The sequence below is a fragment of the Salvia splendens genome, chromosome 5, assembly GCF_004379255.2.
Source record: "Salvia splendens isolate huo1 chromosome 5, SspV2, whole genome shotgun sequence".
NCBI lineage: Eukaryota > Viridiplantae > Streptophyta > Magnoliopsida > Lamiales > Lamiaceae > Salvia > Salvia splendens.
The window spans coordinates 26,553,915-26,626,003 of record NC_056036.1 but is presented as its reverse complement, the minus strand read 5'-3'; the positions used below and the strand labels follow the sequence as shown (position 1 = coordinate 26,626,003).

Genomic DNA, 72,089 nt, shown 5'->3' with positions numbered 1-72,089 from the left:
CGATGACCAAGAAAGTTCACTCGAGTCAACCAAAACTCGCACTTACTAAACTTGGCATAAAGTTTCTCCTTTCGCAACGTTTCCAACACTGTTTGTAGATGCCCTTCATGTTCCTCCTCATTCTTCGAGTACACTAACACATCGTCGACGAAGACTAACATGAACTTGTCGAGATACTCGTGAAAAACTCGGTTCATCAAATCTATGAAGACAGTCGGGGCGTTCGTCAGCCCAAATGGCATCACGACGAATTCATAATGGCCATATCGAGTGCGAAAAGCAGTCTTAGGCACATCCTCTCGTCAGACCTTTAGTTGATGATACCCTGATCTCAAATCTATTTTCGAGAATACGCTTGTTCCTCGAAGTTGGTCAAACAAATCATCAATCCTCGGCAGTGGGTACTTATTCCTTAAGGTCATCTTGTTGAGCTCACGATAGTCGATGCACATCCTCATCGTGCCATCCTTTTTCTTAACGAACAACATTGGCGCTCCCCACGGTGACACACTAGGTCGAATGAAACTCAAGTCTAACAGTTCTTGCAACTGAATCTTAAATTCTGTCAACTCTTTAGGGGCCATTCGGTATGGCGCCTTCGATACTGGCGCAGATCCAGGTTCTAAGTCGATGGTAAACTCCACTTGCCTGTTAGGCGGTGGTCCAGGCATAGTTTCAGGGAACACGTCAGTAAAGTCTCGAACTACTGCCACGCCTTTCTCCTTCAAATTCTTCTTTTCCTCCCCGTTCAAGTACACAAGATACGCCAGACGCCCTTTTCATATCATCGTGGTTGCTTGCAATGTGGAGATTATGGTGGTTCGTCGGTTCATGGAGATCCCATATAAGATGGTCGGCTCTTTGCCCGGGGCTTGAAAAGAAATCTGCCTCCCTTTACAGTGTATCGTCGCGTGGTTCTCGGCAAGCCAATCCATTCCCAAAATTATGTCAACGCTCTCCAAGGCATGACGTGTAAAAGTCGAGCTACTACTCTTAACTCTCCTAACACAAACTTTAGTCAAACAGTCTTAACTTGGATATGAACCGATTTTGAAATATAACAATTGGTTATGATCATCCCCACGGAGCTTGAAAGAACATAAGATAGGTCATGAATATGGGATGAAATCAAATAAATGTTAATTCTCATAGTAGGCTACCAAAAGATAATTCAGTTGTTCGACCAAATTTGGAAGGTCCACACATCAATGGATAATTACTTAAAGAGTTGAGGATAAAAAAGGATTAGTTGCGTAAGGATTGAGAAATGTAGGCAGTTGTCACAAAGCAGTACAGATCCTGGTTCAACGAAAATCTTAATATGGAATGATAGATTCACGGGTTCATAAGTTTGTGAAAGACAACCAAAGTCAAAGGGGCTTTTGAAAAAAAATCAAGTGTATTAAGTTTGTTAAGGCAAGGTACAAAATGTAGGCCTTAACTTCGTTCTGTAGAAAGAAAGGTCCTATTATGGAAATGATACATATAGTGGAACTGAACCAAAAGAATTTCACTCAGTAAGAAAGAACTTGACACAGACATGGTGACCAAATGAAAAGTTGAACAAAAGTTCCAAGAGAAATATCCCACAGAAAACATGTCTGCGAAACGTGATCGTATTGAAGGACATAACTGCAAGCAGTCTTAGGAATGAAGTTCAATAGCAAAGGCTCACAAAGTCAAAATATTGTTGCATAAATAATTGATCAAAGAAGACTACAATCAATCCAGGTGTCCGAAGTTATGAGGGCAACCCCACTATCCAAGAACTGAAAGTGAGTTGTGACTCTATAGAGGAAAAGAAATAATATGCCTCACTTGCAAGGGATGAATGAAACATCTGTTAAATAGACAGTGGCTCACGGCTATTTGAAAGGCCTTGAAAAAAATAACTTCTTAGAATCCAAGTAAGAACTGTTGATTAGAATAGTTTGTTCTAGTTATTAAAGTCGCACCTCCTCGTTCATCTTTTGCAAGCCGAAACTGGTAACATCGCCCTAAGAACTGTGGATTCCACGCTGAGATTCTTCGTGTCATTGCCACTAATAATGATAGTCAGAATCCATATCTTCATAAAGCTCTCTGCATGTCATAATGATTATCCTCGTAGGATATTGTTGTCATCCTCGTGCTCCTTAGCAGGGTATGAAGATCATCTCCATCGTGTTGCCACTTACACAAGATTACACTATACTAATTTAAATCACGAGTATGACCGCTCGTCGTTGCATGGAAAATATCACTTAGCTTCAGCTCTTCTTGTCTCGCACCTTGATTTAAGGGTTTGCCTTAACTTTCATATTCTCGTACGTTTCATTGCTCAGAGAAGCAATAGTTAAGTTTTCAAGTTAGAACTACGATTCACACTGTCAACTAGGCTTATATTCTAGGTACTCTAAGTTCACAACACAATTCATCATCTCATAGATCATCATCTACCACAATTTACGTCATTCATACCCCAAGATAAACACACAACAATTTCACATCCCATAGCAAAACACTTTCGAACTTCACAATTCTATTCAAAACTTTTGTAACAATATTTCTTTACACTTTCACACATTCCAAATTTTTTTTTTCCACATCTCAATTTTAAGGTAAAAGTTTTGACTCAGACTAAAACGTACTTTCGCATCAACTTTCATCACTCGTATAAAACACTCCATAGAATAACGCATCATACTTCACACCTCATAACATATATAACATCACACTTCCATGGCTAAATTTTCCAATCGAAAAGGTAAATTTTTTTTTTTTGAACAATACATAAACACAACATTTTCCATTGATCAATTAATTTTCCCAAAAGAAAGAACTAACTTGTTTTCATTAAATGTTCAAAGATATATTTTTTTTTCTTTCACAAAAATTTCCAACAACTTTCCACAATATAAACATTTTTCCTCAATCAAACTCCACTAGAACAACTAGTCGTTAATATTGCAAAACATCAACCACAAAATCCTTTTTCCTTTTTTTTCTACATATCAAACCATGCAAATTTTTCAAAACTGATAACACATTTGTATTCCGAACAAAACACTCATGCACTTCACATATGTGTTTGAAACAAACATTTTTAAATGACTCATTTTTTTTTTAATTTTTACAACATTCTCAAAACAACTCATCAATCTTCATCTTTCGTGTAAAACACTCCATCATCCTATGCTCACATGCCTTCGTCATATCACTTACACACACATAACATATACTTTGGTCATCATGCCAATCTTGCTCATGTCTCACATACTCATACCATACCAATATCATGTTCATACATACAACACGTGCTTAAATCATATTGTCAATTCATGCTCATATTTCACATATTCATACTATCACGATATTGTTTTCACATAATACACGTGTTTAGATCATCATGCCAATCATGCTCATATTCCATACAATCACACTATCACAATATAATTTTCACACATATAACACGTGTTTAGATAATCATGCCAATCATGCTCACATTCGACTTATGTATGTCATCACATCATTTATACTCCAATTACAACATGACAATAACATCACATCATCACATAATTCCATGTTCATGCATACCTCTGCCCAAAACATCATCGTCATATCATCATCAGACTTTATACATCGTTCTCATATTCCTTTAACAACTTGAAACATACCTCCTTTAACAACTTGAAACATACCTCACTCGAAATTTGTGCCTCCTCCGTGAGCCGAGTTCTGTCTTCCATTATTCGAGTCCTAGTACGTTGGTGAGATTTGCCCACACAAATATCAGCGTATAGTCCGGGACACCAGTCAGAAGATCCGAGGTCTTGTATTGAAGATCTTCACGTGGAGACGGAGCAAGCCATCAACGATTCTTGATTGAATCAACGAGGTAAATTGGCTAATTCCGCAGTAAGCATGTTTTAGGGATTATATGTGCTAAAGCATGTTTTAATTCAAGTTATGAGCATGATACATGTGATAATTACGCGAATAGATTTTGTCTAAATAATCTGCTAAATAGATCAAATTCATGTGATCCGTTTTGAACGCACGCTTCCGCTGCCAGCCCCTTCATAAGCTACCTAGGCAGAATGAAATAGATTCACACGGAAAAAGATGCATAAAAACAACTTCATTGTATAAAACGTTTGGATCCCAACAAAACACTTCAAAAGCTAACGAATGCTGAATATGCAACAAATCCAACGTAAGAAAACAAGTAACGATTAACTAGGAAAGCGAAATAAGATTGTTTTGCCACTCCGGGCGATGAAACTGCTACGACTACAAAATGATCTGGCTGGAACGATGGAAGGCGATTCTCCGGTGGACTGAGGGAACTTCAGGTGACCATGGTTGTGGCGAGGAACAAGAAGATTTTGGATTATGCTGAAGGAATTGATCTACCGAGAGAGAGAACCCTAACTAAGCGTAAAAGTCGATCATCATTCTCTCTCCAAGTGGCTTCCTTTTATAGGGAGGCCTGCCCTTGCTTTTTAGGGTAGACTCTCTGGGTGAAATGACTCTTTTGCCCTCGTTTGTGGTTGATCCTTCCCAGCAATCCTTCTTCTCCATCTCGAGCCTTTTTGGCATACATCCTGGTCAGTATTGCACCCTTCTAGAGCTCTTTTCACCTAAGTTATCTGAACCCTCTCGTACTGACTGGGACATTTTTCCTGCACACTCTAGCAACTGTTTTGCTGATATAATCCAATTACGCACGTTATACTGACCAGTAACCAAGGCCTAGAATGCGACTTGTCAATTATGTTTGGACTTCTGCAACTTGTAATTTCTTAGGATTATTGTCCCCACAGCATGGGTGGCGATTATATTGGAAATTACTTTCTAGTCCATACTATTTACATTTGAGAAGTCCATCTATTTGAACTCACTATTTCTTAGGATTATTGTCTCCACAACATGAGTGGCGATAATATTCAGAAAATGGCTTCATAATTTGTGGACCAATCGATAAAATTTCTTAGGTTTGTAATTATCGCTTAGATATTTTAATTATGGTTTTTCATTAATTATCCCTAGCCTTAAGGCAGAAAAAAACATAATTAAATTCTATTGGTATTTAGATGACTGGATAATTAAAGCTTTATCATCTTTTAATATCTTATTTATGGAAGATATATTAATTGATAAAGTTCAATCTTTATTCATGTCTTCTATAAGATGTATCTAAAATAAATTGAATTATTTATATCTTGGACTAACATGAATAATTAAACTTAAATTAATTCATCATTCAAGATTAGGAATAGAATAATTTGATTATTTAATGTATTCCTACATATCTATCCTTATTAGTATTCTAGATATATATTTGATAATTAGGAAACTATTAAATTATTTTTGTCCATATCATCTAAGAATAAAATAAAATATATTTATTTCCATAGATATAGTCAATAATTAAAATATTCCTAAAATCTATGGAAATCTTCCCAAAATATTTTATTTCCATTAAATAATAATATTTTAATGATTTCTTTTAATTTCAAGAATTAAATAATCATAAATAATATTTCATCGTTATCTCGTCAAGCGAGGTTCGCAGGAATCGACGACAACGAAAGATCAGCGGCGAAGAGCTCGTTTGAACGACGTAATGCCGTCCAGCTCCCGCCGGTAGCCAGCAAAAAACGTTGCTGCTTCCGTCTCCCTCTGCGGCGTTAAACGCCTCCTCTCGCGACGACGCACATGGCGTCGTCGTCTTGCTCCGCCATTACCATCGAACTTGCGTCGCGCAGCAGCAACCACTCAGAGGAGGCGTCGCTCTTGGTTTCGCCTCACACGGCTTGGAGTTTGACAAGATTAGGGTTTCGTTAGGGTTAGGGTTTTTGCGATGGAAAAACTACCGCTGCTCTCGGTTTAGCAGCGGTTCTGTCGCCGTCTTTCCTCCGTCGACTGCCGTTGTGCTGGAGCCCTTGCTCGTACTCACGTCACCGCTCGATCGCAACCTCGTGCTCCTGCTGTGCGGACGTAGTTCTCGGAGTTCGCCGGGACCGGCAGTCTCTCCGGTGGTGCGCACGAGCCCTTGTTCGTTCGTGCATCGAAGTGTGATCGCCTCCCATACTCCCACTACGTTGACAACCCTACTTTGATTATACACAGTGTGATCTGTCTCAGCGCGAGCACCGACGGATCGCACATCTCGTATATTCGCACAATTCAAGTTGATTGTTTTGATAGTTCTTCAGTTCATCATCCATACATAAAACAACTAAAAACAAGAACATGCTTTAAAAACAAATAACACATGCCTACATGAAATTCGCAAAATGTAAATCCAAATAATCAGAGCCAAAGACTAGTTTCGATACCAATTGAAGGGGTTAGCAGCGGAAGCGCACTCATAAATCAATTACATAATAATTCTCATCTATTTAGCAGATTGTTTAGACAAATTCTATTTGCGCAATTATCACATGTATCATGCTCATAACTTGAATCAAATCATGCTTTAAGCGTAATTGAAATCTAAAAAATGCTTTTCTACGGATTAGCCATTTTACCTTGATGATTCTCCACAGAATCGAAGATAACTCGCACCTTCTCCACGCGAAGATCTTGACTACTAGACCACAGATCTTCTGACTAGTTCTCGGACTGTATGCTGATATCAGTGTGGGTTGATCTCACCATAATACTAGGACTTAAATAAAGAAGACAGAAATCTATCTCACAGAGGAAAACAAAAATTGTCCCCTATGAGGAATAGGAGGGGGACGAAAATTAGAAGAAAAATAAAGTGTATTTTCTGACTCCTTTATTCTCCTATTTATATTAACTCACATATTGGACCAGTTAGGGATCTATGGAAGGTTTTTGATATGGCCTCCCCCCAATTAGCTTTTTACTAATTAAATTGAACTCACAATTTAATACAAGCTTATATTGGAATATTATTCGCAGTCACTACAGAAATAATATTGCACTGCCCATCCAAATCCGAAATCATAAGTAATCTAGGTTTCCATTGTTTGTCGTTCATTTCCTGCGCTTAAGAGAGAAACGTCCATCAACTAATTAGTGTATGCTATAGACTTAATTAATTAATATCTTATTAATTCCAATAGTGGACTTAGCAAGAAACGCTTATTTATTATTCATAGAGTAATCAAACTCCAACTAGCTAGGTTCCGAATAATAAAGCCTTGTTTCGAGCTCCTCTTGAGGACGTTATCATACGAGACTCACCTCATGCACGATTCAATATAATAGCAATCCTATCACCGCTAGATATTAATCACCACAACCCAATATACCAGGATTATTGGGTTGCGAAAAACCCGCACCATTTGGTAAGTCAAAGTAGTACATAATCAATACCGTATGCTCAATGCTAACTTACATTGATTAAGAAATAAATAATTATCAAGACCTCGTCTTTCAGTAGATAGCATAAAGACTTGTCTCGCTGTTAGATCCAATTCAGTGCTCTACCACACCAATGTCATCTTATTTCAGTAAGGCTTAGAAATATGCAGACTGATATTGCAACCTTTTACGATAGGTAGTCTAGGCCTATCTGGGTTGTGAAATTCTTACTTTTCTTTGTTCAGAACTGACCGTGTTAGCTTAGAGTGGACAACGCCCACAACTGGTCTACTAAAACAAAGACTTAGACTTTGTTAAGTTACTTATACATTTAAACGTGCAATAAACATCCATTAAATGTAAAATATAACATTATGACAAAAATAATATGTTTCATTCCTTGAAAAATAAAATAAGAGTTTTTACATTATTCAATCACTCAAAAGGTTATTTCTAGTATACAAAATCTAACATTTTGAGGATCAATTGGCTCCGAATAATTGGCTTTCGACTGTTTTTTGCGGTTCCAGTTCGGTTTCACAGTTGTCAGCCGGTTTTGCCATTCCGAAATTTTGGAAGCTGAACCGGCCCACGATTCCAAAATTTGTGGTATCGGTTCCATTTAATTCTTACGTTTCTGGTTCAGAACCATAACCGCAGGTTACGGTTTATTGGTTAATCGCCCATTTTAGTGATATAATTTTATAAAATATTGATAATAAGACTACTTTTTGACCGTTTAAAGACATTGCGACTTGTAAAAATAATTACACCCTCCGTCCCAACTAAGTTGTGTTAAAATTATAGGCATGGAGATTAAGAAATTATATTAAAAAGTAGGAAAGAGAAATAAAATAGGAAAGATAAAAAGAGAGTAAAGTAGGTTATAGAATAAAGTAAGAATCATTGAATGTTTTGTTTTTTAAGGAAACAACTTAACTTAGTTGGGACATCCCAAAAAATAATACGACTCAACTTAGTTGGACAGAGGGAGTACTATCTAGTATCCAATAAAAACTATAAAAATATATATACAAAATTAAATATTTTAATAATAATATTATTATTATTTTTAAAATTTAACACCTAATTTTTACATTTCTGATTTTGCCACCGGATCCTTGTTCCTAACCATGTGTATATTTATGTAAGCACACATATTTTGACTAACTATTGTGTAGGTGTATTAGATTTTATCCATTTGTACTTTTCCAAATTTTAAAATCGCATCTGATCTCACGATTTATACTAGTTTTTAACAACTAACTCCATTATATTCTATAATTATTGGCTTTAATGAAAAGGGAGTTGATAAATATGAAAAAGTTTCATCACGTTATTGTTCAGAGTTTCTTGAAGAACTTTCTACAATAATATCAACCCTCAATACAACATTACAACTATGTCAATTAATTATTCACATTAATAAATTATAACTCTCTCTTCTATCACCATGCTTATATATATCGTCCCTACATATCATTGACAAATAAAACAACAGAAATGGCAACTCTAAATATCGTTTCAATTTTGATCATTCTTGTTTCAGCCATTAACGCCCAAAGCAATAAACTAAATGAAGGGGCTGGCAGCGGAAGCGTGCGTTCATAACGGATCACATGAATTTGATCTATTTAGCAGATTATTTAGACAAAATCTATTCGCGTAATTATCACATGTATCATGCTCATAACTTGAATTAAAACATGCTTTAGCACATAAAATCCCTAAAACATGCTTACTGCGGAATTAGCTAATTTACCTCGTTGATTCAATCAAGAATCGTTGATGGCTTGCTCCGTCTCCACGTGAAGATCTTCAATACAAGACCTCGGATCTTCTGACTGGTGTCCCAGACTATACGCTGATATTTGTGTGGGCAAATCTCACCAACGTACTAGGACTCGAATAATGGAAGACAGAAACTGCTCACGGAGGGAGCACAATTTTCGAAATCTCTCTTTAGAGGGGGGGACGAAAATTTTAACAAAATAATTGTTGTGTTTTCTGTCTCCTTTATTCTCCTATTTATATAAGTCACATATTGGGTCCAGTCAGGGATCTAAGGAAGAATTTGGAACAGGCCTCACCCAATTAGCTTTTTACTAATTAAATTGAACCCACAATTTAATATAAGCTTATAATGGAATATTACGGGCAGCCACTACAGAAGTAATATTGCACTGCCTTCCAAATCTGAAATTACAAGTATTCTGGGTTTCCTTTAATTGCATTTGATTTATTTCCCGCGCTTAAGATAGAAACATCCATTAATTAATTAATGTCTGCTATAGACTTAATTAATTAACATATTTCGAATTCCAAGAGTGGACTTAGCAAGAAACTCTTATTTATTATTCATAGAGTAATCAAACTCCAACTAGCTAGGTTCCGAATAATAAAACCTCGTTTCGAGCTCCTCTTGTGGATGTTATCAAACGAGACTCTCCTCGCGCACGTTTCAACATAATAGCAATCCTAGCACCTCTAGATAATGATCACCACTACCCAATATACCTGGATCGTTGGGTTACGATAAACCCGTACCTTTGGTAAGTCAGAGTAGTGGATACTCAATAATGTATGCTCAATGCTAACGTACATTGATTAAGAAATTAATTATCAAGACCTCGTCTTTCAGTAAATAGCATAAAGACTCGTCTTGCTGTTAGATCCATTCAGTGCTAAACCACACCAACGTCATCTTATTTCAATAAGGTTTAGAAATAATCGGACTGACATTGCAACCTTTCGCGATAGGTAGTCTAGGCCTATCTAGGTTGTGAAATTCTTATTTTTCTTTGTTTAGAACTGACCGTGTTACCTTAAATTGGACGACGCCCACAACCGGTCTACTAAAACAAAGACTTAGACTTTGTTACGTTTGCTCATACATTTAAATATGCAATAAACAACCATTAAATGTAAGACATAACAACATTATGACAAAAATAATCTGTTGCATTTATTGGAAAATAACCATTAGAGTTTTACAGTATCCAATCACTCGAAAGGTGATTTCTAGTATACAAAACCCTAACAATCTCCCACTTATACTCAAAACAGCTTTCGAGTATACTAAATAATAGTGCACACGTCTAAATTTCTCCCACTTATACTGAAAGCGAGTTGAGGTCTTGAATGAGTCGAACTTCCATCCCTTCAACGTGGCACTCGAACGGTTTTACCGCCAAAGCCTTTGTAAAAGGATCTGCCAGGTTGTTCTCTGACGCAATCTTGACCACTTTTATGTCTCCTCTCTGCACTATATCTCTAATGATATGATACTTCTACTCTATGTGTTTGCTCGCTTTGTGAGCTCTTGGTTCTTTCGAGTTTGCCACAGCACCAGAATTGTCACAATAAATGGTGATGCTCTTGGGCAGATTTGAAACCACACCTAAAATCATAAGGAAGTTCTTGAACCATACAGCCTCTTTTGCAACCTCCGAAGCGGCCACATACTCGGCTTCCATGGTCGAGTCCACGATGCATTTCTGCTTCACACTCTTCCAAATTACGGCTCCACCTCCTAAGGTGAACACATATCCTGAAGTAGATTTTCTCAAGTCCTGATCAGCTTGAAAGTCTGAGTCAGTATATCCCAAAGGACAGAGCTCGGGTGCATTGTAAACTAGAGCATAGTCCTTAGTCCGTTTAAGGTACTTGAGTATGTTCTTTACGGCAGTCCAATGTCCTTGGCCTGGATTTGACTGATATCTTGCCACCAAGCCAACAGCAAATCAAATATCTGGTCTAGTACAAAGCATAGCATACATGAGACTTCCAACTGACGAAGCATATGGAATCCTTCTCATTGCTTGTATCTCAGACGGCGTTTTAGGGCACATCTCTTGAGATAAATGGATGTCATGTCTAAAAGGTAAGAAACCTTTCTTGGCGTCCTGCATGCTAAAATGACTAAGTACTGTTTCGATGTAAGATTCTTGAGATAAGCACAACATCTTCTTCTCTCGATTCTGAAAAACCTTGATCCCGAGGATGTCTCCCGCGTCTCCCATATCCTTCATCTCGAACTGGTTTGATAACCATGTTCGAACTGATGACAAAATCTTTTTATTGTTTCCAATTAGAAGAATGTCATCTACATATAAAACTAAAAACACCACATTCCCCTTATCAACTTTCTTATACACGCAGCTTTCACTTGGGCACTTTTCGAATCCAAACTTGCAAACAGTTTGATCGAAACATTGGTTCCACGATCTGGATGCTTGTTTGAGGCCATAAATGGCCTTCTTAAGCTTCCAAACCATGTGTTCTTTGCCCTTTATGACATATCCTTCGGGTTGTTCCATGTAGATGGTCTCCTCAAGACTGCCATTTAGAAATGCAGTCTTAACGTCCATCTGCCATACATCCCAATCCATATAAGCTGCAATAGACAACAGTATCGAGATCGATTTGAGCATGGCCACTGGGGAGAAGGTCTCATCATAATCGATGCCTTCCTTTTGGGTATACCCCTTGGCCACTAGTCTTGCTTTGTAGACTTTAACTCGTCCATCGGGTCCACGTTTACGTTTATATATCCACTTGCTTCCAATGGCAGTACAACCTTCGGGTAGGACGGACAAATCGTAGACGTCTTTGTCTATCATAGATTGTAGTTCCGAATCCATTGCTTTTACCCATTCGCAATGATCGATATGTTCCTGCGCCTCCGCAAAGTTCCAGGGATCTAATACATTGCTGTCCGAGGAGTGATCCATAGATTCTCCCAAACCAATGTATCTGTCGGGCTCATGTGAGACCCTCCCGTTGCGGCGCGGCACTACAATATTTTGAGTAGAAGTTGAAGTTTCGGGAATTGTTTGTACACTTGGTACTTGTTCTTGGTTAATGGAACTTGTGACAGAAGTTAGCTCATCAAGAGCCACTTCACTGCTGGGTTTATGATTCATTACATAGTCTTCCTCTAAGAATGTCGCGTGAGTGCTCACAATGACTTTCTTATCTCGGAGACTAAAGAATTCATAACCTTTCGTTCCTTTGGGGTATCCTATAAACAAACATACCTCCGTCCTAGATCCTAGCTTAGTTGGATCCTTTTCCAATACATGAGCCGGGAAACCCCAAACCTTGAGATGTGCTAGATTGGGCTTACGCCCAGTCCACAACTCATATGGAGTTTTAGATACGGATTTTGATGGTAAATTGTCTAAAATGTGACTTGCGGAAAGCAAGGCATGTCCCCAAAACGAAATAGGCAGACGTGCATAACTCATCATCAATCGAACCATGTTTAATAAGGTCTTGTTCCTTCTTTCAGCCACGCCGTTCTGCTGGGGCGTGCCCGGCGCAGTCAGTTGGGATTGAATTCCCACTTCCGATAAGTAGTCCAAAAATTCGGCACTGATGTATTCGCCTCCACGATCAGATCGTAGGCATTTGATATTCTTCCCATGATACTTCTCCACAAGAGTCTTAAAGTCTTTAAACTTGTCAAAAGACTCTGACTTGTGACACATCAAGTAGACATATCCAATTTTTGAGAAGTCATCAATAAATGTGATGAAGTATCGAAAACCACCTCTTGCCTCAGTTGACATTGGTCCACATACATCGGAATGAACGAGCTCAAGTACTTCCTTGGACCTATTGCCCTTAGCCTTAAAAGGCCTCTTGGTCATCTTGCCTTCTAAGCATGACTCACACTTATGAAAAGGTTCCTCCTCTAGACCTTTGATAAGATCTTGTTGAACAAGAGAATGGATCCTCCTTTCATTGGCATGACCATGTCTAAGGTGCCGCAAGTACGTTTCATTCATTGAACTTGAAGATTCCTTTCGTTTCTTTGAAATTTTTGATGTTGTATTGAGTTCTGATTTGCGATTATTAAACTGTGTAGAAGTTATTGTGTACAGATTGTTTTCCATGATACCACGACAGATATAAGAACCATCTTTCTGAATAACGCAGTTGTCATTAAAAGAAATCGAATATCCATCATAAACCAATTTAGAAACTGAAATTAAATATCTTCTAAAAGAAGGTATCAACAAAACATTTTTCAAAATAAAAAATCTATCACTACTAAAACGCAAATAAATGTCTCCCACTGCAACGGCCGCCACTTTGGTAGCGTCGCCCAGCTGGACTTCGATCTCACTATCATGTAGCCGTCTTGTCACCTGCATTAAGTCAGGATCAAAACAAATATGATCAGTGGCTCCTGTGTCAATAACCCAAGTGCAAATTAATGTCGAAGTCAAATAAGACTCGACAACTAGAGCCTGGTGCGTACCTGTAGCCTTGCCCCGTTTAGGACAGTCTGGCTTCCAATGCCTCTTTTTTCCACACTTGAAACACTTCCCCGTGGGCTTCTTGTTAGCCCTCTTCTTCTTCTTTCCCTTAGCTATCTTGGCCGGTCCTGAGTTCGATGCCTGCCTTTTTTCCTTTGCCAGAGGAACGAGGCGCCGAAGTCATCATGGCCGCCTTAGCCTGGACCAGGTCCTCTGCCGACTGAAGTTCAGTCAACAACTCTGCCAAGGTGTAATTCCTTTTGTTCATCTCGAAGTTGAGCTTGAACTGTTGGAAGCTAGGGGGAAGACTTCGAAGGATGATAGTTACCTGGGACTCGGGATCGATTGTCCCTCCCAAGACCTCAATTTGGTTGAGGTGGCCCATCATCTCGAGGACGTGTTCCCTCACAGACGAGCCTTCCTTCATTGTCTTCGACATAATACTCCGAAAGGCTTGAGACTTCGCCGTTCGATTCTGAGTACCAAAAAGATTTTTGAGATTCTGCATAATCTCGGCGGCTGTTTCTATGGCTGAATGTTGATGCTTGAGTACTGAAGACATAGAAGCCAACATGTAGCACTTAGCCATCTCATTCGCCTTATGCCGCCGTCTGTGTGCATCTTTGACTCCTGCCGCAGCGGTAGCCGCCGGCACTGGAGGTCGCGGGGTGGTGAGCACAAAGATGTACTCATCTGCTGTGAGAACGATGTCCATATTTTGTTTCCATTCTATGTAATTTTGGCCCTCGAGTTTATTTTCTTTGAGAATTGCGGAAAGAGGATTAACCGACATAATGACGATTTGATTTGCACTGCAAAACAGAGTATTTTACTATTATCATAAACTTATGTAAGAAGTTTGATTAGATTAACCATGAAACTTTTCAAAATCTTACAACTGTAAAATTAAAATTTTGTACCCTCTAGAGGAAGTCAATACGCATTAAAATCTTACAATTTTACTGGTCACAACACCGACGAATAGTCCAGAGACCACAGAGTGGCATGGCCGCCTAATGTTGCCTAAGCAAGACCATCTCTTTAGCATTACAGAGTCTCATTTCTACAACACACTCCCATAACAATGCTCATGTGCTGCTAACAAGATCAAGCTATCTCATAAATCCTGTGTGAACTTCTGAATCTCGCAGTTTCTTAGGGTTATTATCCCCACAGAGCAGGTGGCGATAATATTGGAAACTACATTCTAGTTCATACTATTTATATTTGAGAAGTCCGCCCTCATGAACTTGCTATTTTCTTAGGATTATTGTCCCCACAGAGCAGGTGGCGATAATATTGGAAAAAGGCTTCATAAATTGCAGACCAATTGATGGAGACCATACACAAACGTTGAGTTCGTAATTACAGCTTAGATATTTTGGGTTATGGTTTTACTTTAATTATCCTTAGCCTTGAGGCAGTTTAAGGCTTAATTAAATTCTGTTGGTATTTAATCTACTGGATAATTAAATCTTTTATTAATTGGTATCTTCCTTTAGGGAATAATTATTCTAGAATATAATTCTTATTCATGTCTACTATAAGATTTGACTAAAATAAATGAATTATTTTTTTCTTAATAAGACATGAAAAATTAAATTCAAATTAATTCCATGTTCAAGATTAGGAAGAGATATTTCATTATTTAATGTATTCATACATATCTATCCTTTTTAGGATCTTAGATATATAAATATTAGGAAATTATTAAATTATTCTTATCCATATCATCTAGGAATCAAAATATTATTATTTATTTTCATAGATATAGAAAATAATAAAAATATTCCTTAAATCTAGATAATTATAGGAAACTATTAAATTATTCTCATCTATATCATCTAGGAATAAAATAACATTATTTATTTCCATAGATATAGATAATAATAAAAATATTCCTAAAATCTAGGTAAATCTTCCAAAAAGATTTTATTTCCATTAAATAATAATATTTTAATGATATCTTTTAATAAAATAATTAAATAATCATTAAAATAATCTTTCATCGTTATCTCATCGTACGAGGTTCGCACAAACGATGAACGACGAAAATCCGACGAGTTCTTCGTCGGACCACGATGCACGTAGCGTCTCGGCCACCAGCGCGCAGATGGCGCGCCAGCGTCTCGGCCACCTGGCTCGTCGGGTGTCGCAGCTTCTCGGCCAGGCGCTCACACGGCGGCACGCGCCTCTCGGCCAGCTGTTCGACGCCCGTCTCGGCCCGCCATCTCGACGGGTGGCGTGAGCTCTCAGCCAGCGGCGCGCGCGGTGACGCGGCTGCTCTCGGCCAGCTCAAGCGCCCGTCTCGGCACGTCGGGTGACGCAGTTCTCGGCCAGGAGCTTGCGCAGTGGCGCGGCTCCTCTCGGCCAGTGTCTCGTCGCCAGGCTCGACCCTCCCGAGCCTGGATTCTCCCCTTGTCTCGGCACGTCGCGCCATATGGCGCACACGTCTCGGCCACGACTGGAGCTTCGTCTCGGGAAGCCTTCCGACTAGGGTTGGCCTGGTGTCTCGTGGTGTCTCGGTGGTTCTCGGACGAACCACCACTCCGCGCCAGTCACCGTCGTGTCGGCCTCGACCCGGATGCCGTCTGGTGCGTGTGGTCTCGGCCGGCGGCGCGCACGAGTCCCCACTCGTCTGCGCGTCGCCCCATGATCACAGCTCCGGCTCCCACTGTCTCGACATCCCTACCTCGATCGCACGTGGTGCTTTCGAGCAATTCAAGTTCTTTGATTCGATAGTTCTTGAGTTCATCATGCATAAAATTTAACAAAAACACCAAGAACATGCTTCGCAATCAAATAACACATGCATACATGAATTTCACGAAATTTAAATCCAAATAATCAGAGCCAAAGACTGGCTCTGGTACCATCTGAAGGGTCTGGCAGCGGAAGCGTGCGTTCATAACGGATCACATGAATTTGATCTATTTAGCAGATTATTTAGACAAAATCTATTCGCGTAATTATCACATGTATCATGCTCATAACTTGAATTAAAACATGCTTTAGCACATAAAATCCCTAAAACATGCTTACTGCGGAATTAGCCAATTTACCTCGTTGATTCAATCAAGAATCGTTGATGGCTTGCTCCGTCTCCACGTGAAGATCTTCAATACAAGACCTCGGATCTTCTGACTGGTGTCCCGGACTATACGCTGATATTTTTGTGGGCAAATCTCACCAACGTACTAGGACTCGAATAATGGAAGACAGAAACTGCTCACGGAGGGAGCACAATTTTCGAAATCTCTCTTTAGAGGGGGGACGAAAATTTTAACAAAATAATGGTTGTGTTTTCTGTCTCCTTTATTCTCCTATTTATATAAGTCACATATTGGGCCCAGTCAGGGATCTAAGGAAGAATTTGGAACAGGCCTCACCCAATTAACTTTTTACTAATTAAATTGAACCCACAATTTAATATAAGCTTATATTGGAATATTACGAGCAGCCACTACAGAAGTAATATTGCACTGCCTTCCAAATCTGAAATTACAAGTATTCTGGGTTTCCTTTAATTGCATTTGATTTATTTTCCGCGCTTAAGATAGAAACATCCATTAATTAATTAATGTCTGCTATAGACTTAATTAATTAACATATTTCGAATTCCAAGAGTGGACTTAACAAGAAACTCTTATTTATTATTAATAGAGTAATCAAACTCCAACTAGCTAGGTTCCGAATAATAAAACCTCGTTTCGAGCTCCTCTTGTGGATGTTATCAAACGAGACTCTCCTCGCGCACGTTTCAACATAATAGCAATCCTAGCACATCTAGATAATGATCACCACTACCCAATATACCTGGATCGTTGGGTTATGAAAAAACCCGCACCTTTGGTAAGTCAAAGTAGTGGATACTCAATATCGAATGCTCAATGCTAACGTACATTGATTAAGAAATTAATTATCAAGACCTCGTCTTTCTGTAGATAGCCTAAAGACTCGTCTTGCTGTTAGATCCATTCAGTGCTATACCACACCAACGTCATCTTATTTCAATAAGGTTTAGAAATAATCGGACTGACATTGCAACCTTTCGCGATAGGTAGTCTAGGCCTATCTAGGTTGTGAAATTCTTATTTTTCTTTGTTTAGAACTGACCGTGTTACCTTAAATTGGACGACGCCCACAACCGGTCTACTAAAACAAAGACTTAGACTTTGTTACGTTTGCTCATACATTTAAATATGCAATAAACAACCATTAAATGTAAGACATAACAACATTATGACAAAAATAATCTGTTGCATTTATTGGAAAATAACCATTAGAGTTTTACAGTATCCAATCACTCGAAAGATGATTTCTAGTATACAAAACCCTAACACTAAATTCATGGGCAAAGAGAGTAGAGAGTGACCTTGAGGTCGCAACCACCCATCAACTCTATTACCACGATATATCGAGCGGCCTGAACCCAACATCAGTAAGGATTGCTCAAGCAACTCAAACCAACAACTCGTCCACCTTCTTTGAAGCATGCGTTGCTTGAGCAGCGGGGTGGTTGTTGGTTTGAGCAAAACAATTATTTGAAGGATTGCTCAAGCAACTCAAACCAACAACTCGTCCACCTTCTTTGAAGCATGCGTTGCTTGAGCAGCGGGGTGGTTGTTGGTTTGAGCAAAACAATTATTTGAAGGATTGCTCAAGCAAAACAATTATTTGAAGGGGTTGGCAGCGGAAGCATGCGTTCTAACGGATCACATATATGGATCTATTTTGCATATTATTTAGACAAATTCTATTCGCGTAATTATCACATGTATCATGCTCATAACTTGAATTTCAAACATGCTTTAGTACTAAAAATCCCTAAAACATGCTTGCTACGGAGTTAGCCAATTTACCTCGTTGATTCTCCAAAGAATCGTCAATTGCTCGCGCCTTCTCCACGATGATCTTCAATACTAGACCACAAATCTTCTGACTGGTGTCCCGAACTGTATTTCGACATCAGGGTGGGTTGATCTTATCGAAACACTAGGACTCGAATAAAGAAGACACAAATTCCTCACGGAGGAGGAGCTGAAAAACTCACGGAGGAGATTTTTCTAAGGAAAAATTGTCCTTCTCTTTAAAATAAGAGTGGGCGAAAATTTCCACTAAAAATTATTTTTTTTTCTATCTCCTTTATTTTCCTATTCATAATAGTTACATATTAGGCCCAGTCAGGGATCTATGGAAGGTTTTGGATATGGGCTCCCCCAATTAGTTTTTTACTAATTAAATTGAACCCACAATTTAATACAAGCTTATATTGGAATATTACAAGCAGCCACTACATACGTAATATTGACCTCCCCATCCAAATCAGAAATTACAAGTAATCCGGGTTTCCATTTTGTTTATTATTTATTTCACGCGCTTAAGATATAAATATCCATTAATTAATTAAAGTCTGCTATGGACTTAATTAATTAACATCTTATTAATTCCAATAGTGGACTTAACAAGAAACACTTGTTTATTATTCATAGAGTAATAAAACTCCAACTGGCCAGTTTCTGAATAATAAAACCTTGTTCAAGCTCCTCTTGAGGACATTGTCAAACGAGACTCACCTCGCGCACGATTCAACATAATAGCAATCCTAGTACCGCTAGATAATGATCACCACTACCCAATATACCTGGATCGTTGGGTGACGAAAAACGCACCTTTGGTAAGTCAAAGTAGTAGATACTCAATATCGTATGCTCAATGCTAACGTACATTGATTAAGAAATAGATATTTATCAAGACCTCGTCTTTTAGTAGATAGCATAAAGACACGTCTTGCTGTTAGATCCATTCAGTGCTATACCACACCAACATCATCTTATTTCAATAAGGCTTAGAAATAATCGGACTGACATTGCAACCTTTCACGATAGGTAGCCAAAGCCTATCTAGGTTGTGAAATTCGTCTTTTTCTTTTGCAAAGCATTGCATAGAATGGACTTTAGTTACCTTAAAGTGGACGACGTCCACAACCAGTCTACTAAGCAAAAGTCTTAGGCTTTGTTTACTTCTTAGGCATTTAAATGTTTATAAAACATCTTATAAACGCACAAGCAAACACAATGTAATAATATATTGATTCTATTCGTGCAAACTGCTCGAATGATACTGAATCGGGTCAAAAGTGGATTGTATAGTTTTTCCGTACACAAGCAATATTCTATTCGTGCGAAGTCGCTCAAAACATGCTTTCAGTATACTAACCCTAACAATCTCCCACTTATACTCAAAACATGCTTTCGAGTATACCCACTACCAAAAACTCTCCCACTTATACACAAAGCAGGTCTTGGAGCTAGATATATCGTACTACCATTCATTTCACATCATGTTTGAAACATGTTGCCACAAAGGAAATTTATGTGAAAAATCTGCTTGGTTGTTCTCTGATAATATCTTCTCCACCACTATGTCTTTGCTGCGTACTTGATCTTTAATTAATTTCATCTCTCTATGCGATTGCTTAGCTTATGATCTCGTTTTCCCTTGAGTTAGCCTTTGCTAGAGTAAAAATACTCATAGGCATACTCAAACTTACGATCAAAGCTTCTAGGAGTATACTCCTAATGTAAACACATATAATGAGGATGACTTACTAGATCACTGATTAGTCATGAGACTTAGTCAGTGTAACCCCAAGGACATTACATGAATGACTGGTAAACTAGAATATAGCCATTAGTCTTTCTCAAGTACTATAGTATATCCATTACCTCAATCAAAGTCCTTTGCCATGGTTAAAATGATATATACTTGCTATGCAAAAGCACAACTGGTATCAAACTTAGTACACATTATAGCATACATGAGACATCTATCTGCGAAACGAGTCTCATAATTCTTGTTCTCACTAAGTGTCAAACGACACTTGACTAGAGACAAGACAATTCCATCTTGAATGGTAACAACCTTTTCATGGAATTTCCAATGCTAAATGTTCCAAGCTATGTATAGATATAGGATTCCTAAGAGAATCTCAACATTCTTTCTAGCAATCGTAAAGAATTAGATGCTTAGAATGTAATTAGTTTCTCTTAAAACCTTTATCTTAAACTGGGTAGATAACCAGTTTCCTACGCTAGATGCCAATCTTAGTTGTGATATTTCTCTTTCGGCATAGCCCATTGTTACTGTCTAGCCATTTGAGATCCATATTTATACTTGCAATTAAACTAGCTCCTACTGACTGACGCAACCTGTAGGTAGTATTGCAAGTCTTGTAAAACTTGTTGTCTATCTAAGATTGTAGTTTGGAATCTATCACCTTTTCAAGGACGAATATCCAAATGAACCAATTCTACATTGTAGTTAAAGGGATTATGTTCAAGTTAATCTAAGACCGAGTCTTGCGATACTCTTAGACCCATGAACTTGTTATGTTCCTAGGAACGCTCCCACTACGACATGGTTCTAACAATCTTAGGTGTTGAAGTTCATTTTATTAGTGCATAAGCTTTAGTCCTTGGCAACGTGGAAAATTCGATATCTCTCTTTGTACTGAGAGTTATCACACTGTTAGGATTTTAGTTCTTTTCTTGATCTTCATACAAGAATTCAATCTTTGAAGATTACAGAACTTATAACCTTACATTATTTGGGAAACCTTAAAACATGCATGATCAGTACTCAACTCCAATTACTTGGATACCTTTCCAACATGCATTGGAACAACATTACACCTTGAGATGTGCTAGACTAGAGATGCTCTAGTCCACAACTCGTGTTTTATAGAAGGTACTGATGATGGTAGCTTCTTTAAGGGTATCTCGTTATATTTAACGCTTGTCCCATCAATGATAAGATTTTCATGATTACAACTCATCATTTGATCAAACTTGTCTTAGAAAGTCTTCGATTCCTTCTTACATAATTATCTCATTCTTTGAAAGAATACTTGGATTTGTTAATGGAGATTAGACTCCCACTACTGATCATAACGCTTTGCTCGTCTCCTCATTGGTGTAAACCATTGAGAACAGCCACATCAGATAGGCACGTTAAAACAAATCACGGCATTATAATCGCTTAAAACCACCCTTATAGCTCCACAGTCATACGTAAAAGAGTTTTTTAATAAAAGAGAACCCACACATAGTGTAGGGTAGAAAAGTAGCCCACCTCGACTGTTTTTTAATAAAAGTAGCCTTTCCTTTGTTATCACGCTTCGCGCACGAGTTATTACCTTTAGATAATATATATATAACTTATCAGTCACAACCATTGACTTAATATTATGCATGTCCCTATCGTTTTCCCTTTTCACATCTTTGAACATCACATCACGTCATCACATATATCAATCATGTAATTCACTTATAGTAACATAGTGTTTTTGTAAAGATAGAAATCTGGCAGCACTGCGCAACCATTTTATAAAATTTACTAAAAGTTCACCCGACTTCCGTTGGGGCTAAAATTTTACCACAACGCAGTATACTCATCAAATAATTTCCAGTTAAAAATTCATATCAAAATAACCATTTTAGGTCGGTCAAATTGAAAACGTAACCTACTGGTCGAGAAAACACTTTCTGCCAGAAATGCACAGTAAACTTTAAAAATTCACCAAAAATTCATCTTTCGTCTAAATGAGTTGAAATTCACACAAAACACATAAAACATAATGAAGTTTACTCAGGAAAAAGAATAGGTTAAATCGGAGTTAATTTGCTCGGTCAAAAACGAGTCGGAACTTACTGTTCGGGATCACAGTTCCTCATGCTTTTAGAAATTCGAATTAGGATTTACCCCCACTTATTCAAAATCAACCTTTTCATGGTTTTAACATACAACCATGCTCAAAAGAGTCCTTATACTCATGCTTTCATAACATCATATATCATTCGCCATAGATTCATTAAATCATCAAACGATTCATTCAAAACGCAATCATATACACAATCACAAATTCCCACCGATTAAAACCCTTAGATTTGAAATCCTACACCCACTAGATGCATGAGGGAACAAAAGAAGAGTTGGGATGGAGAGGAATGAAGAATAGAGTCCGATCTTTACCTCTCTTGGACGAAACAAACGGTAGGAACGAATAAAAGTCTTGATTCTTCAATAATCTCTTGGAAATTCGAAAGGATCTTGAGTAGAGTGGAAGAACAAGTGCGGGAGAGGTGGAGCAAGGGAGAGTGGCATGTGATTGAGGTGGGAGGCGTGTGATTGAGAGGCTAGGTTTAGGTTAGTATCTTATTTATAGGCTTGAAGAATATCCCATAATTAATTTGGAGAATAAATCAAATTAAAAATGAGAGATTGGATGGAGGGGAAATTGGCGTTAATTTGAGGGAAAATAAGGGAGAATATTTCGAAAATCATGGCTATTTAATTAGCCATGATTTAATTTAGTATTTTTACGGAGCAGAATAAAATAATACGGAGCAATAAAATTAATAAAAATCCTCCCAAATAAGATGGAAATAGGTGTGTTATTCAATTCATCCCACAAGGAATAATTTCCAAACTTTAATAAATAAGGTAGGGAAAGATTTGCTAGGATATTCCAATTAAAACATGGAAAGAAATAATTGAGGGATCAAAATAAATAATGAATAATTTCTTCTCCCACAAGCTAGGAGATTTCGAAATCTCCTTAGGAATAATAGTGGGGGGCGATTTTTCCTCAAGAAGGAAATAGGATAATTAGGCTTTGGATTTAATTGGATAATTATCCCCAAAACAAATAATTACATCCAAGATAATAGAATTCCTCTCCGGAAAATAGTAGTGGTCGAAATTTTCTCAATAAAAAGGCAAGGTAATTATTTATGATTCTATTTAAATCTCACACCCCAAAGATAATATAATTCACCGCAAAAAATATATTCCATTCCATATCAATTAGTTATAACCACGTCATAAAATCAACGGTTTTGACTTGGTCAAAATAAATTAGGTCACCAAAGTATACACATAATAAATTCGTCATTTAATTGCGGCAATCAAAGCAATAAATACAACGTCTTAGGGTTCGAAAATTAGGGTTCGAAAAGCGGGGCGTTACATCCTACCACTCTTAAAAGAAATTTCGTCCTGAAATTTGGTACTCTCATGGGAAGAGTTCTGGGTATAATTCCATCATCTTGTCCTCAAGCTCCCACGTGGCTTCTTCGTGCCCGTGGTTTCTCCACTGTACCTTCACGTAAGCAACTGGTTTATTTTTAACGTTCTCGATCTTTCGGTCTAGAATCGTTTGGGGTTTCTCCTCATAGCTCAAGTCCGGGTTCAACGCGACTTCTTGGTAGTGAATCACGTGCCTCGGGTCAAACACGTATTTCCGCAACTGCGACACATGAAAGACGTTGTGCACGTTCCCAAGGTTTGGAAGTAGCGCCAAGCGGTATGCAACAGGACCCACTCCTTCAAGGATTTCATAAGGTCCAACGAATCGCGATTTTAGTTTTCCCTTGACACCAAAACGCGCTATCCCTTTCGACGGGGATACCTTGAGAAAGACCTTGTCGCCCGCTTGAAATTGTAAGTTGGTTCGTCGCGCATCCGCGTATGACTTCTGTCTGTCTTGAGCTTCTTTTATCCTCGTACGAATTTGTCGGACAATTCCAACCATTTCTTCGACTGCGTCGGCCCCGAGTACCCTTCTCTCACCGACTTCGTCCCAGTAGAGCGGGGATCTACACTTTCTCCCGTACAAGGCTTCGTACGGCGCCATGTTTATCGTTGCTTGGAAGATGTTGTTGTAGGAGAATTCGATCAATGGGAGTGCGGACTCCCAACTCCCTCCTCGGTCCAACACCACGGCTCTTAACATATCCTCGAGGGTTTGGATCGTTCTTTCGGATTGCCCATCCGTCTGCGGGTGAAAAGCCGTGCTGAAGTTCAGTCGAGTGCCTAGCTCACGTTGTAGGCTAATCCAAAATCTTGACGTAAACTTCGGGTCATGGAGCAGAATAAAATAATACGGAGCAAGAAAATTAATAAAAATCCTCCCAAATAAGATGGAAATAGGCGTGTTATTCAATTCATCCCACAAGGAATAATTTCCAAACTTTAATAAATAAGGTAGGGAAAGATTTGCTAGGATATTCCAATTAAAACATGGAAAGAAATAATTGAGGGATCAAAATAAATAATGAATAATTTCTTCTCCCACAAGCTAGGAGATTTCGAAATCTCCTTAGGAATAATAGTGGGGGGCGATTTTTCCTCAAGAAGGAAATAGGATAATTAGGCTTTGGATTTAATTGGATAATTATCCCCAAAACAAATAATTACATCCAAGATAATAGAATTCCTCTCCGGAAAATAGTAGTGGTCGAAATTTTCTCAATAAAAAGGCAAGGTAATTATTTATGATTCTATTTAAATCTCACACCCCAAAGATAATATAATTCACCGCAAAAAATATATTCCATTCCGTATCAATTAGTTATAACCACCTCATAAAATCAACGGTTTTGACTTGGTCAAAACAAATTAGGTCACCAAAGTATACACATAATAAATTCGTCATTTAATTGCGGCAATCAAAGCAATAAATACAACGTCTTAGGGTTCGAAAATTAGGGTTCGAAAAGCGGGGCGTTACATCCTACCACTCTTAAAAGAAATTTCGTCCTGAAATTTGGTACTCTCATGGGAAGAGTTCTGGGTATAATTCCATCATCTTGTCCTCAAGCTCCCACGTGGCTTCTTCGTGCCCGTGGTTTCTCCACTGTACCTTCACGTAAGCAACTGGTTTATTTTTAACGTTCTCGATCTTTCGGTCTAGAATCGTTTGGGGTTTCTCCTCATAGCTCAAGTCCGGGTTCAACGCGACTTCTTGGTAGTGAATCACGTGCCTCGGGTCAAACACGTATTTCCGCAACTGCGACACATGAAAGACGTTGTGCACGTTCCCAAGGTTTGGAAGTAGCGCCAAGCGGTATGCAACAGGACCCACTCCTTCAAGGATTTCATAAGGTCCAACGAATCGCGATTTTAGTTTTCCCTTGACACCAAAACGCGCTATCCCTTTCGACGGGGATACCTTGAGAAAGACCTTGTCGCCCGCTTGAAATTGTAAGTCGGTTCGTCGCGCATCCGCGTATGACTTCTGTCTGTCTTGAGCTTCTTTTATCCTCGTACGAATTTGTCGGACAATTCCAACCATTTCTTCGACTGCGTCGGCCCCGAGTACCCTTCTCTCACCGACTTCGTCCCAGTAGAGCGGGGATCTACACTTTCTCCCGTACAAGGCTTCGTACGGCGCCATGTTTATCGTTGCTTGGAAGCTGTTGTTGTAGGAGAATTCGATCAATGGGAGTGCGGACTCCCAACTTCCTCCTCGGTCCAACACCACGGCTCTTAACATATCCTCGAGGGTTTGGATCGTTCTTTCGGATTGCCCGTCCGTCTGCGGGTGAAAAGCCGTGCTGAAGTTCAGTCGAGTGCCTAGCTCACGTTGTAGGCTAATCCAAAATCTTGACGTAAACTTCGGGTCACGGAGCAGAATAAAATAATACGGAGCAAGAAAATTAATAAAAATCCTCCCAAATAAGATGGAAATAGGCGTGTTATTCAATTCATCCCACAAGGAATAATTTCCAAACTTTAATAAATAAGGTAGGGAAAGATTTGCTAGGATATTCCAATTAAAACATGGAAAGAAATAATTGAGGGATCAAAATAAATAATGAATAATTTCTTCTCCCACAAGCTAGGAGATTTCGAAATCTCCTTAGGAATAATAGTGGGGGGCGATTTTTCCTCAAGAAGGAAATAGGATAATTAGGCTTTGGATTTAATTGGATAATTATCTCCAAAACAAATAATTAAATCCAAGAAAATAGAATTCCTCTCCGGAAAATAGTAGTGGTCGAAATTTTCTCAATAAAAAGGCAAGGTAATTATTTATGATTCTATTTAAATCTCACACCCCAAAGATAATATAATTAACCGCAAAAAATATATTCCATTCCATATCAATTAGTTATAACCACGTCATAAAATCAACGGTTTTGACTTGGTCAAAACAAATTAGGTCACCAAAGTATACACATAATAAATTCGTCATTTAATTGCGGCAATCAAAGCAATAAATACAACGTCTTAGGGTTCGAAATTAGGGTTCGAAAAGCGGGGCGTTACATCCTACCACTCTTAAAAGAAATTTCGTCCTGAAATTTGGTACTCTCATGGGAAGAGTTCTGGGTATAATTCCATCATCTTGTCCTCAAGCTCCCACGTGGCTTCTTCGTGCCCGTGGTTTCTCCACTGTACCTTCACGTAAGCAACTGGTTTATTTTTAACGTTCTCGATCTTTCGGTCTAGAATCGTTTGGGGTTTCTCCTCATAGCTCAAGTCTGGGTTCAACGCGACTTCTTGGTAGTGAATCACGTGCCTCGGGTCAAACACGTATTTCCGCAACTGCGACACATGAAAGACGTTGTGCACGTTCCCAAGGTTTGGAGGTAGCGCCAAGCGGAATGCAACAGGACCCACTCCTTCAAGGATTTCATAAGGTCCAACGAATCGCGGTTTTAGTTTTCCCTTGACACCAAAACGCGCTATCCCTTTCGACAGGGATACCTTGAGAAAGACCTTGTCGCCCGCTTGAAATTGTAAGTCGGTTCGTCGCGCATCCGCGTATGACTTCTGTCTGTCTTGAGCTTCTTTTATCCTCGTACGAATTTGTCGGACAATTCCAACCATTTCTTCGACTGCGTCGGCCCCGAGTACCCTTCTCTCACCGACTTCGTCCCAGTAGAACGGGGATCTACACTTTCTCCCGTACAAGGCTTCGTACGACGCCATGTTTATCATTGCCTGGAAGCTGTTGTTGTAGGCGAATTCGATCAATGGGAATGCGGACTCCCAACTCCCTCCTCGGTCCAACACCACGGATCTTAACATATCCTCAAGGGTGTGGATCGTTCTTTCGGATTGCCCGTCCGTCTGCGGGTGAAAAGCCGTGCTGAAGTTCAGTCGAGTGCCTAGCTCACGTTGTAGGCTAATCCAAAATCTTGACGTAAACTTCGGGTCACTGTCGGACGTGATCGTCACGGGGACTCCATGTAGTCGCACTATTTCCTTTATATACACTTGAGCTAGCTTGTTTGATCCATAGGTTATGGGCATCGGTATGAAGTGCGCACTCTTGGTGAGTCGGTCTATAACTACCCATATGACAGTATTCCCTCTTTGCGTCTTTGGCAAGGCTGTCACAAAGTCCATGGCAATGTGCTCCCACTTCCACTCGGGGATTTCTAGTGGTTGCAACCTCTCATACGGTAGTTGATGTAGAGCCTTCACCTGTTGGCAGGCTAAGCAGCGCTCCACGAAGGCCGCTATGTCCCTCTTCATACCATTCCACCAAAAGGACTTCTTCAAGTCTTGGTACATTTTTGTACTTCCTGGGTGGGCGGTGTAAGGGGTCTCATGAGCTTCGCTCATCACTTCATTTTTGAGCTCTTCGTCGTCCGGTATGCACAGTCTTCCTTTGAAGGTAAGCGCGTTGTCACCTTCTTCATTAAAGTTCCCAGATTTGCCGGTTCGCACTTCTATACGAACTTCCTCTAGTTTCGCATCTATTCGTTGTGCTTTAACAACTCTTGTCCTTAGATCAGGTTCAACAACTAAAGTGGCGATTCGAGCTTCCACTGTTTCTGGTGCTCTCACCACTTCCTAACGCATCTTACTAAACTCGTGGACTAGGCTTTCTTCTTTGGTGAGCATAGTGGTCAATTGGGAATGACTCTTCCGGCTCAAGGCATCTGCCACTACATTTGCCTTGCCAGGGTGGTAGTTGATGCCACAATCGTAGTCCTTCACCAACTCGAGCCACCTTCGTTGTCGCATGTTTAAATCCTTTTGCTCGAAGAAATATTTCAGGCTTTTGTGGTCCGTAAAGATTTCACATCGAACTCCGTAGAGATGATGTCTCCAAATCTTTAAGGCGTGTACCACTGCTGCTAACTCCAAATCGTGGGTTGGATAGTTCAACTCGTGTGGCCTCAATTGCCGGGATGCGTAAGCAATCACCTTGTTGTTTTGCATCAACACACATCCAAGTACCACCTTCAAAGCGTCCGTGTATACCACGTCGTTCACTCCAGGTTCTGGTACGGCTAAGATTGGTGCACTAGTTAGCTTCAAGAGTTGGAAACTAGCCTCGCACTCGGGAGTCCAATTGACTTTCACTCCCTTCTTGAGTTGTTGTGTCATGGGTGTCGCTATCTTAGAGAACCCTTCTATAAACCTTCGATAGTATCCCGCCAAACCTAGAAAACTCCGAATCTCGTTTGGTGTCGAAGTTGCTTTCCACTGTTGCACCGCCTCAACCTTAGCGGGATCTACTCGAATTGCTTCTTTCGACACGATGTGGCCAAGGAAATTTACTTCCTTTAGCCAAAACTCGCACTTGCTGAATTTGGCGTACAACTTCTCACTCCTCAAGGTCTCCAAGGTGATTCGCAGATGTTCCTCGTGCTCTTTCTCGTTCTTCGAGTAAACTAGCACGTCATCAATGAACACCAAGACAAACTTATCCAAGTAGGGATGAAACACTCGGTTCATCAAGTCCATGAATACCGCAGGTGCATTCGTCAAACCGAACGGCATTACGTCAAATTCATAGTGACCAAATCTCGTTCGAAAGGCCGTCTTTGGTATATCCTCTCTTCGGACTCTCAACTGATGGTACTCGGACCTTAAGTCCATCTTAGAGAATACACCGGCTCCTCGAAGTTGATCGAATAGGCCATCTATCCTCGGTAGTGGATATTTGTTCTTGAGCGTCATCTTGTTCAGCTCCCTATAATCAATACACATTCTCATCGATCCATCCTTCTTTTTTACAAAAAGCACCGGCGTGCCCCATGGTGAAACACTGGACCAAATAAAACCCAGGTCCATAAGCTCTTGGAGCTGTATCTTGAGTTCTTCTAACTCCTTAGGCGCCATTCTGTATGGTGCCTTAGATACAGGTGCCGACCCTGGTGCTAGATCGATTGTGAAGTCCAATTGCCGATCTGGCGGTGGTCCAGGCAAAGCTTCGGGAAAAACATCCGGAAATTCCTGCACGACGGCTACGTCTTCCATTTTCCTTTCTCCTTTCTCCTCTCCTTGTAGATAGACGAGATAAGCAGGATGTCCTTTCCTCACCAGCGTACTAGCTTGAAGCGCGGAGATGATAGAGGTTCGCCGGTTCATCGAGATTCCATGGTACAAGGCGGGTTCCTCGCCCGGGGCTTGTAGAGATATTTGTCTCTCCTTACAACGAATCGTCGCAAAATTCGAGGTCAACCAATCCATCCCTAAAATTACGTCAAAGTCCCCAATCGCCATAACTTGCAGATTGTGAGCGACTAACTTAAGGCCTCCCATCATAATTTCTACGTTCGGGCATGTTCGTGAGATTTCTATTGTCCCACCCACTGGTGAAGACACTATCATCTTATGTTCAGATTTGTTAACAGGCAAGCTCAAAGTATCCACACATAAGTCAGATATGAATGAATGCGATGCGCCCGTATCAAACAACACAATGATAGGAGTGTCGAGGATTTTGCCCATACCTGCCAGGTTTCAGTTCTCCTGATTCCCTTGTTCGGTCTTGGGCTGACTCAAGGCGTATGCTCTAGCCTGAGAGGGAAGTCTTGGGCGGTAGGGCTGCTGCTGTCGCGGAGGTTGGTCGCGATTTCCCCTTGATTCTATTTGCGGCGCTCTTGGCTGCATCCGGGGTCCTTGAGGGTTCTGCCTCGATTCCATTGCTACCCTCTTACTCGGACACTCTCTAGAGAAGTGCCCGTTTCCTCCACAGTTAAAGCACTTAGGGGTGCCCTGGATTCTACACTCTCCAAAATGGTACTTGGAGCACACGTTGCATTGGGGTGGCTTAGGTCGGAAGTCGCCTCTCTGGCTAGACGAGTTCTGCCCTCCACTATACTGTGGTCGGTTCTGGGTGGCCTGGTACCTCCTGTTGTCGTACGGGATTCCATGCCCCTCCCACTTCCTCTTCTCTCGGGAGTGGTGTGGTGGAGGTAGTGCCATGGTAGTGTTTTCCTTCACTCTCTCCTTAGGCATAGCTGCCTCAATGTCTAGAGCAAGGGCCAATGCTTCCACGTAAGGAAGTCTCCCTCGACTGGCCAACGACATCCTTATCTCTGGTCGTAGTCCCTCCCGAAACTTCTCGGCCAGTTTCTCATCGGTATCGACTTGGTCAGGTGCTTACCGGGTCATGTTGTTGAGCGCACGATCATACTTGGTCACTGTCATGCGTCCTTGGGTCTGATTGTAGAACTCTGATGCCTTCGCCTTCCGATAGCTCTTGGGCACATACTTATTGTATATCTCTGTCTTGAAACCTTCCCAGGTCATCCCCTCTGCTTGATCTCGGGGCATTGTTTTCATCCTGGTGTCCCACCAGAAGTCAGCGGCCTCGGTTAGTTGGTAGGTCACACAACTCAACCGTTCCTTATCGTTGCACCCTAGGATTGCGAAGATGCACTCCAGTGCGCGTATCCATGATTCGGCCTTGGCTGGCTCCCCCATTCCATCAAAGACGGGAGGTTTCTGACCTAAGAACAACTTCACGATCTCACGGTCAACCGGAGGTGGAGAAGGTGGTGGTGGAGGGATGGGTTGCGTCACACTCTCCTCCATCGCCTGAGGGGTAGGTTCGGGGTTCCCACGTCTTATGTTACGTCTGGGCGGCATTCTGATTAACACGAGAATTATTAATGCATTTATTCGAAATCCCAAAAAAAGGGTGGTATAGTTGAAGAGTGGAAATTAAAGGGCAATTGTATCACAGAATAATAAGGTGCTTTTTGCAAGACAAGGTATCGAATATAACCGCATAAAATGATAGCAAGAGAGCAACCACCGAATGGTGTAGCAAGAGGCAATTGCATCGCAAGGTAGCAAATGAGTGATTGCTCTACAGGATAGTAAGGGTAATTGTTTTTAATGCAACAAGAGACAGTTTGTGTAATGAAATGGTTAGGGTGATCTCAAATTATGGCATGAAGCAATTGTCCAATCAAGTAGCAAAGATAGTACGTCAAGGGAAATTGTGCAATTGGGAAAAGGATAATTTCAATATAGTATAACAAAAGGTAATTGCGCCATAAATTAGAAATAAAAGGTAATCGCGCAATTAGACAATAAGAAATGGTACCAAATCATTGCACAATGGAATAGCAAAGAAAAAATTTCCATACAATTATCAAACGTTGCCTCTAAGAGGTCTTAGTTCCATCATAACGAAAACAAAAGGACAAAAATGATGTCAAGGTCAAGCAAAAACGGTAAAGTATCCAAAACATGGGAAATCGAAATAAAATATTCTAGAATTATTAGGTTTAATCTTTTCCATCCTCATCCTGTTTCTCCACGGTTTCTCCAACGCTCTCTCTATTTGGGTCCTCCTCCTCTTCGGGATCCTCTTCTTCACTTTCCTCTTCCTCACTTTCTTCCTCGATACCTACGGGTGGAGGTACTATCCCGAGCATCCCATCGACCTCTCTGTCGATTCTTAGAGGGGCTGAAACGCGCATCTCGAGTCTCATTCTCTTAGGAACACGGGGGACATGTGGCTCCATGTCGCAGCGATTCCTTCACATGCGGGCTTGAATCGGCGGAAAGACATGTGGAGGTGGATCACGTGGCGGTCCATTAAATGCCGCTGTCATGGCCGGAAGCAGTACCTTTACAAGGCCAACCAAATCTCCCTGCGCGGTGTAATCGGGCGGGCTATACCATATGAAAAACCGAGATGTCTGAGCGGTCCACTCATCCCAAGGAGATGGTAAAGTGTGGATGAGCTTTTGGATCCCTTCGTGATGGGTAGCTCCCCCGTACGCGTATGCGTTCATCCATTTACTATAAAACTCGGTGACGTAGGACATGAGGAAGAGCTTCTCGTCCCACTCAAAATCTCGGTAGCGCTCAACCGGGTGGTCCCTTTCGCTGGAGTAGCGATTACGCATCGGGGCATAATACCTTTGAGCCATCTAAAAAGAAAGAAAACTCAGCATCAGCACAAGGATCGAAAGAATAATAGTGTATGAGGTTTCGAATGATGCAGAGAATGTGATGGGTGCGTATATGTATAAAAAAATCTCCAACGATGGAGGTGTGGGGGTAGTATCATATCAAGAATGAATGGGATTTCGTTTCCAAGGTAAAAAGGTTCGTGCGGTTTCGTGTTTCGCTAAATCACAAAATGTTCCCACGCGTCGCTTGCCTTGCGTTAGGCGTTTCGTGCCTCCAAGTTCGGCATTATCTCAAAATTTTCATTCATTCATGATTTTCACAATTATACATAGCAGCACGCTCAAGTTCTTTCACATAGATATTGTTTCATAAAGAAATCGCATAACAATCATCATATAATCTCATCTAACTTATATGTGTTTAACACGTATTCGAGTAACATATACAAGTTCATTGTCATAACAACATTCGTCATCTTGGGCACAAGCGCAAATATCAATTTCATATCCATGCATTCTCATCAATACATATCTCAAGCAAGATTTTCAACATGACATATGCATAATCCTTGATCCCCATAGAAGTACTTTCATTCACACATGAGCAATATTCCCATCGATATTTCCAACATTTCAAAGTTCATCTCAAAATCTATTAAAATACTTGTTACCTCATTCTTCTTGGTTGGGCAAGGACGAGTTGTGGTGTTGAGCTTCCGATGTTTATCATTTTGCCAAATTACACATGCATAGATTTTGACTCAAAAAGACTCTTGGGTCCAGAGTGGAAAGAACTGAGGCTCTGATACCAAACTGTCACGACCGCCCCCCTAGGGTTAATAAAAGCGGGCGATCGCGACTTAAAGGGGTTTAAATGAACGGGCTTAGAAGGCTAGGGTTTCGATAAAAGTCTGACCAAAATTTAAGTCTAATAATTAAACGACCGAAGATATCTATATTAAAATAAATGAAAAGACCAAAGGTTTGACATTAATAAAAAGGGTAACGAGTTCTCAACATTTAATCAAAAAGATCCATAGTTAAGTAAAAATGTACGTAAGGAAAATATCACAGCGGAAGCATCCAAGAGAAGAGTGAAGTCATGTGTGAAGACACAACGACACTCGAAGTTTCAAAACAACCATATTATTATTTCTGCTCAACACCACCAACCCCTCGACGCTGCTCAACCTGCACATAGAGAAAACACACCCCTCGACGCTGCTCAACCTGCACATAGAGAAAACATATGCAGGGCTGAGTACTTTTGAAAATACTCAGTGGCTCATGCCCGAAAACATTTTAAATAAAAGTATATGTTATCATGCCATACGTAAGTAACCATCGGGGTTTTACTTTGGAAAGGCCCGAGGCACCAAAATATTTTCCATTGTTCAAAATAGCGACTGCTCAGTCATTTTTCCCATCGTCGTCCATATCTGCCAATACATGACAAGGAATGCGGCCGCAAACCAGGTCACTAGACCGGCCAGCCCGTACGCTAGCACACAGTCTACCATAGGTGTACACTAATCCAAGTAGGGTTTGCGGCCCTACGAGGACCCGAATTCGATTTATATAACAGTGGCAACAGCCACATCAGATAGGCACGTTAAAACAAATCACGGCATGATAATCGCTTAAAACCACCCTTATAGCTCCACAGTCATACGTAAAAGAGTTTTTTAATAAAAGAGAACCCACACATAGTGTAGGGTAGAAAAGTAGCCCACCTCGACCGTTTTGGTTTCAACTACTGCCTTTCCTTTGTTATCACGCTTCGCGCACGAGTTATCACCTTTAGATAATATATATATATAACTTATCAGTCACAACCATTGACTTAATATTATGCATGTCCCTATCGTTTTCCCTTTTCCCATCTTTGAACATCACATCACGTCATCACATATATCAATCATGTAATTCACTTATAGTAACATAGTGTTTTTGTAAAGATAGAAATCTGGCAGCACTGCGCAACCATTTTATAAAATTTACTAAAATTTCACCCAACTTCCGTTGGGGCTAAAATTTTACCACAAGGCATTTCATATCAAAATAACCATTTTAGGTCGGTCAAATTGAAAACGTAACCTACTGGTCGAGAAAACACTTTCTGCCAAAACTCCATCTTTCGTCCAAATGAGTTGAAATTCACACACAACACATAAAACATCATGAAGTTTACTCAGGAAAAAGAATCGGTTAAATCGGAGTTCATTTGGTCGGTCAAAAACGAGTCGGAACTTACTATTCGGAATCACAGTTCCTCATGCTTTTAGAAATTCGAATTAGGGTTTACCCCCACTTATTCAAAATCAACCTTTTCATGGTTTTAACATACAACCATGCTCAAAAGAGTCCTTATACTCATGCTTTCATAACATCATACATCATTCGCCATAGATTCATTAAATCATCAAACGATTCATTCAAAACGCAATCATATACTCAATCACAAATTCCCACCGATTAAAACCCTTAGATTTGAAATCCTACACCCACTAGATGCATGAGGGAACAAAAGAAGAGTTGGGATTGAGAGGAATGAAGAATAGAGTCCGATCTTTACCTCTCTTGGACGAAACAAACGGTAGGAACGAATAAAAGTCTTGATTCTTCAATAATCTCTTGGAAATTCGAAAGGATCTTGAGTAGAGTGGAAGAACAAGTGTGGGAGAGGTGGAGCAAGGGAGAATGGCGTGTTGAGAGACTAGGTTTAGGTTAGTATCTTATTTATAGGCTTGAAGAATATCCCATAATTAATTTGGAGAATAAATCAAATTAAAGATGAGAGATTGGATGGAGGGGAAATTGGCGTTAATTTGAGGGAAAATAAGGGAGAATATTTCGAAAATCATGGCTATTTAATTAGCCATGATTTAATTTAGTATTTTCACGGAGCAGAATAAAATAATACAGAGCAAGAAAATTAATAAAAATCCTCCCAAATAAGATGGAAATAGGCGTGTTATTCAATTCATCCCACAAGGTAGGGAAAGATTTGCTAGGATATTCCAATTAAAACATGGAAAGAAATAATTGAGGGATCAAAATAAATAATGAATAATTTCTTCTCCCACAAGCTAGGAGATTTCGAAATCTCCTTAGGAATAATAGTGGGGGCCGATTTTTCCTCAAGAAGGAAATAGGATAATTAGGCTTTGGATTTAATTGGATAATTATCTCCAAAACAAATAATTAAATCCAAGAAAATAGAATTCCTCTCCGGAAAATAGTAGTGGTCGAAATTTTCTCAATAAAAAGGCAAGGTAATTATTTATGATTCTATTTAAATCTCACACCCCAAAGATAATATAATTAACCGCAAAAAATATATTCCATTCCATATCAATTAGTTATAACCACGTCATAAAATCAACGGTTTTGACTTGGTCAAAACAAATTAGGTCACCAAAGTATACACATAATAAATTCGTCATTTAATTGCGGCAATCAAAGCAATAAATACAACGTCTTAGGGTTCGAAAATTAGGGTTCGAAAAGCGGGGCGTTACAAATACACCCAACCATTTTTTCTCACTCCTATTAAAATATTCATATTTCTTTCTCTCTCTATTTTAATACTTACACCTATATTTTTTCTCTCCAATTAAATACTTTAATCAATAACTCTTAAAATTTCATGCCGGCCAAGAAATGTGTCATCTTAGGGAGTACTACTCTACCAAATATTTATGCCTAGTAGATGTAGAGACCAACAAGATTATCTTTTCGTATAATATAACTCACCTACTTGCTAGTACCCATTTCCCCCTACTTCGAAAAGCGGGCGTTACAAATACACCCAACCATTTTTTCTCACTCCTATTAAAATATTCATATTTCTTTCTCTCTCTATTTTAATACTTACACCTATATTTTTTCTCTCCAATTAAATACTTTAATCAATAACTCTTAAAATTTCATGCCGTCCAAGAAATGTGTCATCTTAGGGAGTACTACTCTACCAAATATTTATGCCTAGTAGATGTAGAGACCAACAAGATTATCTTTTCGTATAATATAACTCACCTACTTGCTAGTACCCATTTCCCCCTACTAGTTATATTCAACTAAAAGTTCCTTTCTTAGCCTAGTCAACCAATATAAAGATTTCCATATTCCCACACAGAAAATCAAGTTTGTGGTAAGTAAACTATTTTCCACACTTAGAAAAATCAAACCACAATATAAAGATTTCCATATTTTCCGCCTCTATCCAGAGCAGTGCAACTGCTCCATCACATAATAAATAAATAAATAAAATTAAAAACTCATTTCCATGCCCAATACATATACAAATCTCACACCATCAGCGACACAATTCTTCCAACCACAAAATGGAACTTCAAAATCTTACTATCACACTTGTAATTATTCTTGTTTCCAACATTTTCACATGTGTTCAATCCCAGACAAGTGATCAAACCCTATGGGCCAAGCGCAACGAAACCGGAAAGGAAGTGATCACAGCCCTGCAATTCTACTTCCACGACGTCGTTAGCGGCCCGAACGCCACAGCTACTCGGATCGCCCAGGCTGCCGAAACCAACGCCTCGTCCACCCAGTTTGGTGGTCTATGGATGGTCGATGACCCATTGACCGAAGGGCCCGAGCCATCGTCCAAGCTCATCGGGCGGGCCCGGGGCCTATATGGGTCGGCCGGGCAGACCGACTTTGGGCTTATCATGGCCCTTAGCTATGTCTTTACTGATGGCGTCTATGATGGTAGCTCGTTTAGCCTTCTTAGTTTCAACCCGGTTATGAAATCTGGCCGGGAGATGGCCGTGGTCGGAGGCACCGGGCTTTTTCGGCTTGCCCGGGGATACGCGATTGCGAATACGTACCAAGCTAATGCTAGCGGAGATGCTATTGTTGGATACAATGTTACTATTATTACTTATGTTTAAGAGTTGATGATGACATGTTGTATCGTAATGGTTATTACATTTACTTGTTTCGTATAATTCGTTTTTTATGACAAGATATGTCTAGCTACTATTGGAATCGTAATTACTACTATGAAAAATTCTGATCTCGATTGACTTTAATGTTGGAGACTTGAATATGCATATGTTTTAATGAAAGTTTTTGAAAATTAATAAAATGTTCATTATTTAGTATATTATTACCAGCTATATATAGATGTTTAGGATGTTGGAGTATTACTTATGCACTCTATTATTATATTAAGTACTACTGCCTCTGTTTTATAGTAGTTGATGCGTTTCTTTTCGGTTTCTTTTCAGCACATAAATTAAGAAAAATGTTTGTAATGTATATTAAATAAAAGATAATAAAGTAGCAGAGAAGAAACAATAGAAATGATAAAGTAAGAGAGAATAACTCTACTATTATATATTGAACGCTCAAAATGGAAAAATGACTCTACTGCTATGAAATGAAAAGAATAATTAATTTGTTGATTTCCCATTTGGTGAGGCCAATTTTGTCGATACGAAATTCACACTTAAGTAAAAACATGCATTACATCCAATTTCTGATAACCAGTATTCAATGTACTTCATCTTGTCCAAAATTAATTTATTTTGTCATGATTCAGCAGGTTAACATCTCTTACCATATCAGTATAGACTCCCAACATATGAAATATATTAGTACTACTAATTAATTTCCATCTATGTAATGATTAATAACCACTACTTATATAGGTAGGTAGTTTCTTCTTTCAAATAATTCCAACTAAACTAATAAAAATATGACATGTCATCATAGCTCTCTATAAGAACTTCTCCACTTTTACCTATGGGGGTTGGTGGGCAACTTATCAATTTCTGATGAAAACATAAGATTTTTCAATATTCACACATCTACTTTGTCAAAAAATTCTAGAAGACTTTTCTTAACTAACTTATACGTCCAAGTTGAATTAGCTCAACAACTCGAGAAAAATATGTGTAAGCCCACCCAATCCCCCAAACAAACACTATATCCTAATCAACATTAAATTTGATACATTTCATCAAGAATCAAAACTATCATCCCCAAAAATGAAAATCCAAAATCAAATTTCATGTCTCATAATTCTTGCTTCAACCATAGCCTATTCGGCTCAAGCCCAAAGTAACGACCGATCGACATGGGCCAAGCGAGTTGACTCAGGCAATCAAGTGATCACAACTCTCCAATTCTATTTCCACGACAAACTCAGTGGGCAAATCCCAAGTGCAATCCAAATAGCTCAACCTTTACAAAGTGGCACCTCGCCCAATCTCTTCGGGAACCTCTTGATGATCGATGATGCGTTAACCGTTGGGCCTGACCCGTCTTCAAAGCTCGTGGGTCGTGCCCGGGGGATGTATGGGTCAGCCGGGCAGACCGAGATGAACTTAATCATGGCACTTAGCTACGTTTTCACTGATGGGATATATGATGGGAGCTCTTTGAGCCTTCTTAGTATCAATTCAGTGATGAATTCGCCGCGGGAGATGTCTGTTGTGGGTGGGACCGGGCTTTTCCGGCTGGCCCGCGGCTATGCCATCGCACAGACCTATTCGGCCAATGCTAGCGGCGACGCCATTGTTGGGTACAATGTTACTATTGCTACCAATATTTGAGAGCTTGATAGAAAAAAGTACAAAAATAACTCACTGATGGTTTTAGTAGTCAAGGCTGATTTTTCCTTTTGTTGAATTGAGTTTTTGGAAGAGTAATTCCATTCTATTCTCAATGTTTACTCATCTTCTATGGTCTTTGCGTTTCATTAGATAGGCAATATGCAATATTCATTGTCACACCATGGAAAGAAATACAACCTATTTGGTTAGTATTTAATCAAAATATGCTTTTGTTTATGTAAAATAAATTAAAGAATGGATTACGAAAATATGGACTTTGAACCGAAAACATCCTTGTGCATATCGTTGCGCCTTCCAATTCTTTGGAATTTACATAATACTCCTTGAGTCATTTCTCTTTTTGACTAAAAACAAAAATCTAATCACATCACTTTATTCTTACTTTTACTTTGCCCTCTCTCCTCTCTTTTTCTCTCTTACTTTATTCTCTCTTCTACTTTATTTTATTTTATTTTATTGAACTCACTAAAAACACAACTTTCTTAAATAACGTGCCGAAAAGAAACGCCTCAAGTAACATGTGACGGAGGGAGTATTCTATTTGTCACAATTTAGAAGTACCGATTTTCTATTTTAGTTCATCCCATATTAGGAGTTCACTCCTTTCCTAATTGATTATAGGTCCTACATTACATTAACCACATCCTATTTATAGTTTATTCTTATATTTTATTATAAAATTAATATTCAAAAATGAGACTCACATTTTATTTATTTTTTCACTAATTTTTATTTATATTTCTTCGATATGTAGTAGGACTCAATTATAACTCCTAATATAGAATGGAGAGAGTTTCATTTTTCTTATTCTGACATGTAAAAACAACCTTATTTTATTTACTCAAAAGTAATGTCACTAAAAAAAGTGAATCACAAAATATGTCACACAGTCCTTTCTAGGATTAATAAATGCGGGGATGTGACTAATAGGACTTTAAAAAAGGGAAATATTCAAGGGTTTCAATAATGAGTTTGACCAAAATATTTAATATTCACATGACGGGGGAAAATCAGAGAAATGCTTAGCATTTAAATCCAAGTCAACAGTTATCATAATTAATAATCCAAGAGTAAATGGGTTTCAAAACGTAATTGTGAAAAATAGTATTATCTCAGCGGAAGCGTTCAAGAGAAAGAGTGACGTCATGTATGAAGATACAACGTCACTTGAAATAATAACCAGCAAGACTTCAATTTAAGATCAACACCACCCAGCTCGTCGCCGCTCAACCCGCACATAGGAAAAACACATATAGGGCTTAGTACTATAAAATACTCAGTGGACTTATGTTGAAAACACAGTTATCAAAAATATTATATTTATCATGTCATTTTCAAGTAACCATCGGGGTTTAAGCTTTAGAAAGGCTCAATACACCAAAATATTCCATCGTTCAAAATTACGGCTGCGCAACCAATTTCCCATAGACATTTACCATATCTGCTCATACATGACTTTGAATGTGGCCACAAACCAAGTCACTAGACCGACCAACTCATGAGATGACACACGGTCTACCTTAGGTGTACACTAATCCAAGTAGGGTTTGCGGCCCTACAAGGATCTGAATTCAATTTAAATAATACATGGCAAAGCCAATTCAGATAGACACGTTAGAACCAAAATACTGCATGATAATCACAAAAACCAACCTCGAGTGCTTAGATCGAAATTATATTCTTTCCCGTGCGATCACGATTCACTTGCGAGATATCACCTTTGAATTTGAAACAATACATAGATCGACACAAGGAATCAAGTGAACAAATAAGATGCATGCATTCTAAGGATTTGATTATTTTATCGATAAGATTATAAATTTTTCCCAATTAGAAGATTAGGTATTTCGATTAATTTCGGTCGCCCAACGCATCGCAATGACACCGGCTGGCCACTCACGTTCCCAACAATTTTTGTGAAGAGATAGTTTATTCATGGGAATTTAAGTGATGACTCAAAGAAAAGGAAAAGTTTAAAAAAAAACTCCCTTCATTATAGTTAAAAAGTACTCCCTCCATCCCATATAAGATGTCACACTTATGGGATGGCACGAGATTTTAAGAGGTTTATTTTGTGTGTTAGGTGAAAAGAGAAAATATATTGTGAGAGAGAACTTTTTCTAAAATAGAAATGTGACATCTTTAGTGGGACAAGCTAAAAAGGAAACTTAGACATCTTTTATAGGACGGAGAGAGTATCAACCACTAAAATATTAAAGGAAAGACAATTAAGAATAAAATATTCCCTTTCCTCTCGCTCTCCCTCACTCTTCTTCCCCAATTTGCAAAACAACATTCCTAATTCACCTCTCTCCCTCTACTGTATTTCTCATAAAAGGACACACCCAAATTCCTCAAATTTGCAACACTCAAAATGAAGATAATAGAGGTACACACACTGAATCCCATCACTCTCTCCCTCGATTTTTCTCACAAATTGAACAAACCCAGACCCCTACTTAGCCGATGCGACATCGCCATTGGACAGACACCGTTGTTCGAGTCGCCAGCCTCGGTCAGCAGCACCGTCGTTCGCCTGGGTCCGAGAGCAGCCGCTGCTGTCCGGCCCATCACTCTATCGTAGCGTCAAGATCGGCAGCCCCGATTCCACACCGAAGTAGCACCGCAGATAAGTTATCACCTTAGGGGGTGTTTTGTAGGGGTAGATAAGAAAAGATAGTTGAGTTATCAGCCTTAAATGAGCGTTCGGTAGCCTAGACAAAATATAAGTGCGTCCCGTGTTAAATAGACGGTCTGATCAAAGCAAACAAAAAATAGCTATCTCATTATTATAAATAATAAGGAAAAAAATGGTGTGATTGTGTATCTCTCTTCCAATTTATGCTGTTGACTTTAATAGCTCTCTCTCTACTATCTCCCTCCCCCCACCACACCCCCAAAAAAAACCCCTACCACCCCCCCAAAAAAAAAAACCGCAGCCCCACCCCCACCCCCACCCCAACCTGCGACTCCCCAATTCAACCCAACCACCCCCCTCCTTTCTCTCTACTCTCTCTCCCCCCACCCAACCTGCTACTCCCTAATTCAACCCAACCCCCTCCCTCTCTGTCTCTACAACGCTGTCTCTCCCCTCTGCCTATCTCCCACCCCCTTACTGCTGTCACTAATCCCCCCTCACTCCTCTCTCTGTCCCCCACCCCCACCCCCCCAAAAAAACTAAATTGGCTAATTTAAAAATACAAGTAATAAATTTTGGAGTACAATTTGCATGAAAATTTGGTGGGAAACGGCGGAAATTATGTTGTTAATTAATAATTGAAAGAGAAATCATGTAGTGTATAAATATAAGAAGGGCATACACGTCTTTTCATACATGTAAACAAATCATCTCATTTCATATCTTAAGCTATCAAACACTAGGTAAAATTATGTTATCTTATAAAACTAAGACAAATCATCTCACTTTGAGTTAAGACATATAGCCTACCAAACACCCCCTTAGTTTCAATTAGAGGCTTGATTTACGTTTAGATCGATCCTTTACACCATTATACTAGCTAGTAGAAATGGGTTGAGGTTTTGATAAGAGAAGTTTATGCATAGTCCCAACGACACGACTAAGTCTAGGTATCCTCCTGGCCAGTTGAAGCATACCCAAGCACACTAAACCCAAGCACAAACTTTCTAAGCTTATCAAATGGCGCTGTTGCCGGTGATGGATGACGTTGTTGCATACATTTGTTGCATGATACTTTGGTGTATACATATTGTTAATAATTCCCTCTTCTTGTATTTTCTTAGTTTATGAGAAGAGGCTCGAATTTCGAGCATTGGATACTTGCACGAGGAAGAATATCAAGTTGGGTAAGAAGAGAGGTGACATAGCCCGTCACCACTAGTTTTGGACTGTCTACTGCCTTGCCTGTTGATCTATGCTCAAGCAGCGACGAGGACAGAGGGACACTGATAAAGAAGGAACCCGAGTCAACTACTGATTCAGAGGAAGAACCAACCAACATTGCTGACAACATTGAGCATGATCCAGAAATTGGGTCATTCAATGCTCATTCCGATGGCGAACCTCCTCAAGCTATCGTTGTTACCAGCTGGGCAAGCAACGTGTAATGTCAAGTTGCACGTCATTGCAGTTTTGACCTCTTTTCATGGGAAGAGCTATAAAGGCCCGTACGAGTTTCTACATGAATTTTGCAAAATCTGCACAACACAGAAATGGTCAGCAGGGTCAAGTGAGGATGATTATCGATTGAAGGGAAGGGAGAGGCCAAAATATAGATCTTGAGGCTGCCACCCAACTCCATCAGGACGTGGGTCGATTTCAAAATTGCCTTCTTAGATCAGTTCTTCGCATCCATTTAGACGAGTGTACTAAAGAATAAGATCTTAGGGGTTACGCAAGATTATGATGAAACCCTAAGTGAGGATTGGGCGAGGTATATGAGTCTGCTGGATGCATGCCCAAAGCATCGCATGTCGGAGGCGGAGATCTACTCCACTTCCTACGATGGAATGAACAAGGAAACCAAGGATTTGGCAAATTCATCTAGCGAAGGAGGTTTTCCGTACCTAAAAGTCAGCGAGGCCAAGGAGGTTATAGGGAAGCGACAACCCACGTGTGTCCCACACAAGGAGAGTGGTTGCAAGTATCTAAGTAGCCGAAAAAGATGATAAACTAGAGATGCGGATGGAGAAGTTGGAGTAGGCACTCTTGACAGCGATAGAGAAGAATGCACTATCTCTTCTGGATGAGAACAAGCAGATCACTTACCCAGGAAGCCAAGGCCCAAATTATGATAAGTAGGAGGATATAGATGGTGTTGGGCATTGGAACCCCAAAAGTAGTTGGAATCCTAGGAGATAAAGGAACACACTATGGAGAGAACAACTAAATTTTACATGGAGTGAGGGGAACCAGAATCAACCCAACCCATCTCAAAATACCTACCATGGCCCATCAACTCAAGACCACCAATCTACCTAGTCAGGAAGGAACCAACCACTTCAAGGCCAACACCATAACCAAAACCCACAAAATTCAAACCAAGGTCCTACCTATATACCTCTCCACCAAAGGAAATACCAAAATCATCCAAAGCAGAATACCCAACACTACCAAAACCACCCAAACCCCAATTAAACCAAAACCAGAACCAACAACACAACCCTAACCAATTCGATCAATATCCTCCATACCAAAATTAGCAGAATCATTCCTACCACCCGAATTCTCAAAATTAAGATCAACACACTAATGCCCATCATTACCCTCACCACCAGCTGAATCCCAACCACTTCCCGAACCAGAATAAGCAAGGGAGATCTATGGAAGAGATGATGGGGGAGTTACTAATTTCACAACAAAACATGAGGAGCGATTTTCAGTCTAAAAATGAGATGGTGCAGGGAATGCAAAATGCCCAGAGGGAGAATAAGGCAAACATAGACATGACGAACAAGAAACTGTCCTAGCTAGATAATTCCATGAGCGAGATGAAATGGGAATTCAGGGAGACTCCCGTCGACGGTGCATATACCAGAGAAAACAAACGTGAGTAAGATCACACTAAGGTCAGGCACATTGTACAAGGAGCCAGAGATGAAGGTTTCGCTGGGATGACCAAGCAAGATGGAAGGTACAAGTGACAGTTTAATTACGGGAAGTAACCATACAAGGTCTGGTGATACCATCTCGTCAAAGGATCTGAAGAATCCACTACCTCAGATAAAGGATCCTATTTTCCTAAAGGGAGAGCCGAGTGAAGTGAAGGATGGAGAAGACGGACTAGCCAAGAAAGGTTGGAGGCAATGGAGGAGAGTACAGTGGAAAACCCTAAAAGGGCGGATGAGGTAGTGAAGGAAGAGAAACCATTTCCATATCGTTTTGTAAAGAAAAGTAAGAAAGAAGATCCAATGGATTACCTGTCTATCTTTGGGAAGCTTGGCGTGACCATATCATTTCTCTAAACTGTGAAGCTACCTCCATTCGGTAAATTCATAAAAGAGCTAATAGTCGGGAAGGCGAAGGGGAATGATAAAATCGTAGTGAAAAGAATCGCTTCAGCTATTGCCCAAGAAAAGGTACCACCAAAGTGAGATGACCCAGGTGTGATTGTTAGGATCGAGCATGCTACTTGTGATTTAGGAGCATCTATAAATGTCATGCCATTGTCAGTTTATAACCGGTAAAAAGGGGTGAAGTTGACAAACACTAGGGTAAAAAGGGGTGAAGTTGACAAACACTACAGGTTTCTTATGAGCAAGCCGACTAAGAAGCCGCAGCATGATGGGATTACTGACCAGTAGATTGAAGAAGCCAATAAGGAATTTTGTCAAAAGCCTGAATTTGCTGGAGCCACTGGTGCTTGCCTACTGGTCGGTGTGAAGAAGCCTCCATATCTCGATGATCTAAAAAGGAAAAATGCAGAAAAAAATCCATTGCCTTCGGAAATATTACCGCCACAGGTTGAGCTGAAGAAGTTTCCATCTAATCTGAAGTATACCTTCATGGAAGAAGAGGATCGCTCCCCGTAATCATTAGTAGTAAGCTGACCAAGGAACAAGAGGTGATGTTGCTGACCACGCTGGGTAGGAACAAGAAAGCGATAGGATGGAGTCTAGCTGACATGGTAGAAATAAGCCCAGACATCTGCATGCACCATATTAGGCTAGAAGAAGGAGCTAAGGCACACAGAGACCCCCAACGAAAACTGAATTCAAACATGCGCGAGGAGGTTTTGAATGAGATCCTAAAGTTATTATCTCTAGGGATCATCTATTATGTCCTGTATAGCGAATGGGTGAGCCCAGTTCATATGGTCCCCAAGAAGTCAGAAACCAGGTGGTCACAAATGATAAAAACGAACTAGTACCTACTCGACTAGTTACAAGATGACGGATGTGCATTGATTATCGCAAGTTTAATGCCGCCAACCGAAAGGATCATTTTCCTATGCCCTTCAATGATCAGATTCTGGAGCGACTGGCTAGGGAACAATATTTCTGTTTTCTAGATGGAAATAGTTGGTAATTCAAGATTTATATATATCCTGAGGACCAGGATAAGACTACCTTCACCTGCCCGTTTGGCACTTATGCTTATAGAAGGATGTCGTTTGGGTTGTGTAACGCTCCCGAAACGTTTCATAGTTGCATGATGAATATATTTTCATATTTATTGGAAGAATGTAACGAGATCTCCATGAATGACTTCATACAGTTTATGGGGATTCATTCGATTTTTGCCTACACCATCTGGACGTTGTATTGGAGAGGTGCCAAGAGAACAACTTGGTCTAAAACTTTGAAAAATGTCACTTCATGGTTCCTGAAGGTATTGTTCTAGGCCATGTCGTAGCGAAAAGGGGGTTCCAAATTGATAAAGGGAAGGTGGAGGTAAATTCTAAATCGACATACCTGACTAACTAGAAGGAGATCGAAGTTTTCTAGGCCATGCAGGATTTTACCAAAAATTCATTAAGGATTTCGCCAAGGTCGCACAACCATTGAGTCGAATTCTTCAAAATAAAGTGGAGTTTATCTTCGAAGATGCATGCAATACAAATTTCCAATTGCTCAAGAACAAACTAGTGTCAGCCCCAATCATCTACGCACCCAACTGGGATTATCCATTTGAAGTGATGTGTCACACAAGCGACTACGTCGTGGGAGCTATGTGAGCTGCTACGCATCGAAAACCCATATTCAAGCCCATATGAATTATGACACCACGGAGAAAGGGATGCTGGATATCGTATATTCATTTGAGAAAATTCTGACAATACTTGTTGGGATCGATGGTGTGTTGCGATTGTTGAGATACAAGTCTTGCCGGACGAAATTACAATGGAAAATAAAGGAAATTACACGGAAAACTTGTGGAAAGAGGTAAGCCGAGTCGAGGAGTCCTCTTTCCGCAAGCCGAGATACGCCCCGGTAGTGCTCACGGTTTGGCGTGTCGTCCCCAAAGATAAAATGGCTTCGTCTCTGAAGTAGCAGCACCGCCAGCAGCAGAGCTCCAGCGAACGAGAGTGAGGAGGGGGGGCAGAGCTTCGACATGAAGTTTATGCAGAGAGGGAGAGAGCGTGTATGCAAAATGCGTAAGTATGTTATATGTAGAATGCAATGGATGCATGCCTATTTATAGGCCAAGTCCACCTGCAGGGCATTGATAGAGTCAACAGCCATTATGTGTTCCATGATGGCCTGACTGTAACCGCCGGGGGTTATTGAATGGTGCACTAGCCAGTGGGAGCTGAAGAGACACGACGCACCTGGACATGCTACACGATGGTATACACCATGGACCGACGGGGTCCATCGGGGACCTTTTGTCTCCCGTTATTTGTTGGGGTCCAGCGGGGACCTTTTGACTCCCGTTGTGAGTCAGGCTCCAGCAAGGACCTTTTGACTCTCGTTATGCGTCGGGGTCCATGACGTGGACCAGGACCCGTCGGGGATAGCGTGGAGTTTGGGTTGGTATAAAAAGAACAAGCGGGGCACGAACCACGCTCAATGACTAGCTCCAAAGAACAGCCCAAAGTCCACCAAAAGATTAATTGCCAAGATCAAAGATACAAGATCCAAGGCACAAGGCACAAGGCACAAGGCATCAGGACCCCGGTACCCGGGGCACGGGGCACGGGTCACAGGTCACGGGTCACGGGTCATGGGTCACAGGTCACGGTGCGCGGTGCACGGGTCACGGGTGGCGGCGGTGCGCGTGTGGGCTCTGTCACTCTTCTTATTCCACGATAATTATTACACATGATAATTCATGTGTAATAAATACTTCATCCGAGAATTTTATCATCCCCGATGTGGGATAATTAACACCTAGTTAATTAATCCCTTAGTCTTTTCACATAGCTCATTTCTGGCTTTATTATGACCAACTTTAATATATTATTTCTCACTCACCGGAAATCGGATTTGAGAAAATGAATATACTACGGTCATCTACTCGGAACGTAGATCGACGTTATTGCATTTAATTTCATAAAATTAAATGTCTTGTAACATTTATTATTAGTCAAAAACATTTGACCAAGCACGATTCTAACAATCCCCCACATGAGTGGAAATTGCCAAATGCATATGTATGAAGACTTAAATTGAACCCTCAAGAGGTATGTAAGCATAAGGATAGGTTGTGTTTGGCTTTGAACCATCCATAGTCAATACCATCGGATACACAGGCGGACTAGTAGCGCGATGCTTTGAACTATTCCTCGACGGCGTATACCGAGACAATGATGTTAACACTTAAACACCTCAACCTCATCCGTTCTCACGTTTTGTGTCCATTTCAGGCCTTGGACACCACTTTGGATTCATAAGTGTATTGTTTGAAGCGGCCCCACTTCACACTTACATAGGTGATTCCTCGTTAAGTATCCTGCCATACTTAGTCTCCTTGAGAACTTCTTTTCAACGAGATCCTTTAGGGATCATTAAAAGTCATAGACTTAACCTCACCACTAGGCAAGTTTTCCAACACTCTATTGTGCTCTAGGGAATAGATGTAGATGAGTGTTTCACACGAACTCTCATAGCTTAGTTTTTCCATTGAACCAAGTTCTTGGGATCTCCACTCATCATGGTTGGGTTACCACTATGACAATTCTTTAGGTTGTGGATTTCAAACCATTCCCTCTAGCAATTTATTCATTTGATCACGATATAACCCTTTGGTTAGCGGATCCGCTAGATTATCCAATGACTTCACGTAGTCAATTGTAATATCCCCTGTTATGATCAAATGTCTCACGGTATTATGTCGTCGACGAATGTGTCGAGACTTACCATTGTACAAGCCACTGTTTGCCCTCCCAATAGCGGCTTCGCTATCACAGTGAATTAACACTGGAGGCATGGGCTTTGACCAACATGGAATATCTTCAAGGAAGTTTTTAAGCCATTCGGCTTCTTCCGCGGCTTTATCTAAAGCTATGAATTCAGATTCCATAGTGGATCGGGCTATACATGTCTGTTTCGTGGATTTCAACGAGACAGCACCACCCCTAATAGTAAAGACATATCCATTTGTTGAAAGTGAGTCTTTGTTATCGGATATCCAATTTGCATCGCAGTACCCTTCAAGTATCGGGGGTATCTCGAAAAGTGTAGCCCATGATTTTGAGTATACTTGAGATATCTCAAAACTCTTACAAGAGCTTTCCAATGCTCTTTACTTGAATTGCTCGTATAGCGGCTCAACTTGTTCACGGCGCAAGCAATATCAGGTCGAGTGCAATTAGTAAGATACATAATGCATCCAATGACCCGTGCATAATCTTCTTGTGCAACGGGCTCACCCCTGTTCTTTGCTCAAGTGAACATTGAGCTCTATAGGCGTCTTAGCCGGGATGCCATCATAGGCGTTGAACCTCTTTAATACTTTATCAACATAATGAGATTGTGTTAATGTGATTCCTTCGGATGTTCTTAGAATTTTCATTCCAAGTATTACATCGGCTAGACCCATATCCTTCATGTCGAAGTTCCTCTTCAACATGGTCTTCGTGTCGTTAATCACTTGGGTGTTACTACCCATGATTAACATCTCATCAACGTAGAGACACACTATAACGTATCCATTATCAGTGTTCTTAATGTAGACACATTTGTCACATTCGTTGATTTTAAATCCATTTGATAACCTCACGTTATCGAATTTCAAGTGCCACTGCAACGGCGCTTGTTTCAATCCATAGAGGGATTTAACCAGCTTGCATACCTTTTTCTCTTGTCCAGGTACTACAAAACCTTCAGGTTGTTCCATATAGATTTCATCTTCAAGGTCACCATTTAGAAACGCAGTCTTGACATCCATTTGATGAATCTCAAGATTGTGTACAGCAGCAATCGCGAGAAGCACTCGAATTGATGTAAACCTTGTTACAGGTGAGTAGGTATCGAAGAAATCGTACCCTTCCTTTTGCTTAAAGCCTTTGACTACCAGTCTAGCTTAGTCTAGCTTTATACTTGTCCACTGTTCCATCGGCCTTAAACTTTCTTTTAAGGACCCATTTGCATCCTAAAGGTTTAGCACCTTCAGGTAGATCAACCAACACCCACGCGTGGTTTAGCAAACTGAATCAATTTCGCTTTGAACAGCTTCTTTCCTATGCAACCTGTCTGGGCCAGCAAAGGCTACTTTTATTGATGTTGGCTCTTCATCCAACATAAATGCAATATAGTCAGGACCAAATGTCTTTGGTGTTCTGACCTGCTACCACGTCTTGGTACCGCATCGTTTGGATCAGGCCTTGTTCGCTTGCGGATTCTGGCTCTTCATCCACTAATTTAGAACTAGTGGTTTCATCCTCAATTTTCGTCTCAGAATTGGGTGAAATATTTTCCTTGTCTTTGTGAGGAAATATATTTTCAAAAAATACAACATTTCTTGACTCGATTGTTGTTCCCACGGTCACAGTCTGTATTTCAGACTTGTGGACAACAAACCGATATGCACTACTATTAAGTGCATACCCAATAAAGATACAATCAATCGTTTTAGGACCGATTGTAACTTCTTTGGGCGGAGGAACCATTACCTTAGCCAAACACCCCCACACTTTGAGGTATTTGTAGGATGACTTCCTTCCCTTCCATAGCTCATAAGGAGTAACGTCCTTACCTTTGCGTGAGATTTTGTTTAGGATGTAGTTGGCTGTCAAAATAGCTTCCCCCCACATATTCTGGGGCATCCCTGAACTGATTAGTAACGCATTCATCATCTATTTGAGAATTTGATTCTTGCGTTCTGCAATACCATTAGATTGTGGTGAATATGGTGCTGTCGTTTGGTGAATTTTACCACTTGTGTTGCATAATTCCTCAAACGAGGATACGTATTCACCCCCTCTATCACTTTGAATCATTTTGATTTTACATCCAAGTTGATTTTCGACTTCGTTCTTATAATTTTTTAACGCTTCTATTTCTTCGTCTTTACTTCTTAAAAGATAGACATAACAATATCGTGTGCAATCATCTATGAATGTGATAAAATATTTTTTACCACCTCTCGTTTGCACCAATTTTAAGTCACATACATCCGTGTGAATTAATTCAAGGGGTTTTGTGTTCCGTTCAACCGAATGAAACTGTAACTTAGTCATTTTCACCTCAAGACAAATTTCACATTTGTTTTGAGTTTCTACTTCATTTGCCTTTAGTAAATCTAAACGTACTAATCTTTTAATTGCATTTGGATTTACATGTCCCAATCTATTGTGCCACAAGTTAAAACACTCAGCCAAGTAAGAAGAAGTAGATGCGTTCTTATTATTAGCCAACGGCTTAGGGACATGGCATACAACTACACTAAGCTTGAAAAGTCCGTCGGTTACAAAGCCTTTTCCGAGTAACTTTCCAAACTTGTACAAAGAAAACCTATCAGATTCAAATATAAGTTTAAACCCTTTATTCACTAGTATTGATCCTGACACTAGGTTCTTGCGGATGTCCGGGACGTGCAACACATCCTTCAAAGTGATGGTAACGCCGGACGTCATCATGAGAATCACGTCTCCAATGCCGAGGACTTGAGACGAGGCTTGATTCCCCATGCTGATTTTCATCCCTTCAACAGCGGTGTAGGAGGCGAACTTGCTCTTATCGGCACAGACGTGGGCAGTAGCTCCAGTGTCGATATACCAGCCACCTTTGTTGTAAACAAGGTTGACTTCTTCCGTGACCACAACAATAAGGTCACTTTCATCCCAATCCTTGAACTCTTTTTCAACAACGTGGGTAGCCGGCTTCTTCTTCGGCTTGCGGCAGTCCTTGGAAAAGTGGTCAGGTTTGCCACTGTTGTAGCAGTTGCCTTCAACCTTCCTCGCAGGCTGCTTCTTCTTGCCCTTGTCCTTTGCAATTGGACGAGAGCGTTTGTTGGAGGAACCGCCCCGCTCCAACAGATTGGCCTTAGCAACAGGTGGGCAATGGCCCTTAGCCAAACCATCGCGTTTGCGCACGTCTGACTCGATGCTCAGCTTCACGATCAAGTCTTCAAGATTCATCTCCTTTCGCTTGTGCTTAAGGTAGCTGTTGAAGTCCTTCCAGTCGGGTGGAAGTTTATCAATGACCGTGCCCACCGTGAAAGCTTTAGGCAGGGCCATTCCTGAAGGGGCTGGCAGCGGAAGCGTGCGTTCAAAACGGATCACATGAATTTGATCTATTTAGCAGATTGTTTAGACAAAATCTATTCGCGTAATTTAGCAGATTATTTAGCAGATTTATTTCCATAGATATAGAAAATAATAAAAATATTCCTTAAATCTAGATAAATATTATGAAACTATTAAATTATCCTCATCTATATCATCTAGGAATAAAATAATATTATTTATTTCCATAGATATAGATAATAATAAAAATATTCCTAAAATCTAGGTAAATCTTCCAAAAAGATTTTATTTCCATTGAATAATGATATTTTAATGATATCTTTTAATAAAATAATTAAATAATCATTAAAATAATCTTTCATCGTTATCTCATCGTACGAGGTTCGCACGAACGATGAACGACGAAAATCCGACGAGTTCTTCGTCGGACCACGACGCACGAAGCGTCTCGGCCACCAACGCGCAGATGGCGCGCCAGCGTCTCGGCCAGCGGCTCGTCGGGTGTCGCCAGCGTCTTGGCCAGCGGCTCGTCGGGTGTCGCCAGCGTCTCGGCCAAGAGCGTGCGCGGAGGCGCGGCTCCTCTCGGCCAGTGGTGAGCACCCGTCACGGCGTCTCGCCTCGTCAGGTGCCGACGCTTCTCGTCTAGGCGCGCACGCGGCGGCGTGCGCCTCTCGGCCAGCGTCTCGGCGCCCGTTTCGGACATCCGAGCCGTCGGGTGGCGCGAGCTCTCGGCCAGCGGCCCGCACGGTGGCGCGCCCGCTCTTGGCCAGCTCCAACCTTCCGCCTAGGGTTCGGCCTGGCGTCTCGGCACCTCGGCACGTTCTCGGTTGAACTGCCGTGCCACTCCATCAGCCGTGTCGACCTCGACCCGGGTTCCGTCTGGTGCGTGTGGTCTCGGCCGGCGGCGAGCACGAGCCCTACTCGTCTGCGCGTCACCCCGTGATCACGGCTCCCGGCTCCCACTATCTCGACATCCCTACCTCGACCGCACGTGGTGCGTTTGAGCAATTCAAGTTCTTTGATTAGATAGTTATTGAGTTCATCATGCAAAAAATTAAACAAAAACACCAAGAACATGATTCACAATCAAATAACACATGCATACATGAATTTCGCGAAATTTAAATCCAAATAATCAGAGCCAAAGACTGGATCTGATACCAACTGAAGGGGCTGGCAGCGGAAGCGTGCGTTCAAAACGGATCACATGAATTTGATCTATTTAGCAGATTATTTAGACAAAATCTATTCGCGTAATTATCACATTATCATGCTCATAACTTGAATTATAACATGCTTTAGCACATAAAATCCCTAAAACATGCTTACTACGGAATTAGCCAATTTACCTTGTTGATTCAATCAAGAATCGATGATGGCTTGCTCCGTCTCCACGTGAAGATCTTCAATACAAGACCTCGGATCTTCTTACTGGTGTCCCGGACTATACGCTGATATTTCTGTGGGTAAATCTCACCAACGTACTAGGACTCGAATAATGGAAGACAGAACTCAGCTCACGGAGGAGGCGCAAATTTCGATCTCTCTCTTTAGAGGGGGACGAAAATTTTGATAATAAATTGTTATATTTTCTGTCTCATTTATTCTCCTATTTATATAAGTCACATATTGGCCCAGTCAGGGATCTAAGGAAGAATTTGGAACAGGCCTCACCCAATTAGCTTTTTACTAATTAAATTGAACCCACAATTTAATATAAGCTTGTATTGGAATATTACGAGCAGCCACTACAGAAGTAATATTGCACTGCCTTCTAAATCCGAAATTACAAGTATTCCGGGTTTCTTTTAATTGCATTTGATTCATTTCCCGCGCTTAAGATGGAAACATCCATTAATCAATTAATGTCTGCTATAGACTCAATTAATTAACATATTTCGAATTACAAGAGTGGACTTAGCAAGAAACTCTTATTTATTATTCATAGAGTAATCAAACTCCAACTAGCTAGGTTCCGAATAATAAAACCTCGTTTCGAGTTCCTCTTGTGGATGTTATCAAACGAGACTCTCCTCGCGCACGTTTCAACATAATAGCAATCCTAGCACCTCTAGATAATGATCACCACTACCCAATATACCTGGATCGTTGGGTTACGAAAAACCCGCACCTTTGGTAAGTCAAAGTAGTGGATCCTCAATATCGTATGCTCAATGCTAACGTACATTGATTAAGAAATTAATTTTCAAGACCTCGTCTTTCAGTAGATAGCATAAAGACTCTTCTTGCTGTTAGATCCATTCAGCGCTATACCACACCAACGTCATCTTATTTCAATAAGGTTTAGAAATAATCGGACTGACATTGCAACCTTTCGCGATAGGTAGTCTAGGCCTATCTAGGTTGTGAAATTCTTATTTTTCTTTGTTTAGAACTGACCGTGTTACCTTAAATTGGACGACGCCCACAACCGGTCTACTAAAACAAAGACTTAGACTTTGTTACGTTTGCTCATACATTTAAATATGTAATAAACAACCATTAAATGTAAACCATAACAACATTATGACAAAAATAATCTGTTGCATTTATTGGAAAATAACCATTAGAGTTTTACAATATCCAATCACTCGAAAGGTGATTTCTAATATACAAAACCCTAATAATCTCCTACTTATACTCAAAACAGCTTTCAAGTATACAAAATATTAGTGCACACGTCTAAATTTCTTCCACTTATACTGAAAGCGAGTTGAGGTCTTGAATGAGTCAAACTCCCATCCCTTCAACGTGGCACTCGAACGGTTTTACCGCCAAAGCCTTTGTAAAAGGATCTGCCAGGTTGTTCTCTGACGCAATCTTGACCACTTTTATAACTCCTCTGTAAAATCCCAAACTTTTGTGACTTTTATTTAATAAGTTGATTTGAAATTTCAATTATGAAATTTTTGTTCTTATGTGATTAAGTGAATTATGTGAAATATTTATCGTGGGTGATGTGGAATGAAGTGGTTGATAATTTTTAAATTTTCCGATGAGGGGAAATAATTAATAGGATCATGCATTTACTTTTGTTCGAGTCAATTCATTGGATCTTTCGGCCTCTTCAAAATTATTGGAATTAATATTCTCTTCTTGGATTTAATTAATTGTTTTGGGATATTTATCCAAATTAAATCCAAACCAAATTATCCCTAATTTATGCTACATGAAATTCGAACTCTAGCTATTTTTTTTGGGAGTTGCGAAAAATCCCCTATTTAATAGGAATATGAATTATTTTTCTTTGATTTAATTGGTGCCTTATTGATTCCCTTCTTTTATTTCAAATCCAATTAAATCATGCCACATTTTATTTCCTCACTCTAATTGAATTGATATTTGAAATATTTCCTTGGCTATTTGAGCCAAATAATTTTCGGCCCCTTCACTAATTTTTGGGAGAGTAATTTATTTGTTTCCTATTTTGTGGAATCCCTTTTTATTCAAATAAATACCTATGTCTAATTAATTGGGGATGTGAATATTTTCCTTCTATTTGGTCTCCACCCCACACACCCCTATGCCTTATTTTTCATTGAGGGAATTTAATTATTTGTTACCTATTTCATGGGAGCCTTTTTCCTATAACGAAATTTCCTAAGTTAAATCCTATTCTATTTAATTGGGGATTTAAATAATTTCCTTGTGCATTCCTCCTCAAATTTTCGGCCACTACCTCATGTTTCCTACTTGGAGATTTAATTTATTTGTTCCCATGTATTCATTATTTTTATTTCCTAAGTTATGAATATATCCTTCAAGTAAATACCAAATAAATTCCTTGTTGTGTATACATGGAGTTTTCAAAAATTCCCTCATCTACCACATGCCTATTTTATTCTTTTAATTATGGGACTTTTTATTTAATTTGACCATTATTTTATTCCCCCATAATTAAGTAAATATTCCTTAAAACTTTAACCTAATACTACAAAAAAAAACACTTAAACAAACCCTAGTCCCCTTTCTCAAAAAAAAAAATGCCACCCCCTCTCCCTCATTCTCTCCCACACGTCTTCTCTCCTCTCCCACTCTCCCATCTCCAAAAATCCTCCATCCAACTCTTGTTATTGCAATCCGTTGAAGTTTATTTTTAAGAGTCTCCGACGAATCGCATCGTCCATCGTTTCTACCGATTCGTTTTGTCAAAGGAAGGTATATTGTTCACTTTTCCTCATCCTATCCGTTTTAAACATGTTCTTGAGTCCTACATGCATTTAGTGGGTGTAGGTTTGATAGATCGCAAGTTTTAACAGGGGGAAAGTGTGTTTTCGTAAGAACTTGGATGATATTGTGTTTTGATTGAAATCATGTGTTGTTGGATTGGAATATTTGGTGAATAATATGAGTTTATGTGCAAATATAAGTATGAGGAACTTGCAAGCATGGTTATGTGTTTTCGAGCATGAGAAATCGATGGTTGTGTGATGTAAGATGAAAACCCCTATTTACGAACTTGAATCTGAAATCTGTGGTGCACGACCAGTGGCTTATGATCTGTAATTGACCCATCAACCGAATGAGTTTTGCTATGAAATTTTTACTGAGTAAACTTCAAGATGTTTTCTGTGTCTCGTGTGATCTTCAGCCCTTTTTATCGAAAAATGAATTTTTAATAAATTTTTGAAGTTGACTGCGCAAATCTGCCAGAAACTTGAGTTCTCGCCATGAATGTTTCGTTTTCTGTTTGAATGACCAAATGACCTCCGATTAATGTGATTCTTGAACTATATGAAAATTTGAAGTGTCTTCTGAGTCGTTTTAAATTATCAGCCTTTTTGGGCATTGGATGAAATTACGGTAAATTTTTCAAATGAACTGCGCAATACTATCAGAAATTGTATGTTCCGACCAGAGAGTTTAATATGTGATATGACTGACTAAATGACGTGATTTCTGTGTGAACATTTTCATGGATGAACTTGAATGTGTCCTCTGTATTGTGACCAAAATTTAGCTTCTTTTGAGGTCGGGTGAATTTATAGTGGTTTTTACAAAACGGTCGCGCAGTTCTGCCAGTTTTCTGCCTTGTTAAAATGACACCTAGTTTCAAGTTTAAAAGTATTATATGATGCACGTATGTCTAAGGAACGTGTTTAAATGTTGAAATCACTTCTGATAAGTTGGAATGTGTTACGTGTGTCTTTACACCTTTGTGACGTATGTTGGGTTAGGGAATTTGAGAGAAAACGATAGGACATGCATAGTAAAATGTTGTTGTGGAAGGCTGACTTGTGTTGTCGTTGACAAGGGTGTTGTGTACTCGTGAACTCGAGGATCGAGAGTTGCTATAAGTTGGGTTGTGAATTTGCTAAGCGATCGAGGTGGGTTTTCTTTTCAAACCTCTTAACTTTTCCGAAAATTATTATGTGGCGATATAAGAGTGGTTTAACTGTTATGTCATGTTATGTTGTTTTTATTATGAGATTGTGTGCCTGATGCCTAGTTCGTATGAGTTCACTTCGTTAGGCTATATGGCTGTGTTGTGAAACGAATTCGGGTCTGAGTAGGGCCGTAAACCCTATCAGGCTGTGTACACTGGTGGGATCTTGAGCCCTCCTTGCAAGTCGGCCGGTCTCGTGGGCGAATAGTGTGGCCACACTTTCGTCGCACTGTGATGTGATTGATGGATTGATGTGAAAAGTGGGGAGATAAATTGTCTGGCCAGACTTGCATGTTTTTGTGTTTCTCGTGATATTTTCTTACTACTTAAAACTCGAGATCACTGGTATGGATGACATAACTTATTAAAATGTTTTCGGCATGAGCCCATTGAGTACAACAAGTACTCAGCCCTGCATATTATTTTTCTTATGTGCAGGTTGAGCGGGATGCTGCGGTGGATGTTGAGCTGGCTTAAGTACTTAGGATGCGTTGTGTCTGCATACATAAGCGTTATCCATGACTCTCCTTAAACCTTATTTTTCCGCTGCTAAGATTTGAACTATGACTCAAGACCTAAATCTTTTCTTTATGTTTTGTGTTTGAACATGTATGGTGGTGATGAGTTTTAAATAAGTATCTAAGTTGTCTTTTGAAAATGGTATTCTTCGAGATTTAGGTTAAGTGTTTGTTCTACTTTAGTTATTAGTTGTTGTATTTCTGAAGTCTAATTTTTTTTCCCGTTGTCCTTTTTAAAAGTATTTTACCTTATGTCTTTTCGAAAAAAATATAACCTTAAAATCTTTAAACTAAGTTGTTTTCCTTTCTTTAAGTTAATTAAGTTGTTCTTTTTAAATTGTTATCCGTGCATGTCGGTCACGATCGCCGCGTTTGTGGTATCCCTAGTATGGGCGGTCGTGACAGAGTGGTATCAGAGTTTCGTTCTTTCGCTCTGGTCCGAGAGTCTTTCTTTTACCTTAAGTCAAAATAAGTGAACCTCAGACTAGAAGTGTCACGAAGGCTCAAATCCACAGCATCACGCTCAACCAAAGAAAGTGAGGTATGTTTCAAGTTGTTAAAGGAATATGAGAACGATGTATAAAGTCTGATGATGATATGACGAGGATGTTTTGGGCAGAGGTATGCATGAACATGGAATTATGTGATGATGTGATGTTATTGTCATGTTGTAATTGGAGTATAAATGATGTGATGACATACATAAGTCGAATGTGAGCATGATTGGCATGATTATCTAAACACGTGTTATATGTGTGAAAATTATATTGTGATAGTGTGATTGTATGGAATATGAGCATGATTGGCATGATGATCTAAACACGTGTATTATGTGAAAACAATATTGTGATAGTATGAATATGTGGAATATGAGCATGAATTGACAATATGATTTAAGCAAGTGTTGTATGTATGAACATGATATTGGTATGGTATGAGTATGTGAGACATGAGCAAGATTGGCATGATGACCTAAGTATATGTTATGTGTGAGTAAGTGATATGACGAAGGCATGTGAGCATAGGATGATGGAGTGTTTTACACGAAAGATGAAGATTGATGAGTTGTTTTGAGAATGTTGTAAAAAAATTTTAAAAAAAAATGAGTCATTTAAAAATGTTTGTTTCAAACATATATTTGAAGTGCATGAGTGTTTTGTTCGGAATACAAATGTGTTATCAGTTTTGAAAAATTTGCATGGTTTGATATGTAGAAAAAAAAAGGAAAAAGGATTTTATGGTTGATGTTTTGCAATATTAACGACTAGTTGTTCTAGTGGAGTTTGATTGAGGAAAAATGTTTATATTATGGAAAGTTGTTGGAAATTTTTGTGAAAGAAAAAAAAAATATATCTTTGAACATTTAATGAAAACATGTTAGTTCTTTCTTTTGGGAAAATTAATTGATCAATGAAATTTTTTTGTTTATGTATTGTTCAAAAAAAAAAAAAAATTTACCTTTTCGATTGGAAAATTTAGCCATGGAAGTGTGATGTTATATATGTTATGAGGTGTGAAGTATGATGCGTTATTCTATGGAGTGTTTTATACGAGTGATGAAAGTTGATGCGAAAGTACGTTTTAGTCTGAGTCAAAACTTTTACCTTAAAATTGAGATGTGGAAAAAAAAATTTTGGAATGTGTGAAAGTGTAAAGAAATATTGTTTCAAAAGTTTTGAATAGAATTGTGAAGTTCGAAAGTGTTTTGCTATGGGATGTGAAAATGTTGTGTGTTTATATTGGGGTATGAATGACGTAAATTGTGGTAGATGATGATCTATGAGATGATGAATTGTGTTGTGAACTTAGAGTACCTAGAATATAAGCCTAGTTGACCGTGCGAATCGTAGTTCTAACTTGAAAACTTAACTATTGCTTCTCTGAGCAATGAAACGTACGAGAATATGAAAGTTAAGGCAAACCCTTAAGTCAAGGTGCGAGACAAGAAGAGTTGAAGCTAAGTGATATTTTCCATGCAACGACGAGCGGTCATACTCGTGATTTAAATTAGTACAGTGTAATCTTGTGTAAGTGGCAACACGATGGAGATGATCTTCATACCTTGCTAAGGAGCACGAGGATGACAACAATATCCTACGAGGATAATCATTATGACATGCAGAGAGCTTTATGAAGATATGGATTCTGACTATCATTATTAGTGGCAATGACACGAAGAATCTCAGCGTGGAATCCACAATTCTTAGGGCGATGTTACCAGTTTCGGCTTGCAAAAGATGAACGAGGAGGTGCGACTTTAATAACTAGAACAAACTATTCTAATCAATAGTTCTTACTTGGATTCTAAGAAGTTATTTTTTTCAAGGTCTTTCAAATAGCCGTGAGCCACTGTCTATTTAACAGATGTTTCATTCATGCCTTGCAAGTGAGGCATATTATTTCTTTTCCTCCATAGAGTCACAACTCACTTTCAGTTCTTGGAAAGTGGGGTTGCCCTCATAACTTCGGACACCTGGATTGATTGTAGTCTTCTTTGATCTATTATTTATGCAACAATATTTTGACTTTGTGAGCCTTTGCTATTGAACTTCATTCCTAAGACTGCTTGCAGTTATGTCCTTCAATACGATCACGTTTCGCAGACATGTTTTCTGTGGGATATTTCTCTTGGAACTTTTGTTCAACTTTTCATTTGGTCACCATGTCTGTGTCAAGTTCTTTCTTACTGAGTGAAATTCTTTTTGTTCAGTTCCACTATATGTATCATTTCCATAATAGGACCTTTCTTTCTACAGAACGAAGTTAAGGCCTACATTTTGTACCTTGCCTTAACAAACTTAATGCACTTGATTTTTTTTCAAAAGCCCCTTTGACTTTGGTTGTCTTTCACAAACTTATGAACCCGTGAATCTATCATTCCATATTAAGATTTTCGTTGAACCATGATCTGTACTGCTTTGTGACAACTGCCTACATTTCTCAATCCTTACGCAACTAATCCTTTTTTATCCTCAACTCTTTAAGTAATTATCCATTGATGTGTGGACCCTCCAAATTTGGTCGAACAACTGAATTATCTGTTGGTAGCCTACTATGAGAATTGACATTTATTTGATTTCATCCCATATTCATGACCTATCTTATGTTCTTTCAAGCTCCGTGGGGATGATCATAACCAATTGTTATATTTCAAAATCGGTTCATATCCAAGTTAAGACTGTTTGACTAAAGTTTGTGTTAGGAGAGTTAAGAGTAGTAGCTCGACTTTTACACGTCATGCCTTGGAGAGCGTTGACATAATTTTGGGAATGGATTGGCTTGCCGAGAACCACGCGACGATTCACTGTAAAGGGAGGCAGATTTCTTTTCAAGCCCCGGGCAAAGAGCCGACCATCTTATATGGGATCTCCATGAACCGACGAACCACCATAATCTCCGCATTGCAAGCAACCACGATGATAAGAAAAGGGCGTCTGGCGTATCTTGTGTACTTGAACGGGGAGGAAAAGAAGGATTTGAAGGAGAAAGGCGTGGCAGTAGTACGAGACTTTACTGACGTGTTCCCTGAAACTATGCCTAGACCACCGCCTAATAGGCAAGTGGAGTTTACCATCGACTTAGAACCTGGATCTGCGCCAGTATCGAAGGCGCCATACCGAATGGCCCCTAAAGTGTTGGCAGAATTTAAGATTCAGTTGCAAGAACTGTTAGACTTGGGTTTCATTCGACCTAGTGTGTCACCGTGGGGAGCGCCAGTGTTGTTCGTTAAGAAAAAGGATGGCACGATGAGGATGTACATCGACTATCGTGAGCTCAACAAGATGACCTTAAGGAATAACTACCCACTGCCGAGGATTGATGATTTGTTTGACCAACTTCGAGGAACAAGCGTATTCTCGAAAATAGATTTGAGATCATGGTATCATCAACTAAAGGTCCAACGAGAGGATGTGCCTAAGACTGCTTTTCGCACTCGATATGGCCATTATGAATTCATCGTGATGCCATTTGGGCTGACGAACGCCCCGGCTGTCTTCATGGATTTGATGAACCGAGTTTTTCACGAGTATCTCGACAAGTTCATGTTAGTCTTCGTCGACGATGTGTTAGTGTACTCGAAGAATGAGGAGGAACATGAAGGGCTTCTACAAACAGTGTTGGAAACTTTGCGAAAGGAGAAACTTTATGCCAAGTTTAGTAAGTGCAAGTTTTGGTTGACTCGAGTGAACTTTCTTGGTCATCGAGGCCGTGCAGAATTGGAAATCGCCGAAAACACCGAGTGAAATCCGCAGTTTCTTGGGATTGGCGGGATACTATCGACGTTTCATTGAAGGATTCTCTAAGATTGCGAGACCGATGACGCAACTGCTAAAGAAAGGAATCAAAGTGGTTTGGACGCCAGAGTGCGAGGCGAGTTTCCAACTGTTGAAAGAGAAATTGACTATAACACCAGTCCTAGCGGTGCCAGAACCCGACAAGGAGTTCGCCGTCTATACGGATGCGTCGAAGGTGGGACTAGGATGCGTGTTAATGCAAGATGGGAAAGTAATAGCATATGCTTCCCGACATTTGAGACCGAATGAATTGAATTTTCCGATTCATGATTTGGAGTGAGCAGCAATGGTCCATGCCTTGAAAATTTGGAGATATCATCTCTATGGAGTGAGATGCGAAAGATATACGGATCACAAGAGTCTCAAGTATTTCTTCGAACAAAAGGAGCCAAACATGCGACAGTGACGTTGGTTAGAGATTGTGAAAGATTATGACTGTGGTATTCACTATCATCCGGGCAAGGCTAACGTAGTAGCTGATGCTTTGAGTAGGAAGAACCAACCGCAATTGGCTTATTTTCTAACGCAAGAGGAAGCGTTGATTCGCGAATTCGACAAAATGAGTTTGGAGATAGTGAAAGCGCCCGAGACAGCAGGAGGAAGAATAGCGACGCTAGTGATTGAGCCAAATTTGAGAACCAAGCTCATAGAAGCCCAACGACATGATGAAAAGTTGGAAGAATTACGTGTGAAGGTGAGAGCAGAGAAGCTTGATCATTACCGTGAGGAGGCGGATAATGCTTCGACGTACGATGGATGATTGTGTGTGCCGAGCGATGAGGCGCTAAAAGAAGAGATTTTGATTGAAGCGCACGACACGCCTTACAGTGCTCACCCCGGAAGCATGAAGATGTATCGAGACTTGAAGCAACGATTTTGGTGGAATGGAATGAAAGGGGACGTAGCGTCATATGTGGAACGATGTCTAGCAGCCTTACACCAATGGCCATATGGGAAGTTACAATCGCTTGAAATTCCCGAATGGAAGTGGGAGCATCTAGCTATGGGTTTCGTGACGGGTTTGCTAAAGTCACAGAAGGGCAACACCGCGATTTGGGTGATCATCGATTGACTTAATAAAAGCGCGCACTTCTTACCGATTAAGATTACTTATGGCATGGACAAGTTAGCTAAGCTCTAGGTGAACGAGATTGTGCGATTGCATGGAGTGCCAAAGACCATTGTGTCCGACAGCGATACGAAGTTCACATCAAAGTTTTGGATGAGTTTGCAACGAGAATTGGGCACGCAATTAAACTTCAGCACTGCTTATCACTCGCAATCGGACGGGCAGTCAGAGAGGACAATTCAAACGCTTGAGGATATGCTGCGAGCTGTTGTCCTAGATCGAGAGGAAAGTTGGGAAACTGTTCTACCGTTGGTTGAATTCGCCTACAATAATAGCTACCAAGCGACGATCGATATGGCCCCGTATGAAGCCTTGTATGGCAGGAAGTGTCAATCCCCACTCTTTTGGGATGAGGTTGGTGAGAGGAAGATGTTAGGACCCGACTCTATAAAGGAAATGACCGAAATTGTGCATCAAATCCGCGCAAGGATCAAGGAAGCTCAAGATAGGCAGAAGTCGTATGCTGACGCGCATCGAATGGAAATCAAATTCGATGTTGGTGACAAAGTGTTCTTGAAAGTATCCCCGACGAAAGGAGTTGTGAGGTTTGGAGTGAAGGGCAATCTAAAACCGCATTTTGTAGGGCCGTACGAGATTATCGACGAAGTAGGTCCTGTGGCGTATCGATTGGCGTTACCTCCCAGCTTTGGGAATGTGCACAACGTGTTCCATGAGTCGCAGTTGCGCAAGTACGTGTTCGACCCCAAACATGTGATTCACCAAGAGGAAGTGATTTTAACCCCCGACATGAGCTACGAGGAAAGACCCGAAGCAATCCTAGATCGGAAGGTACAAGAGCTACGAAACAAGTCGATAGCATCCGTGTAGGTGTTGTGGAAGCACCATGGTCCCGAGGAAGCCACGTGGGAGTTAGAAGATAAAATGAAACAAAAGTTTCCCGAGTTGTTTATGTGAGACGATCAAATTTCGGGACAAATTTCTGTTTGAGGGGAAGGATGTAACATCCCAAACTTTTGTGACTTTTATTTATTAAGTTGATTTAAAATTTCAATTATGAAATTTTTGTTATTATGTGATTAAGTGAATTATGTGAAATAATTATCGTGGGTGATGTGGAATGAAGTGGTTGATAATTTTTACATTTTCCGATGTGGGGAAATAATTAATAGGATCATGCATTTACTTTTGTTCGAGTCAATTCATTGGATCTTTCGGCCTCTTCAAAATTATTGGAATGAATATTCTCTTCTTGGATTTAATTAATTGTTTTGGGATATTTATCCAAATTAAATCCAAACCAAATTATCCCTAATTTATGCTACATGAAATTCGAACTCTAGCTATTTTTTTTGGGAGTTGCGAAAAATCCCCTATTTAATAGGAGGATGAATTATTTTTCTTTGATTTAATTGGTGCCTTATTGATTCCCTTCTTTTATTTCAAATCCAATTAAATCATGCCACATTTTATTTCCTCACTCTATTTGAATTGATATTTGAAATATTTCCTTGGCTATTTGAGCCAAATAATTTTCGGCCCCTGCACTAATTTTTGGGAGAGTAATTTATTTGTTTCCTATTTTGTGGAATCCCTTTTTATTCAAATAAATACCTATGTCTAATTAATTGGGGATGTGAATATTTTCCTTCTATTTGGTCTCCACCCCACACGCCCCTATGCCTTATTTTTCATTGAGGGAATTTAATTATTTGTTACCTATTTCATGGGAGCCTTTTTCCTATAACGAAATTTCCTAAGTTAAATCCTATTCTATTTAATTGGGGATTTAAATAATTTCCTTGTGCATTCCTCCTCAAATTTTCGGCCACTACCTCATGTTTCCTACTTGGAGATTTAATTTATTTGTTCCCATGTATTCATTATTTTTATTTCCTAATTTATGAATATATCCTTCAAGTAAATACCAAATAAATTCCTTGTTGTGTATACATGGAGTTTTCGAAAATTCCCTCATCTCCCACATGCCTATTTTATTCTTTTAATTATGGGACTTTTTATTTCATTTGACCATTATTTTATTCCCCCATAATTAAGTAAATATTCCTTAAAACTTTAACCTAATACTACAAAAAAAAAACACTTAAACAAACCCTAGCCCCCTTTCTCAAAAAAAAAAACGCCACCCCCTCTCCCTCATTCTCTCCCACACGTCTTCTCTCCTCTCCCACTCTCCCATCTCCAAAAATCCTCCATCCAACTCTTGTTATTGCAATCCGTTGAAGTTTATTTTCAAGAGTCTCCGACGAATCGCATCGTCCATCGTTTCTACCGATTCGTTTTGTCAAAGGAAGGTATATTGTTCACTTTTCCTCATCCTATCCGTTTTAAACATGTTCTTGAGTCCTACATGCATGTAGTGGGTGTATGTTTGATAGATCGCAAGTTTTAACGGGGGGAAAGTGTGTTTTCGTAAGAACTTGGATGATATTGTGTTTTGATTGAAATCATGTGTTGTTGGATTGGAATATTTGGTGAATAATATGAGTTTATGTGCAAATATATGTATGAGGAACTTGCAAGCATGGTTATGTGTTTTCGAGCATGAGAAATCGGTGGTTGTGTGATGTAAGATGAAAACCCTATTTACGAATTTGAATCTGAAATCTGTGGTGCACGACCAGAGGCTTATGATCTGTAATTGACCCATCAAACGAATGAGTTTTGCTATGAAATTTTTACTGAGTAAACTTCAAGGTGTTTTCTGTGTCTCGTGTGATTTTCAGCCGTTTTTATCGAAAAAAGAATTTTTAATAAATTTTTGAAGTTGACTGCGCAAATCTGCCAGAAACTTGAGTTCTCGCCATGAATGTTTCGTTTTCTGTTTGAATGACCAAATGACCTCCGATTAATGTGATTCTTGAACTATATGAAAATTTGAAGTGTCTTCCGAGTCGTGTAAATTTTTCAAATGAACTGCGCAATACTGTCAGAAATGGTATGTTCCGACCAGAGAGTTTAATATGTGATATGACTGACTAAATGATGTGATTTCGGTGTGAACATTTTCATGGATGAACTTGAATGTGTCCTCTATATTGTGACCAAAATTTAGCTTCTTTTGAGGTCGGGTGAATTTATAGTGATTTTTACAAAACGGTCGCGCAGTTCTGCTAGTTTTCTGCCTTGTTAAAATGACACCTAGTTTCAAGTTTAAAAGTATTATATGATGCACGTATGTCCAAGGAACGTGTTTAAATGTCGAAATCACTTGTGATAAGTTGGAATGTGTTACGTGTGTCTTTACACCTTTGTGACGTATGTTGGGTTGGGGAATTTGAGAGAAAACGATAGGACATGCATAGTAAAATGTTGTTGTGGAAGGCTGACTTGTGTTGTCGTTGACAAGGGTGTTATGTAATCGTGAACTCGAGGATCGAGAGTTGCTATAAGTTGGGTTGTGAATTTCCTAAGCGATCGAGGTGGGTTTTCTTTTCAAACCTCTTAACTTTTCTGAAAATTATTATGTGGCGATATAAAGGTGGTTTAACTGTTATGTCATGCCATGTTGTTTTTATTATGAGATTGTGTGCCTGATGCCTAGTTCGTATGAGTTCACTCCGTTAGGCTATATGGCTGTGTTGTGAAACGAATTCGGGTCTGAGTAGGGCCGTAAACCCTATCAGGCTGTGTACACTGGTGGGATCGTGAGCTGTCCTTGCAAGTCGGCCGGTCTCGTGGGCGAATAGTGTGGCCACACTTTCGTCGCACTGTGATGTGATTGATGGATTGATGTGAAAAGTGGGGAGATAAATTGTCTGGCCAGACTTGAATGTTTTTGTGTTTCTCGTGACATTTTCTTACTACTTAAAACTCGAGATCACTGGTATGGATGACATAACTTATTAAAATGTTTTCGGCATGAGCCCATTGAGTACAACAAGTACTCAGCCCTGCATATTATTTTTCTTATGTGCAGGTTGAGCGGGATGTTGCGGTGGATGTTGAGCTGGCTTAAGTACTTAGGATGCGTTGTGTCTTCATACATAAGCGTTATCCTTGACTCTCCTTAAACCTTATTTTTCCGCTGCTAAGATTTGAACTATGACTCAAGACCTAAATCTTTTCTTTATGTTTTGTGTTTGAACATGTATGGTGGTGATGAGTTTTAAACAAGTATCTAAGTTGTCTTTTGAAAATGGTATTCTTCGAGATTTAAGTTAAGTGTTTGTTCTACTTTAGTTATTAGTTGTTGTATTTCTTAAGTCTAATTTTTTTTCCCGTTGTCCTTTTTAAAAGTATTTTACCTTATGTCTTTTCGAAAAAAAATATAACCTTAAAATCTTTAAACTAAGTTGTTTTCCTTTCTTTAAGTTAATTAAGTGTTTCTTTTTAAATTGTTATCCGTGCATGTCGGTCACGATCGCCGCGTTTGTGGTACCCCTAGTATGGGCGGTCGTGACAGAGTGGTATCAGAGCTTCGTTCTTTCGCTCTGGTCCGAGAGTCTTTCTTTTACCTTAAGTCAAAATAAGTGAACCTCAGAGTAGAAGTGTCACGAAGGCTCAACATCCACAGCATCACGCTCAACCAAAGAAAGTGAGGTATGTTTCAAGTTGTTAAAGGAATATGAGAACGATGTATAAAGTTTGATGATGATATGACGAGGATGTTTTGGGCAGAGGTATGCATGAACATGGAATTATGTGATGATGTGATGTTATTGTCATGTTGTAATTGGAGTATAAATGATGTGATGACATACATAAGTCGAATGTGAGCATGATTGGCATGATTATCTAAACACGTGTTATATGTGCGAAAATTATATTGTGATAGTGTGATTGTATGGAATATGAGCATGATTGGCATGATGATCTAAACACGTGTATTATGTGAAAACAATATCGTGATAGTATGAATATGTGGAATATGAGCATGAATTGACAATATGATTTAAGCACGTGTTGTATGTATGAACATGATATTGGTATGGTATGAGTATGTGAGACATGAGCAAGATTGGCATGATGACCTAAGTATATATTATGTGTGTGTAAGTGATATGACGAAGGCATGTGAGCATAGGATGATGGAGTGTTTTACACGAAAGATGAAGATTGATGAGTTGTTTTGAGAATGTTGTAAAAAATTTAAAAAAAAACGAGTCATTTAAAAATGTTTGTTTCTAACACATATGTGAAGTGCATGAGTGTTTTGTTCGGAATACAAATGTGTTATCAGTTTTGAAAAATTTGCATGGTTTGATATGTAGAAAAAAAAAAGGAAAAAGGATTTTGTGGTTGATGTTTTGCAATATTAACGACTAGGTGTTCTAGTGGAGTTTGATTGAGGAAAAATGTTTATATTGTGGAAAGTTGTTGGAAATTTTTGTGAAAGAAAAAAAAAATATATCTTTGAACATTTAATGAAAACATGTTAGTTCTTTCTTTTGGGAAAATTAGCCATGGAAATGTGATGTTATATATGTTATGAGGTGTGAAGTATGATGCGTTATTCTATGGAGTGTTTTATACGAGTGATGAAAGTTGATGCGAAAGTACGTTTTAGTCTGAGTCAAAACTTTTACCTTAAAATTGGGATGTGGAAAAAAAAATAAAAATTTTGGAATGTGTGAAAGTGTAAAGACATATTGTTTCAAAAGTTTTGAATAGAATTGTGAAGTTCGAAAGTGTTTTGCTATGGGATGTGAAAATGTTGTGTGTTTATCTTGGGGTATGAATGACGTAAATTGTGGTAGATGATGATCTATGAGATGATGAATTGTGTTGTGAACTTAGAGTACCTAGAATATAAGCCTAGTTGACCGTGCGAATCGTAGTTCTAACTTGAAAACTTTACTATTGCTTCTTTGAGCAATGAAACGTACGAGAATATGAAAGTTAAAGCAAACCCTTAAGTCAAGGTGCGAGACAAGAAGAGCTGAAGCTAAGTGATATTTTCCATGCAACGACGAGCGGTCATACTCGTGATTTAAATTAGTATAGTGTAATCTTGTGTAAGTGGCAACACGATGGAGATGATCTTCATACCCTGCTAAGGAGCACGAGGATGACAACAATATCCTACGAGGATAATCATTATGACATGCAGAGAGCTTTATGAAGATATGGATTCTGACTATCATTATTAGTGGCAATGACACGAAGAATCTCAGCGTGGAATCCACAGTTCTTAGGGCGATGTTACCAGTTTCGGCTTGCAAAAGATGAACGAGGAGGTGCGACTTTAATAACTAGAACAAACTATTCTAATCAACAGTTCTTACTTGGATTCTAAGAAGTTATTTTTTTCAAGGCCTTTCAAATAGCCGTGAGCCACTGTCTATTTAACAGATGTTTCATTCATCCCTTGCAAGTGAGGCATATTATTTCTTTTCCTCCATAGAGTCACAACTCACTTTCAGTTCTTGGAAAGTGGGGTTGCCCTCATAACTTCGGACACCTGGATTGATTGTAGTCTTCTTTGATCTATTATTTATGCAACAATATTTTGACTTTGTGAGCCTTTGCTATTGAACTACATTCCTAAGACTGCTTGCAGTTATGTCCTTCAATACGATCACGTTTCGCAGACATGTTTTCTGTGGGATATTTCTCTTGGAACTTTTGTTCAACTTTTCATTTGGTCACCATGTCTGTGTCAAGTTCTTTCTTACTTAGTGAAATTCTTTTGGTTCAGTTCCAATATATGTATCATTTCCATAATAGGACCTTTCTTTCTACAGAACGAAGTTAAGGCCTACATTTTGTACCTTGCCTTAACAAACTTAATACACTTGATTTTTTTTCACAAGCCCCTTTGACTTTGGTTGTCTTTCACAAACTTATGAACCCGTGAATCTATCATTCCATATTAAGATTTTCGTTGAACCATGATCTGTACTGCTTTGTGACAACTGCCTACATTTCTCAATCCTTAAGCAACTAATCCTTTTTTATCCTCAACTCTTTAAGTAATTATCCATTGATGTGTGGACCTTCCAAATTTGGTCAAACAACTGAATTATCTTTTGGTAGCCTACTATGAGAATTGACATTTATTTGATTTCATCCCATATTCATGACCTATCTTATGTTCTTTCAAGCTCTGTGGGGATGATCATAACCAATTGTTATATTTCAAAATCGGTTCATATCCAAGTTAAGACTGTTTGACTAAAGTTTGTGTTAGGAGAGTTAAGAGTAGTAGCTCGACTTTTACACGTCATGCCTTGGAGAGCGTTGACATAATTTTGGGAATGGATTGGCTTGCCGAGAACCACGCAACGATTCACTGTAAAGGGAGGCAGATTTCTTTTCAAGCCCCGGGCAAAGAGCCGACCATCTTATATGGGATCTCCATGAACCGACGAACCACCATAATCTCCGCATTGCAAGCAACCACGATGATAAGAAAATGGCGTCTGGCGTATCTTGTGTACTTGAACGGGGAGGAAAAGAAGGATTTAAAGGAGAAAGGCGTGGCAGTAGTACGAGACTTTACTGACGTGTTCCCTGAAACTATGCCTGGACCACCGCCTAACAGGCAAGTGGAGTTTACCATCGACTTAGAACCTGGATCTGCGCCAGTATCGAAGGCGCCATACCGAATGACCCCTAAAGAGTTGGCAGAATTTAAGATTCAGTTGCAAGAACTGTTAGACTTGGGTTTCATTCGACCTAGTGTGTCACCGTGGGGAGCGCCAGTGTTGTTCGTTAAGAAAAAGGATGGCACGTTGAGGATGTGCATCGACTATCGTGAGCTCAACAAGATGACCTTAAGGAATAAGTACCCACTGCCGAGGATTGATGATTTGTTTGACCAACTTCGAGGAACAAGCGTATTCTCGAAAATGGATTTGAGATCAGGGTATCATCAACTAAAGGTCCAACGAGAGGATGTGCCTAAGACTGCTTTTCGCACTCGATATGGCCATTATGAATTCGTCGTGATGCCATTTGGGCTGACGAACGCCCCGGCTGTCTTCATGGATTTGATGAACTGAGTTTTTCACGAGTATCTCAACAAGTTCATGTTAGTCTTCGTCGACGATGTGTTAGTGTACTCGAAGAATGAGGAGGAACATGAAGGGCATCTACAAACAGTGTTGGAAACGTTGCGAAAGGAGAAACTTTATGCCAAGTTTAGTAAGTGCGAGTTTTGGTTGACTCGAGTGAACTTTCTTGGTCATCGAGGCTGTGCAGAATTGGAAATCGCCGAAAACACCGAGTGAAATCCGCAGTTTCTTGGGATTGGCGGGATACTATCGACGTTTCATTAAAGGATTCTCTAAGATTGCGAGACCGATGACGCAACTGCTAAAGAAAGGAATCAAAGTGGTTTGGACGCCAGTGTGCGAGGCGAGTTTCCAACTGTTGAAAGAGAAATTGACTATAACACCAGTCCTAGCGGTGCCAGAACCCGAGAAGGACTTCGCCGTCTATACGGATGCGTCGAAGGTGGGACTAGGATGCGTGTTAATGCAAGATGGGAAAGTAATAGCTTATGCTTCCCGACATTTGAGACCGAATGAATTGAATTTTCCGATTCATGATTTGGAGTGAGCAGCAATGGTCCAT

General features: G+C 39.7%; 2 protein-coding genes across 2 annotated transcripts; both read left to right on the top strand.

Moving 5' to 3' along the window:
• The first annotated feature begins 36,787 nt into the window (after nt 1-36,787).
• On the top strand, nt 36,788-37,605 carry LOC121803196 (dirigent protein 23-like). Its single transcript, XM_042202894.1, has one exon. It carries the CDS (start codon nt 36,895-36,897, stop codon nt 37,462-37,464), a length of 570 nt encoding a protein of 189 aa, XP_042058828.1. The 5' UTR covers nt 36,788-36,894; the 3' UTR covers nt 37,465-37,605.
• A 749-nt stretch (nt 37,606-38,354) lies between these two features.
• Nucleotides 38,355-39,236, top strand: LOC121803243 (dirigent protein 23-like). Its single transcript, XM_042202927.1, has one exon. The coding sequence runs from the start codon at nt 38,566-38,568 to the stop codon at nt 39,130-39,132; it is 567 nt and encodes a 188-aa protein (XP_042058861.1). The 5' UTR covers nt 38,355-38,565; the 3' UTR covers nt 39,133-39,236.
• Nucleotides 39,237-72,089: the final 32,853 nt, after the last annotated feature.

Excerpts from the sequence above, each read along its gene's own strand:
- LOC121803196 (XM_042202894.1), top strand. The coding sequence starts at position 36,895 with ATGGAACTTCAAAATCTTACTATCACACTTGTAATTATTCTTGTTTCC.
- LOC121803243 (XM_042202927.1), top strand. The coding sequence starts at position 38,566 with ATGAAAATCCAAAATCAAATTTCATGTCTCATAATTCTTGCTTCAACC.